This window comes from Anas acuta, chromosome 2 (genome assembly GCF_963932015.1).
Source record: "Anas acuta chromosome 2, bAnaAcu1.1, whole genome shotgun sequence".
Classification (NCBI taxonomy): domain Eukaryota; kingdom Metazoa; phylum Chordata; class Aves; order Anseriformes; family Anatidae; genus Anas; species Anas acuta.
In genome coordinates this window covers 2,649,084-2,721,172 of record NC_088980.1, presented here as the reverse complement: position 1 = coordinate 2,721,172, position 72,089 = coordinate 2,649,084, and the positions used below count along the sequence as shown (strand labels likewise).

Below are 72,089 nucleotides of genomic sequence, written 5' to 3'. Positions count from 1 at the left end.
TTCGGTTAAATTTAAAATAAAAATCTCAAACCCAAATCTAGACCGAAGCAAATCTTAACAACATGAAGAATTATTGCAAAGGTTTAGATTTCTTTTACCTCACTTCATCAATATATGCCATTACTTCAAGGAAACCTGACTGGTTAATCATGTGATACACACACACAATGTATATATTTTGTACATGCACATATATCCAATTGTGTATATGTGCGTATGTGCATGAATGTGTATATATCATTTTATTCCCTTTCTTCTTCATATCAGACTTCACCATATGGCACTAAACCCGCTATTTAATGTGGAATTACAAAGCTAATGGAATGTGGAGAATGAGCTCTTGCTTTCCTATTGGTCACCAGGCTCCTCTTTAACTGCTAGGGGTAGACCAAACTTATAAACAGAGGTCTGTGACCATAGAAACACCCAGATCAACTTTTAAATTTCATCATATTAATATAATTGGCTTATTTTTTTTCTATACATTGCATAGGAAAAATGCTTGGCATGTGAATGTATCACAATTCAAATTTATATATATTGAGGTTCAAAATAGTGGCAAGGCAGATAGTTCATCCCAGTAAGAGATTTTTTTTTTTTTTTCCTTTCTCCATACAGTCATTAATAGCTCATTGAAATACAAGTATAATTCAGAGTGAAAAGCAGTCTACATTGACATCAGTGGAAGTTTTAAAGTTATTCTTGCTAAAGGGCTCCATACACAGGGTCAGCACAGTTCTTGCTCACTCACTGTGTTTTTTCCATCTACTTCTCCAGCTCTCTACACACATATGTGTATCCAACCACCATGGGAATGCTTTCGGTAAACCCTTTACCCTAGTGGACGACTGGATTTACATGAGTTAGAAATCAACTAGAAATTGATCCTCCAGGGTTGAAAATTGTTTAGTTAAAGGCTTTGGAAGTCCCACTGGTTTCTTACAATGTAATATAATCATAAACATTTCTAGTCCAAAAGGTACCTCTGGACCTCCTCAGTCCAACCTCTTGTTCAAAAAAATCCAAATTTAGATTGTACTCTTATCCAATTGAGTTTTGGGCATATTTTTCCACACAGTGAAGACTTTTTAGTTATACGCAATCATAGTTTCCCTTCCTGCAACTTGTGACTCTTCTCCTTCTGTGGCACACCTCTGAAAAGCTCCATCTTCTGTACAAGCCCCATTTATGTAGAGGAAGTTTGCAATTCGTTCTCCTCTTTTCCCATGGCCAAGTTTCCTTGAAAGTTCTCACTGCCTGGGAGAGTAAGAGAAACTGTTGTGGATATTTTTTATAGGGTCCTATGCTTTTACAGACAGGGTGTTTACAGTTTGTTTTCCTTTTAATTTAACTATATTATGATTCCCAATGTGTGTCCAATGTCCTATCCTTAACTGTATTTGCACCTAAGTTTGGGTCTTACCCTCTACAGACTTTGTCTGTCCTTTTCCTCCAGCATTACCATATCTTCCACTTCTTCCTATGTCTGCCACTGTATCATTCCTTCCAAAATTGTCTTCCTTACTGTAATAAAACTGAAATCAATAAATCTAAGCTATTTGTTTTTACCAATACCTTACATTAAAAAAAAAAAAAATTTTCTTTTTTATATTTCTGTCATAACTACAATAGACTTTCTACATACCTTAATATTTTTGCCTCCAAATGACCCATTTTTTTTGATGCATCACAACACCTGCATCAAGGAAAAATGAGAATTCTCTCTACTCTCCTTTCATCATAGACATGAAATCTGATTTCCCATTACCATTCCTAGAGCTAGTCATTTCTACCAACAGTCATTATCTCTGCAGCTCAAGTTCACCTTCTCAGTACTCATCAAATCCTTCTTCTTTCCTAAATTTCCCATGTAAGTGCAAGCTTCCATGACTTGGTTAAAACAAGTCTTGCTCAATTACTCCCCTACTCACAGACAGAAAATAGGCTGCCTATGTTATGTAACATCATCTTCTAGCTTTGTAAAGCTCATCATAATTCTGCCTTTTTCTCTGATTTTCACAGCTATTGGTCACTCAGATATCCTCTTTCTTGCAAAGTTGAATATTAACTTTCTCCTATAAGGTCACTTGTTCTGAAACCAGCCTTACGTTTAATACCTGCAAAAAATGCCTTGGTGTTGGCTATGCAAGGTCAATTGGAAGCTGGTCTAAATACCACTAAAAGCACCATGATATTCTGATTCCTATGGACTCTGGGTTAAAGTTCTCATTTAGAACTGTTATGATAAAATATTAGCCAATATTTCTGTAATCTCACTATCATCACAGTCCTGATCAGTTATTTATTATTTATTATTATGATTAGTGTTTGCTATAGCAATGGTGCTACGTGACCACAGCTAAGATGAACTGAGTAGAGAACACAGGTGAAATAACACAGAGACCTTCCAAAGATCACAATATAAATTTTATTGACCAGGGACTTGTGTAACACCTTATATACCTCGTTTGTGCCCAGGAACATTAGAACATTTAACTGTTGTTGCAATGGACATGATCATTCACCCACCTTAAAATTTTGCATTTTAAAAAAAAAGAAGTCCTGAGAGATATAGTAGCAGTTGGAAAACTTGATACCAATAAAAATGACACATTCATTTCAAGCACATTTATGCCACTACCTTGTTGACATCAGCTAAGGAGCTAGTTCTTGGCTTTTTATAGCCAGTGGAAAATACACTTCGGCTCAGTATGACTAGGGAACATCTCAACTGGCTCATTTAGGTTTCTGTTTTTGAATGGGATGAATTACATACACCTAATACTTTACTAACATTTCTGAATAGAACTATTCTGATTACAAAGGAAGCTAGCTTCAATGAAGATTGACTAGCTTCAGTACAGATTTTCCGTTAAGTATAACACCACCTATTGAATCCTGTCCCTCTCTCCTTAACCAGAGTCTGCAGTTTTCAAGCTGTGGTTGCTTGCCATAAGAAATCCAGTCAGAGTTGCCTAAAAGAGTAGTGGCAGCATGGCCTTCTCAGAGAGGAGACTTTGGTCTGTAGACAAAATTTCCTCCCTGGTGGTCATGTTGCAAACAACTTCTGTCACAGAGTCAGGGTACAAAGAACAAAAAGGGATTTGAGCAGCTAGGTGGTGGGAGAAGGGATATTGAGGGAGTAGGGGGCTAGAATGGGAAAGCACAGAAACAGTTTAAAATATTTGGAATCTGTAATTGTATCAGAAACAGTGAAACAGTTTAAAATATTTGGAATCCGTAATTGTATTTTTCCCCTGGAGGTGTTTTTTTTTTTTTTTTTTTAGCCCTGATTAATTATTCCCCTTACAATGCTTTTTCATAAAGGGATCAAATCCATTGTTTATAGTGTTTGCTAATAACTGTCCTAGTTGTGTTGTTGCAGTGCAGTGATTCAATTACAAGACTGGACAATAAAAGCTCAATAAAGAAACTAAAATCCTTATTAAATTCTTTTTTCTTTTCTTTTCTTTTCTTTTCTTTTCTTTTCTTTTCTTTTCTTTTCTTTTCTTTTCTTTTCTTTTCTTTTCTTTTCTTTTCTTTTCTTTTCTTTTCTTTTCTTTTCTTTTCTTTTCTTTTCTTTTCTTTTCTTTTCTTTTCTTTTCTTTTCTTTTCTTTTCTTTTCTTTTCTTTTCCTTTCCTTTCCTTTCTTTTCTTTTCCTTTCTTTTCCTTTCTTTTCCTTTCTTATCGTTATTTAAAAAAAATGCCCAATCAAGCTACGATTGCCAGATTGGGAATTTACATTACAGAGAAGAATGATATGATCTCTCTGAGTAGCACGGTGCAAATTAAAAGAGGTTTAGCGTTAAGTGTTCATGGCACAAAAGCAATTTTAAGTACCTGCAATCAGCTTAGATTGGCTAAGCCTAAATATGTACAAATCGTGTAATGGGCAATATCCCTGGCAGTACCACGCAGAGCCCTGACAGATGTGTTCACTGAAGTTTGCAGCCACTCCTACAACAGCTCACAGTGTGTGTGTGTGTGTGTGCCTGTGGGTACACAAGTGTGTGTGTGTGTGTGTGTGTGTGTGTGGTTTGTGGGCCACCTAGTGTCCTGGTGCTGACTACACAAAAGGGTCTGCTTCTCATTTCTGGTAACACAGATTTTACGTCAAAAAAATTAGGTTACACTTAGCTATTTTGACACCTTGCCAATCACAAAACAGGATAACAGGTAGCCATAGAGTAATACATCCTTCTCCTAACTACTAACTCTTAACTCCATTTAAACCCTTTTTGCAGTGGGGAATTCACTATTTCCCTTGTTGTCATCTCAGTTTCTAGTCACCTTTGCGGCAAGAATTATTTATTTTTTTCCAGCCTGATATAAACAGATGTCAACTTTTTTTAAAGTTTGCTACATAAAAAGACTCTCCATTACGAGAAAATTTTGTCCTGTATGAGCACTTATATACAGTAACTCAGACACACTTTAATCTTCTCTATGTCTGCCTAAACAGTAGGATCTTAGTTTCTAAATGCAATGTAGGATTGCAAGGCTTTGGCTCATTCTTACAGTTCTCTGAATTCTTTCAGACATACCAATATTTACTTCCTTCCCATCCTCAGTCCTCTGATTTGTCACTAGAATGGTCATAAAGTCTTACTAATTAAATGATTACTTTATTTATTTATTTTTGCATTTGAGATAGATAAGAGATCTCTTGCTTTTAATTGGTCATCCAATAGTCAGTAAGGAATGACCCTATTAGGACCTCTGTTTTCCATTAGACTGCTTAATAATTTTAAAGTCTACAAACCTAATAGAATGTCCTATAATTCTCAAACAATCAATTAAAATTATTTGAAGTGCTTAACGGTCACATATAGGTCTACACAGAGACTGATATAGATAGGTGTCATGTTCTTGAGACATAAGGTAAGAAAACATGGCAGAGAAGAAGATTACAAAGAGAGCAGCATGGAAATAATATATAATTCATTTAACTTGAACTTGGCAGCATTAGTTTAGCTTGGGTGTCCTTGGTGAAGAGTGAGTAATACGCTTTCAGCCTACCTTTAATGTACCAACATCTTTCCATTGCTAGCCATAAAGGAAAAGGTCTTACATTTCCCTGAACTGGTCTTACAGTTCTCTTACAGTTCTCTGAAGGTCTGAGGCAATGGAAGTCTGATTCGCTTTTGACCTTCAGATGCCACCACAGTCATGATGTTTCATGTTTCATGCCAATATAAAAAATGTGAATTATCTTGACTAATTTTATTAGGCTAAAAAGGAGGCTATTTGCTTGTGCTAGTATTTTTATGTCTATCTATAACCAATACAGGGATAAGCAACTGCTCCAATAAATTCTTTATCTCAGACACTAAGGGATGGGATGAATCACCTTCTGGTGGTGTCTACCAGAGGGCAAATCATGTGTGCTATACACCTTTCCCATAATTCTTCCTCTTCAAGTGCTTTATTATCTTAATTGACTAGCTGGGGCCTGATCATCTTGCTTTGTCTAATGAATTCACTTTTACATGGCTCAGACTATGGGATTTGAAGACCACCTCATTGTAGATTCAGTGGGAGACCCCCAAAACAGCACAAGAGGTGTACATTTCCACTTGTGATCAGACCTGTAGCAATGTAGCCACTGGGAACTCAGGTGTGTGCAGCTGGTCACTGCTGGCTCCGCTGTCAGATGAGAAAGCTGTTGCAGTGCCAGGCTGAGCCCAGAGGAAAGCAGAACTGGAGAGCCTTCCTAAGAGGCTGACTGGTTGTCTGAGCACCTCTGCTCATGCAGTCATCCTAGCAACTGGATGGGTATAACTAATAATATTAACAAAGAGGAAGAAAATGACACTAGCTCTAGCCTTTATTACGACATTCATCACCTAAATCATCCCCTGTTGTCACAGACCCCTCTGTTGGATTCACCCATCCTTAGATAATCATCTAAAAAAGGCACCATGAGCTGCCCTTTCAAGTGACTTTTCACTGATAAAAGCAGGAAACCTGGCTTAAAGCAGGGACTTAAGTTTCAAATAGCTATGGTTAAGGGAGATTATTTCTACCCTCAGCACTTAATCTAAGTTAATCATCAAGGCTCAGCCTGTCATCCCTGGAAAGACATGTGGAGCATTCACCCTATCCTTTAGTGGTGGTTTATGGTAGCTAGGATAAACCACCCTCCAAAATGGCAATTTCTCTGCACTGACAATAGAAAGAATGGGATAAGAAAACTCTTCTGAAAGGTGCTTCAGTAATTTTCCTGAAATATCAGGCAGGATGAACACAGGTTTTTAAGCTTTTGCAGTAGAGGGACAGAGATTTTCAAGAGCTGGTGTCCGATCCTGCCCTTAACAAAGACTGATGGTTGAAAAATGTCTCTTTTTAGGCCTGCAATGGGGTGTTCTTTATGCTAACAGCCACTGGAGTTGTATTCCATCCTGGGTTTAACCAAATATTTTAATCTAAAAATTAAATATTCAATCCTCTCCTGGATTAAATGTCTAAAAAATGAGATAGAATAAGTCACCTCTGGAAGTACACATTTCTGCTCATGGTCTGTTTAGCTTAAATTAAGTATCCATTTTTTAAACTGTCACCAGGAAACACCCGAAGTTTTCCTTCAAAGATATGGATTTGCATAACTGATATCTGCCAGGTGAAGGTAGAGCTCACAGAGGTATTGTCGTATGCAATAAGCACACAGTGGAAAGTTTCCTTTAGTTTCAGTAATGAAGTCCAGTGCCTTGGAAGCAAGAATGATTTGACTCTGTTCTCTTTTCTCACCTGAAGTCAAGAAACACTCAAAAAGCACAGTGATGGTGGGGCAAGGTTGGCCCTTTTACCTACACTAAATAAATTTAATAGGGTAATCAAAAGCAGCCTACTCCTTTGATCACTTTATGGATTTTCTCATACAAACTTCTCAAAAGCTGAATGAATTTCAGGGCTGGTATGCATACATTTAATTAAGATAAAAGCATTTATCCTTAAAATGGATGAGAGTGCTAAATCTGACCAACATACCTTTGAAGATCCCAGCCCCTGCTTCATTCCATGAACTTACACTCCCTGAAATGTGGCATGGCTTTATATTTCACAGCATCCATAACGTGGATTTATCAAAGGTCACTATGGCAACATCCAGGCAGTCTGAGACAAATACACATATGAGCATAGAAACAGGACAAAACAAACTGAAATCGCCCTGTTCCCACCCAGTCTTCTACCCTGGCCCTTTAACTCCAAATTTAGACAACCGCTATTATTAATACTCCAGTCGATATTACCTCAGCAGAGATTGAGAAGCAGAAGAGAGTTCACAGCGTACATAGGGAGAGGAATATCATTGTTGTATAGGCACGCTGCATGCATAGGATCACTTGCACTATGGGCAGCTCTGCAGAATAATTGTATTGGCATGTGTGAATTCTGGGAATCAAAACCTCCTAGTATTTGTTTTAGCTGGGTTTCCATGGTTATAAGTGCACTTGCTATTAATTCTCTAGTTTATTACTAATCTTTATTCCTAGTATTTGGTGAAGGGGGTTGTTAACATACACATTGGAATTTCAGGCTTTATGTATTTAAACCTGAATTTATTGACATTACATATATATATATATAAATATAAACATAAATAAATGAGGCACTCAGAATCATGAATCCCTATACCAACAATGATATTATTTGCAGAAGTGATTGAAAACTTTGAGATATACTCATCCTCTTTTATTAATAGTATTTTAAATGGTTATTTTGGGGAATCTTAACCATAGATAAATTTATATTTGTTTGTTTGTTTGTTTGTTTGTTTTTTTCCTCCTCTATTTTGCTCATTTTGGAAAACTATATACTTTTAACGTTCCCTTGAAACAAGGAAAAGTGTCCAGAAGGTGAAAGAGTTCAGAATATTTTTTTCTTTCTCTCTTTATGTACCTATTTGTACTTTATTATATATTGTACACACACAAATCTATATGAAAGAGCATCAATGGAAGTACAGTTGCAAAGTGAACTTCTCAGTACTTAAGATAAACCAAAATAAAAGTTCCTTGTGAAACATTACCTTTCTCCCTTTTATTACTTGTTATCTTGCAACTTACTGATATGGAGGCCTACAATTTTTAAATGGGAACCTCCCACGGTAAGAACCATGCTCAGATAAGTAACTTGTAATGAAGTTGTAGCTTTATTGTGCAGTAGTTGCTTCCATGATGTATTTTCTACCTGTAGTTCAAAGGCTGCTCTAAAGACAGCGCTGTTTTTTTCCTCCTGGGCTTCTTTTTGGCATTCCTGAATGCTTTTCCAATGTTAATCATTTTCAAAATACTCCTCTGAGATGTGAATATTATCCTTATTTTACTAATGGGGACCTGATAAATATGTTAAGATTAAGATGAAAAGTATCTACTCATTTTGGTGTCCGGGCTGAGCTCTGAGTGCCTGCTTTGGCAAAGGTTGGACCATTATTAATCTCAGCCAACTTTATTTGTCTAAAAGTAATTTCTTTGACTTAGCTACTCACTTTCTTATTATCAGTGGGGAAAAACAAGCGCATTTTGGGGTGCTTCATCTAATATGTTTTGGATTACTATCTTGGGATAAGATGAATTATCTTCCAGAGGGATTCAGGTACATACATCCCCCTTATTTATTTGAAGAACAGCTTCCTTTTACTCCACTTGCAGCTAGGAGTGCTCAATACATCACTGAGATGATACAGACTAAGCATGGCAGGGACTTGAGGGAGGTCATTTTAACCATCTCTGTGCTCCTTCTGTCTATCTATCCCTGAAACTCAAATCAGAACAGGAGAATAAAACCCATGGGTGTGGCCTCTTGTGTGAAGTGTGCAATAAACCACTTTTCCTTAATCACTTCCCTTCCTGAAAGTTTATTTTATTTTATTTTATTTTATTTTATTTTATTTTATTTCATTTCATTTCATTTCATTTCATTTCATTTCATTACTTCATTTTATTTCATTTCATTACTTCATTTTATTTCATTTTGATTCATTTCGATTTAATTCATTTCATTCTTTGTGAGAGAACCATCACTAAATCATTAATAGCGTATTGAAAATTAAGCAAAATAATAAAGTGGTGGAAAAAGAATGCAGAAGTAAGATCTACCTCACTGGAAAAGAGAGTGAAACGGATATTAATATTTAAAGTGGTGGAGGTGACAGGTGAAATATGTACTCACTTCCCCTCTCCTTCATAATATCCGCAGGGAAATGCAACTCCTCATTCACAAACACACATAGATGCCTGTGTTAAGCTTGTATAGGAAAAGCTTTTACTCTTATGGGGAAACATCTATTCCCAGCAGATAATGAAATAAGTTTCTGGCACTACATGCTGTTGGGTGGCTTTGTTTGTGATTCCTGTGCTTGGGATGGTGGGTGACAGTACTTGGGCAAGATGCAGATCATGAGTATCAGCCAACCTTAAAACGTCAAGTGAAAAATGATTTATGGCAAATGATTTAGTATGATCAAAATTAATCTAAAAATGTACCAGTTAAGGAAACACTTGGTACTTTATATATGGCAGTCATGGTTTGGAGATCAAAAATGGGGCTAGATGACCCTTCAGCTCTGAGCTTCTTTTAGAGGGGTTAGAACCCTTGGGAGACCATTGACATATCTCCTTCACCTCTTCCATGGGATGATGACAGTGAGAATAAAACACCAGGATCAACGAGACACTGAGATATGTCAAGCTGATATCTCTGTTGAACAGAAGACCTCTTTAGGCAAGCATGTAAACACATGATTGCCCTTAAACATGTACTTAAATCCCAGTCACACAAACATAATTACAGAATTTATGCAGTTAATTAAATTCGTTATTAGTCATGCCTCACAAGATTCTGAGTGATAGGAACACTTGAGAATGGGATTATTTTTATGGACATTAAACCATTAGGCTTTGTTTTGAGGCATCTTAGACTGAAACTATTCTGAAGGAATCATAAATCTTGTGATTAAACACATGAAAATAAACAATGTGTTCATATAGATATAAATAAGCAGAATTCAACCAAACTTAGGTGTCATAGGACCTATTTAAATAAAAAATATAAAATCTTACTGTTCAACAGTTACCAAAGATTGACTTGGATGAAGGACTGGAGGACTATAAAGTTGTAGGAGATGATTTTCAAAGAGAGAGACTGAAGCGTTATGTTAAGCATTTGTGTATATAGTAGAATATGTATATGCACTGCACGTAGAAAAATAAAAAAGTTTATGTGATGACATTTCATTAATCCTGTTGCCAAAGAATCCAATTCCAAATCATTTTCAGAGATAATGGAATATTAAGGGTCTTTTTCTTCGTCATTATTGCATATCATGAGTTCAAGAAAAGATGTATTTTTTTTTGTCATTTTTCTTGTTCTTGTTTGTTTGTTTTCCTTCTCTAATTCCATTTGTCTGTATTGCTCTAAAGACTGATGGTCATAGACTTTACAGGGAAGGACTTGCTGATGTTCAGTCATGGATTTTAGAGAGTATGGGTTCAGACAACATCTGTGCTAGAGTTGTGCATATGACTTTAGTCATTTCACCTAATCTCATCCAATCTCAGTCAATTCACATCTAATTTCTGCCTCTTTTCTTCTATCTCAAATGAACACAGTATTATTTTCTCCTGTGTGTGATCTGGTTTACTCCTTATATAAGATTAGTGGGATGTGAGTATCTATCCTGTTTCTGTAAAGAGCACTTAGCCTAGTGAGTGGATATTGTATGGTAATATGCAGTTGGGTTTCCTTCTCAGAAGGAATAAATCCTGTCTCATCTCTTCTGCTTAGAAACTAACAGTCTTGATGGCTTTTGAATGTTCTCTAGTCTCAGGATATGGAATATGTAGATTTTTCCATTTTAAATTCTCCAGGGCATCATGGCCATAATATTCCTAGGCTAATAATGAAAAAGGGCTTACTATTTATCTGTTTTATACCTCTTACTGATAAATCTATGCTTTAATGTTGACTACTGTTTGCTTCCCAAAACAAAACAAAAAAAACAAACAAAAAAGAAACACCTGAGAACGGGAGGAATTTGGCTCCAGGGACTGACTGTAAAAGTTTTACTATGCTCTAAATTTGGAACTTATTGACAACTGACAGCATGGATTTCACCCTCTGATCGGAGTATTTGTTTCCTGTTATCTTGAAGCTGATTATATTATATTCATATTATTTTAAATAAGTGTTAGGGAGGCTATAGTGTTCAGATGTTTCAACAATGTCATAAACTTAGACAACTGCTAAGTATCTATGAAATATGAAGTATAACAGTCATATTGATTGGTAAAATAAGGGGGGGGGGGGGGGAGGGGTAGCCTTTCTTGCTACCCCCTTGCCGGCTCCTTCTCTATCTCTCCAGCCACTGCAATGATGCACTCAGCCCAGCAAACACTCCAGTTTTTCTAAGGAAGTTTGTGTGCTTTTCTCCAGGCAGGATAAAGATCATTAGTGGTCTTGCCTGACATGCAAGGTCAGAGCTCTATTATTTACTCAGAATTATGACAATATTTACAATATTTAGAATACTTGTGTTTGGTGTGGGCATCTGTGTAACAAGCCAGTCCCTGCTCTAGACCTAATGTTTCATTTTCTTCAGTGAGCTTTGATAAACAATGACAGGAGAAGCTGAGGTGTGAGGCATGTGTTTTTAGTCACATTTGTCATTTTCCACCAGCCCACAAGAAGCTGCATACTTTTTTATTTTCAAATTTCACTTTGTTGGTCTTACTTCCCTTCATACCCCCCTCAAAACCATCCTGTTTCCTGCCTTAATGAAATGATTTGAGGGTCTGCATGAACTCTGAATCAGAGAAGACACACTTTGAGAGAGAGACAACTACAATTGGAAAGGGATATGACTTTCAGGAGCCAGCTGCCACAGGCTGAATTGCACCAGAGATAACAAGCTGGTATTGTGAGCTATGAGTGGGGACGTGTGTGGTATCTCCTTTCTCAGAAGATCCTACAGACATGCTGATTCATGTGCTGCCTTCCTCTGTTGGCTGAGCAGAGTGCCAGCCTTTGGGGCTGTCATTTTACAGCATGAAAGACAGACATGAGATGCGCTGGCAAGAAGTTTCCAGGCAGTGGGGTAAACGAGCCAAAGAATTCAAAGCCACAGTCTCTCCCATTCCTACCCACCGGATTATAACTGCAGCCAGAAGAGAGATGCAGCTGAAATGGGAGAGCAAGAGAATGCAGTTACTGTGCTGAGAGGTATAGTCCAAAGAAACACGTTAATTTTGCTAGGGCTTGGGCCAGCAGAAGGGGCCCAGGGTGGTAGAGAGGGAAGTAGATGAAGGAAAAAGGGGGGATTATCAAACCTGTTGCCTAACACACATTGCCTGGTGCTGCTGGTTGCTTGCCTCAAGGCCACCCACACAGGGTAAGTGACACTCGTGAATGACTTAGTGAAACTCATGGGGCCTGTTGAGGCCCTGAACAGGAGCCTCTGTCTTCGTCAAAGAAGGAGTCATTTAAAAACAGAGCTGTGAAGGGGGAATGGGAGTGTGAAGGGATGCTAACAGAAACACAACAGCAATGAGAAAAGAGATGCCCAAAAAACAGGGCTGAGGTGGTTGGTGCTGCTGTGCTATCAGCACCAGGCACCAAGACTGATGGAGTTTTTTCTCCCCAGACCTGCTGGTGGATGCCAGCTCGGAGGAATGAGTCAGGCTCACCGTTTTAATTTTTTGGACGTAAAACTCAGCGTGAGGTACGAGGGAGAGCTGCAGTCACACTCGACAGAGGCCACCTAGAAAAGCCAATGTTGTTTTTAGTGGGGTGAGTTACCTCATCCTGAGCCAATAGGTGGGAAAAATACAAGCATCTCACCCTTCACCAGCGCTCTGCATCTCCAACTGGTTGCTACAGCTCCATAAGAGCTACAGAAAAGTGTTTGAAAGCTCTCCAAGCTGAAGGAGCCTCATGAGGCTTTCTGAAGCAATAAAACTACTTCTTCCTAATCCCTGTTTTTCTTCCCCCACACACCTTTTTTTTTTTTTTTTTTTTTTTTTTTTTTTTTTCCTTGCTGGTAATGGTGAAAAATGATAAGACAGAAGTCCAGATTCAGGCTGCTTCTAGATGTTTGTGTATGAAATTTTAAACTTCCAAAAGTAATGGAAAGTTCAGTGTGATTACTGATGCAGTGTTGATTTCATCAGAAGGGATTTTCCTTGTCTCATTCCATGGAGTCATTTCCTTTTCTAGCAAACCAGAATGTCAAGAGTTAATATTATATTTATTTTCGTCTTCACATAGAAAGAGACGACCTGGATACAGACAATATCACCAAATTTAAACCTGGCCTATTTTGGCAATGAAAAACTAGAGAATTTTCAAATGGAGCAAAACTGCAGTTGCATTTGGGTCAAGTTGTTCATTTCCTTATTTATCTGTACACTAACTACCTTCCAGTGACATGTCTTCACATATTCAGATTTCTCACTGTTCAGCAGTGAGAAATAAGATTTAGCACTTAAAGCTTGAAGAAGCTTGCAATCAAAGTAAGTCAGAAAGTATAATTGCCCCCCTCTCCCTTTTGTAAGACATAAACTTCAATGCATTTGTCCAAAAATCTTTGGCACATCTGCAAAATCCTTAACCTCTACATAACCCAACCAATAAGTTAGCAATGAAGGTTTCTTCCTCTAAAAACATCCATGTGACTTCAGAAATACAATTTAATGCCAGAAATCTCTTGAAGTTCATTAAAATACAACCTCTGAGAAACTGCAGTAGAGAAAACAGAAGAAAATAAACTTTTTTAATATCTTTATTTTTACTTTTTTATTTTTTCTTTAACTTCAGAGGCACAGCCTCTGAAATTTTGATCTGCCAGGTTTCACACAGATCTAGTTAATTTCTGTTCAAGAAACAAGTCTCCTGACTCAGTCATATCCTAAAATTCTTCCTTATGAAGGTTTCACTCTATTGAGAGTCAGAAATGCAGATCCATTTGCTGATGTGATTTGACTAATCCTACTATAATGAGGAAGTAGAACAGCTGAGATGAAAGCTTGAGCCCTCACTGTGCAAAGGTATGAACTAATAAGCAAAACTAAGCTAATATGGGGATCTGGGCATTCCCGCAGGAGATTTGAACCAAACAGACTTTGGAGTTTTTGATCAAAATGGATGCCAAACACATTACTGAGGGGTCTAAAAATGAAAGCAAAAAGTCAACCACACTACCACCTGTCTGTTCATTCATGATACTATTAGCTATTCAGTGTCAAACAAACAAACATGCAAAAATAACGCAGCTAAACTTAACCTACATTTCAATGCACGTCAGAACTTTCATTGTTATATTCACTTATTTCTAGTGAACAAGACAAACATCTGTGGACTGCATTCAGACCACCACAGAAATGCATACATCTGTGTACTTGATGAGGGTATTTCAAAACCGTATGGAGAAATGGGATCATGCAAGGGAGGAATATAATAAGATGAATATTTGTTGCAGCTAGTCTGGGATAAACCATCTAACAGTGAGAGTTATTAACGTGTAGAACTGAATTTCCAGAAAAATCAACCCAGTAAGTTGAAATATTTAAAAGTAGCACAAAACCACATGGTTGAGAACATGCTGTATATCCATAGTTAGCAGACATGTATCCTTCTGAGTGATGTTTTCCAGTATCTGAAACATAAGAACAGTGTGTTACCACTTAAGTTGCTGCAAGGCTACAGACTTTATAATGATGGTGCTGTGTTCAGAGACTAGAAGACATTCTTGACCTTAAAGAATTTCCTTTCTCAGTCATCAGTTTTTAAAATTTTTAAGCATGAGCTTTTTTTCTCTAATATGCCTAAATCTATTTCTATTAAACAAAGTATGCAGGCACCAGAACAACTTTTTTTAAGGATTTAGTGCTTGCTTAAGTGATTTGGTGAATCAGGGCTTAAAGTAGGGTTCCCCTTACATCTACAAGGTTGGGAGAATGGGAAACAGGCACAGAGATGTTAAAGCATTTGTGTCTGATATGTCAGTAATGACAAAATGGGGATGGGGAATTTACAACAAAACCAATAAAAAATAATTAGGAATAAAAAGACAGTTTGAAAGACATTTTACCAGTTATCACCAATTAGATGGAAAGCCTATCAAGCTATTTTATGATTTGGTGCTTTTCTTTGTAAAGAAATACAGATACATGGAAAATTACATTTCTATTACTGTGACAGCTAGTTTCTCCTGGAAACATAAATTAAATTACTAAGCTGCACTGTGCTGGATACGTGATAGAAATGTGACCCTGCATGCAGGAACAGAATACAGCTGGTACAGAAAAGGTATCACAAGGAAAAAAGGTTGTGCAGATATTAGCAAAACATAAATGTAAGCATTTCAGTAAAGGTGAATTTCTAACATGAATGCAAGAGAGGGTAGGAGTTCAGATGCATCCTGCAGGCAGATGTAGGGCTATATGAAGAGGAAGAAAACAAAGGTGTAGCTAAGAAAGACTATATTAGCTGAGGAAGAATATATGTGCAGACCAAGAGGTTAACAATTTTCTTGGACTCAAAGGTGGGGCATGTTAAAATTGTGAGTAGCCTCCTGAGTAAAGATGATCTAGACCGAGTCATGGAACATTTTCGAATTGATGAGTCTGAAAGATAATCTCAGTCCTAGTATTTTGAATGAATATTTCTACAGGCACTAACAATGGCAGAGTAGACAATGTGTAGGAACTGAGGAGAAGAATGTGGAGTTCATGTATGCTGGCAAAGCCAGTTGCAGATATAACTATTCTAGATGGTGTCCAAAAAAACACTGAATCAAAGATAACCTCATGATGATAGGCCCAAGCAATGGAATGAATAGTACATTGTCCGTTGTATTTTAAGAGAGAAGAAAAATTTGGTTTGGGCCAAGCTGAGTATAGTCATGGCTGAACACCTCCTGTGGGATATTCAGATACCACTTTTAGTCGAAGAAGGACTTTAAGCATCATATCTACACTAGTTTTACTGAGCTAAGTTGTTCTGTACACAAAGCTGAGAAAGGGAACCAAATTCAGTTGTCCATGACAGCTTTCTAGTTCCATTTGAGATGCTTTAAAGTATCTTCTCTGATTTCTCTACAAGAACAGAATGTAGGTGTCAAATCATCCTTGCATGTCTCAAAGGACTCCAGACACCAATCCATGGATAACTGAATCAAGTTCACGTCAGCCTCTTGAGTGACTTGTCTGGTGCACACCCTTAAATATACCTCAATGATGGAACATGATGATGAGATATCAATTATAGTGTAGGGTGAAGAAAATAGAGTGGTTAGAGAAGGGGTGAGAGGGAATCTAGCAAACAAGATACTGGAAATTGAGATAAGAACTGAAGGAAGATGGTCTACAAAGTGCAGGGAGGACAACTTTCCAGTGCTGTAGTGGGACATCAGCACTGCATAAGATTTTTTGGATATTTCAAGTTGATAAAGACAGATTGTGTTATAGCAGTTATCTTCTGCTCTTCCAGTACTTCAAAGAAAACTGCTTTGAGCTCATTCCAGCTAAAATAAGCCTTTGACATATCTTGAAGGGCCTTGATTCCACTGCTGTCTGACACTTGGAGCCACACCCCAAGAAGGAAAGCAACATCTTCAAGCTTAGCCAGTTGGGTGTTATCAGAGACAGCCAAAACCTTCATGCAATCTTCAGAGGAAGAATTGTACCCCTATCCTAGGCCACGAGGAATTTTTTTTCTCTGAATTCATGACCTCTTCTGAACTTCTAACCATCAACAAGATTCAGAGTCAGGTTTACACCAAAGAGAAATGGGAATACCTACATCGAATCCATGCTGGAAAAGAAACTTTGCTTGCAAACACAGTGATGGTTGTAACTCTCAGCTCCACAGGCCAGAATTCCTTCCTGAAGATAGTCTAGTACTGATTGCCCAAACATGCACTCTTTTGCATCACAGATTGATATAATTTCCTCCATCTGATTGGAGAAGGAAGATGTTTGTACATTTTTATTTTTTATTTTTTATTTTTTATCTAGCAATATTCCAGGGTTCCTTAAAACATTTGAAGAAGCCTTGTTTCCATAAAACATTGAACACTGGCCATTGTCCTTTGACTTTCATCTTAATATTGCTGCAATACAGTTTATGTTTCTTTGAATTTTTGAGACACGTCCTTTGTTTGCATTCACCCACCCACCCAGCCACATGTATTTTAACATTGTTGACCTATATTAGAAGATCCTTCTACCACAGATTGTACTAATGACTTCCTTGGACTAAGAATCTGCCACATGTGTTTATTGGTCTATAGTTAGACTAACATTTGGATATTTTGTGGGTTGCTCACCACCTCCCCCTGAGCTCCCTATTCTCCATCTTTGCCTGACTTACTTGGATGAGCTGTCTCTGAACATATGGTAAGAAAGAGAGAACTTGAGTATGAGCAAGTGGGTTGTAGGACATAAGGAGAAGAGGACAAAGCTTATAAAATCTTATTCCTCTGATATTTTACACGGGCAACAAGTGCCATCATCTGTAAGGAAGTGTATCATGCACATGATCAACACAGGTATGGAAAGGGGAGGGAGAGAAGTTAGAAGTGAGGAACGAAATATAAATCTGTGACTACATTCATATTCTGTTTATGAAGGAAGTCTAGTATGATGCAGGTCTGCAGCTTGCACTTATACTACAGATATCTAAAATTAAATCAGATAAATTCTTCCTAAGTAAGGAAAAATATTGCACTCCCTTCAACTCACTATAGACATATATGCGCATTAAATTGTGCAGCAATGGGATTCAGCAACTGCTGGTCTATTCCCAGGTGTCAATGTCTTCTTTCAGAAACCTCAGAAAATTCATTCCCTTCTTTGCTTCTCTCGTCTATAGAGACTGAGACATTGTCCCGTGTTTCTGAGATTAGACACATAGACAATTTGTTTTGCCTACTTTTACCATACCAAGTGACAACTATGTAAGGATCTGCCTATGTATTTTGTTCTATACTTATGCTGAGGTTGAGATTTGCTGTGCCCAGGAATGGCACAACAACATGCAGAGAGTAAAAAGTGAAGAAAATGAAGATGACCTGCTAAACACACATCCAGGCTGCTGTTACACAAGAAATCTAAATGTCAGGCATTACAGAAGTTAGGGAAATACAAGATGAGTCAAACCTTAAGGTGAAAGAATTCAGACAGATTAATCAATTATATCTACAAAGACTGGAACACTCAGATTATTCCTATAACATGAATTAGATGTGAAAAATGCAGTAACATTTATTGTGGTAAAATAAAAGGTTAAAAATGAGCCACAAGGAAATTATCACATTGTTTGCATTGCCAAACCTAGAAATTTTATTGCAATTTTATTTTATTTTTTTTAATGCTTATATCTTGGCAGTTATATGGAAATTGTGATATATTCTAGATAATTATGGAAAAAAGAAAAACCCCAAATTTTACAAAACAGATGACTGTAAAAGGAGTAATCATGTTGCTAAACAAAAATAAAAAATGTCCTTCCAGAAGAAAAGTCTAATATTTCAAAACATGCTTTCATGTTGAAATAAGTCACAATCAAAACCTAGGGCCTTCTTGCATAGTGAGAAGTTTCGGTGGCAAGAAAATACATTTCAGAATTTGAAAATGCTTTATTTTTAGTTAATTTTACATACAGCTAAGGCTTTACCTGGTTATGTAGCATCAACAATAGGGTTTTCTTGACAGTAGACCTCTCCTTTTTGTACCGGACTCCTTAATTCTCTTAATTTTCCTGTAAGACAGACCTCAGTGCCTTCTGACATATCCTGAAGATTAGTAACTAGGGAGTCAGGCCAGTTGTGTGAGCGCTACAACCTATAGTGACCCTATCCAAATGAGTAAAAGGAGAAGCAAGGCATCAAATTATAATTATGAGAGATACACTACTACCGTCCATGGTCTTCAATAAGTTGCCATTGAAATTAACCTGGTCTTGGGAACAGTTATGACAAATAGATTTAGAGCAGATGTGTCTGCAAGTCCAAAACCCAGACAGAAGATCTTAGGACCTGGACTAGGAAAGTGGTCTTTGTCTCCAGTCTGGGGCAAGAGAACATGGAAAATGAAGGAAATTTGAGACAATAACATATTATCGACCCACCCTTCACCCTTCCCTACCCTCCCCCCCAAGAAAAAAAATAAATCATGCACAATAACAACTCTTCCACACACAGTAGTCAACTAACCTTCACAATTATAATTTTCCAAGACACTGCTCTTGGAAATTTTTTTTTTTTTTTTTGGTTTTGGTTTGGTTTTGTTTGTTTGTTTGTTTTGGTGTTGTTTTCTTCTTTAAGATGTCCTGAATCATTGCAACACAATGGTAGTATAGAGATGTAACAATATTTTAAGAGTGTGATTTATTTGATTTATTGCAGAGGCTTATTTTATAACAAGATAGATTATGCTTTTGACTTCACTGATTCTGCTAACTGAAGAGAAACACTGGGACAGCTCCTTTAGATGAAGGTATCAACACTGTAGTACTTTATGCTCAGTAGAAGACTGAAGGATTAATTATCTTTAGTTTGTCAGTTTTCAAGTAATCCCCCCTTTTTTTTTTTTTTCCTCCCTGTCTTAAGCTTCTAAAATAGCATTCTTTTTTGGATATATCAGTACACATACGAATTTATTTTCATAAGATCTCTTCACCTAGATGTAGTTTTTTTTTAATGTTTTTTTTTTTTTTTTTTTTTTTTTCTCTCTACAATTTTCTCTTACTGTTCTGTTCTAAATTGATTTAATAAATTCCAAAATGGAGTCTCAGTCTTCCTAGCCATCTTTCTGTAGCCATGTTGCTCAGATAAGTAATTTGATTTTTAATTTACATTAATTTACATGAGTGAAACAGAATAAATTACTGTTCTGTCTACCACTAAAGAATTAAACCATTGATATAAGACAAGGTTAAATAATTTAAAAGTATGAAAAAAAGGCTAGGTTAGTAGTTCCATGCTAGACAAATAACTGGAAGGTTTTTTTTTGTTTTTTTTTTTTTTTTTTCTGGATCCATCAGTAGGTCTTGGCATGAAGTAAATTCATTTATTTTATTTTATTTTTTTTATTTTTTTTCTTATTAGTTTCCCTATATAATTTTAAATAAAGCTACTGAGTCTGCACCATAAAGAACTTTTAATATTCCAGGTCACCTGTAGTGTGTCTTCTCCAAACTTGCTTGATCATTGGAATAATCTTTCCCTAGAAGTTAGCTCTTTCACATCCTCACAAATAATTTAGTATCCCATACTCAAACTAAAGTACTGACAGTAAAGGGTTGTTGAGATTGAAAATTATGAGCAACTAAAATACTTTGTGTGTATTTACAGTTGGGTTTCACATGAGTTATTGCTGAACAAAAGCTCTGGTAAGCAGACCGCTTGCCTGTATGGAAAAAGCCCAGCAATATCACAGGCAGATGCATCAGTTTTATGGCTTTGTAGAGGACCTTTTCACAGAGCTTTACAGCAATTTAGACCATTTATTGTACAACATTCATTTAATCTTGTAAATCTTTTTGTAAATTAAGCCCACGAACATAAAACTGGCCACACACAGCAAAAGAGAAGAAGGAAAGAAATAGCTGAAATTTAGCATATCATTTTAAAGGTATAAAAAAAAATGGATCACCTTCAGGTTTCCAAGAAAAAAAAGTAGAGGAAGAGTCACCTGTTTTTCCCATGTTTTTGACTGTTATTCTTCATAAGTACAGAGGAACTGGGACAATAATAATCTGAGGAATAATCAAAAAAAAAAAACAAATCATCATTTTTCATGAAATGCATTTAAACATTGTTATATTATTCAAGTGAAAACACCAATTTAGAAACGATTTTTAAATACATTTTTTTTTTTTTAATGGTACAAATTGAAACTTCTTAATTTCAAGTTTGAAATTTGAAATTTTTGGTCTGTAGAGTTTGTGCAAAAAAAAAAAAAAATGTTGTTTATGTAGTTGGCTCTAATTCAGTGTTTTGGAAGGTATTAGAACAAAATCCATTTTATTACTGAAAGTTTCTTTTGGAGATCCCTGGGGATTAAGTAAATCATCACTTCACCATTTTTTTGGTATTATCCAGGGACAGAAATCTATGGACCCTGAACTACAGTGTAATTTTATCTATGTACATGAGTGATAAACTTGTCTTAATCTTTGTCTCTGATTTGTAATACCGCTGTTACCCTTTCACCAGTCATAAGCATCTTCAGTTGAAAATGAATCCACTTAGTTTTATTAAAATTAGGGCTCTAATTTAAAATAAAACTATTTATCTGGTCTTATAAAAAACATGTTATAAGTGAAAGTGTCTAAGATGGAGATAGGTAGGTCACCAAAGGTAGATGGCCCATGCATGGATCTGCTTTGACTATGTATTAACTGTAGAGGTAGCCTAGATGATCAGCTTATATTTTACATCCATCTGACCTTGAGATGACTAGAGTTGTTCAGATGACAATAAGCTTTATATTGAAATCCACATTGTTATGTAGCACCTTTCAATGAATAAGAATTAACTTGGCAGTCAGGTGCTTAAGTGTTTAATTGCATTTACCGTTTAATTCAATGTTCCTAAAGGGTAAGATATTATCTGATTACCATTCACCTTTAAAGTAGCTTGGAAATTTCAGAAGGAAAGGATTGGTATTATGTGATTTCCCATACCTTCCCACTTACGATTTCTGGCTAATTTTGTTATAAAATTCTTCAATTTCATATGAAACCGTAATGTGGACAAGGGGTAGAAAAGAAGGAGAAGAAAATTGAAGCACAAAACTAAAATATAAAATACAATACTTAAAAAAACACAGGATTAACATTTTAGTTAGAGATTTTGGTGTTTTGTTTGTTTCTTTTGTTGGTGGACATAGTTGGTTTAACAGTTTGCACTAAACCATGGGATTGTCAGTGTCTAGGGGTACCATGTGCCTAAGTCTTCCTAACAAGAAGACAAGAAATAAGAGAGTAAAGTCTATTTTCTGAACAATATTATTGACAGCTTATACAGGGTGCCTGCAGTGGCTTCTAAATACAGGAAAGCATGCAGATTTCCCATTTGTTTATCATTTCAATATATTACCAGTAATTTCACATTTAACATAGAAAAATTGATTAGTTAAGAAGGAATCATCTTCTACAAATTTGGGTGTAAGGCCTACATCTTTAGTTAGTCAACTCGGTCTCTTTTAATTAATTTATGGAGAAAAAATAGGTGTTAAGTTCATTGAAATACTTCTAAATATGTATTCCCTAAGGGAACAAAATAACTTCTTAAATGCAAAAGAGTTTCTTAAAAAGAGAGTTGCCCAGACAAAAAGAAAACTTGTAATGCTTTCCTCCCTACTTTCTAAGGCAAAGCTAAGAATGCAGACAAACACGTTGTTCATTGGCTTTGAAAGAAGCGGGCAAAGTACCACGTTGCTTTGACATGCTCTGACTTGTTTAATCTGAGGTGATCATAGTGTGCCTATCGCTGAAATAACTTCCCTTAAAAGAGGCGGCAGAGAGTAATAAAGCCAACCTGGAGTGGAGATAGTCCTTTGAAAAAAAATATATGACCCGTTGTAAAATGGCATATACTTTATGGTATCTTATAAACCACATTGCAACTGTTTGCATTTGCTCCCTTGCTACTTGTTTGTCTCCACTGGATGTAGGTGGTGGAGGACGAAGCAGGACAGGAGGCAAACTGAGATCTCCATTTTAGAAAAAAACACAAACCTGGTTTACTGCCAGGATTTTTTGATTTGGATACTGCTGTTTGAAACCTGTGTTTGTTTCCAAATGTTAAATCAGAGAAAATGCTGAGTGAGCTTCATTCTTCTTATCATCTATATTGCACCTTTTATCATAACAAATTTATTTATTGATACACACAAAGAGACAACTTTTACATTGCCGCACATTTAGGTCTGACAAGCAATTTGAGATTTTTTTTCCTATCATGCACTAAAGCTCAAGGCAGGATAAAGATTGTGAAGTGCCCAAGGCACACCAGAAATTGATATTCTCCTACTAAAAATGTGCTCATAAAGCAGGACGTGATTTTTTTCTCCTGATAAATGTCATTAACTTGTAGCCTACGTGCTTGTTAGCATTCTTCTTGGGTAGGCATCAGGACTTTTGCACTATTGCATTTTGCCCGTTCACCGCTGGAGCACATCTTCATGGCAGGTGTAGAGGGTATGACACCTCTTTGAAGTGAGTAATTGTAGATAGTAATTCACATACCTGTTTCATCAGGACATCTGCAGATTTAAATAGACTTCTGCTTTTATTATGGAATACCTAGGTAAAACCCTTGAGCTCCCTTTTTTCAGTCTTGAGCCTGGAGGAAAAAATTCAGGAAATGGATATAGTCTTATAGTCTCACAAACCAAGATGGCAGGCCTATGACATTATTTCACATGTTGTAAATTGTCTCATCAATCTTGGTTCTTCTTCTGTTGAATTCAGGGAATACCACGTTATGCTCAGAAGTGTTTGGGGAAATGATCATCATTAAAATAGATTTGCTGTAACTCTAGTCAAAATAAAACATTTATTTTCTTCAGTTATGAATGTGTCCTCCTTTATTCTGACAGCATTTTGCTTCTCACTCCTATTTCGTGAAATACTATTTGTTATATTTGTCACAGGTGCACCTGAAATGTGGTGGAGCTTTGGTTCCTTAGTCACTGCTTTATTGAGAAGTTGTTGCTCAGATATGATATCTTGGTTTTAAAAATATCATTTGGCCAGGGATTTTACATAAAAAAGAGTTTTCAAAGTCAGTGTTCATACTGCGCTTCTAGAAAGTAAAGAGTTATAGAGGTCAAATGATAACATTCAGTAGCTAAAATAGATCATCTACCTGATTTAGGTATCAGCACCACTTTTCTGGAATGACAACACAGGCCAAAGACCCTGTAAAATAGGTTTCTGAAAAAACACATCATAAAAGAAGAAATATATGAAATTCTAATGCCCATCAAAGAGAAAGCTGATCCTTACTTCACATCTTTACAAAAAGACTGCACCATTTAATTGGGAGTGGCACATGGCTGAAATTTACCTGCTTGAAGATAAGGCTGAGTTTAAATAGTCTGTTATGTGATGTACACCATGGATGCTCTTTGCCCAGGCTATGACACACCATACATTCAGTATTTCCAGGGAATAGGCCTGGGCAATGTGATGGGGGTAATTCACACTTAAATAGTTTGTGAAATACATTATTCTTGCAACTTTTGGACACAATTCAGTAGGTATCATGGGCCAGTGATCTCTCTCCATAGACAGCCTGGGTGCAATGACTGTCTCTGGGCAGTAAAAGAGATTCTCTTTGGATGGGAAATGCACTTTGCCAGCTGGTTTCAAAGCTAGAAGAAAGCCCTTGTTTCATTTCAGCTTGAAATAGAAGTTATTTAGGGTCCAGTTCCTACTAGTTAGGCTAGAGTGACTCCATATGAAGTGTTTGTGTGGTTGTGCTCTGACAACATATTTTTCTTGGAGCTTCAGAAAACTGAATACAGCTAGTCTTTAACACATCAATGGGACCTGGATGATACCAGACATTGCCTCCAGAAGCTTCTTTTGTTAGGCTGCCTGTCAGCAGCATTTTATGGAAACGATTGATTTGCTTTGTCAGTGTTACTCCCCTAAATATTATTGCTTTATGATACTTTGTTGGAAAGGGATCAGACGGAAAATGCTAGGTAGGAAAAAGATGGAATCAAGTGCTAACTCAGTTTGATGTTTGTGATCTTCTGAACTCTCTTATCTCAGATGTCTTTTGAGTCATTCTTATCTTTCCTTCCTTTAATTACCTTTTCTTAATAATCAAAACACGTTAAGAGTGAAAGGGCACTGGAATTAAGCTATTTTAAAATGAAACTTTGCTTTCAGACATGGGCCATGAAGATAATCAGAGGGCTGGAGCACCTCTACTATGGAGTTGGGGTTGTTCAGTCTCAAGAAGAGAAGACTCCAGGAAGATCTTAGAGTGGCCTTCCAGTACCTAAAGGGGGCCTACAGGGAAGACATGTAAGGACTTTTTGTCAGGGAATGTAGTGATAGGACAAAGAATAACAGCTATAAGCAATAAGAATAAGAAGTTTAGGTTAGACATAAGGAAGAAATTCTTTACTATGAGGGTAGGGAGACACTGGAGCAGGCTGCCTAACAGAGCTGTTAATGCCCCATCCCTGGCAGTGCCCAAGGCCAGGCTGGATGGGGCTTTGGGCAGCATGGGCTGGTGGGAGGTGTCCCTGCCCATGGCAGGGGGGTTGGAATTATATGATTTTTAAGGTCCCTTCCAACCCAATCCATCTTATGATTCTATGATTCTATGAAAATTGCCATGGACTGAGACTCTGTCTCAGTGCACTGATGATGTGTTGCCTCTATGTTGTATTGGTTGCAGCAGCACAGATAAGCTCTAAACTATCTGGCCTGGTTACTGATACAAGTTTTGTAATAAGAGTATGGATGTTAAAGTAAGTTAAAAACTGCTTTGAAAAACAGGGAGAAATAGTGTGGCAAAACCTAGATGATGTTGCAAACAAGCTGTTTGAAAGCCAGTTTGTTCACAGCTACTTTGTATAGCCAATTTTTTTTTACCTGCGTGGACTGTATAGTTTCAGAAGCATGTTTCCTTTACCTAAAATAAAGACAATGAAATTAAGATATTTCTCATCTAATAAACAAACATCCAAGCAAAGCCCAACTTCAATGAAAAAAGCACCTACCAGTTTGAAAAAAGTAAAATAAACATAGCCAACTTTAGTCTCAGGATTCCTGGAAGGTTAAGTTAATTCATACTTGATTTATTCATGTGAGGAACCTTAAGTCCTTTAGCAGGACAAGAATTTAAAAGCCCATGTGTTCCTTCAAATTATTTCACAGCCTCCGGAAAAAAAAACTCAGTTTTCCCGCTCAGCTGCAGCTGATATGAAACTCTTACATGCTTTGCTACCTTTAGTGAAAATAAAAAAGATTTTCCTTCTTCTATACTACAACATCTGGGCACAATTAATTTGGGATCTCACATTTTTTGAGTAAACGTCAGCAATAATTTGTATTCCTCCCTCCTCCTCCTTTTTATATGCAATATGTGGGACATGCTTCCACAGGGAGCTAAACCAGAATGTAAGATGGTCATTCCTGTCTGCGTCATTTCTTTCCAAAATGTATTGCTCTCAGGACAACCTGATGGCTCACGTACCGAAGTCCATTTTTTCCTCCTATGTCATTTCCAGCATTTGTCACCACCTCATAGTTTAAGCTTTAAGCACTATCCAGGGAGTTGCATAACTTCTGTGCAAAATTCAGATACAAATCAATGAATAACTTAGGCATTAAGAAGAAGCCAAATTATCCTCTGCTAGAACACAGGCCGCTAAATCATTCTTTATTTATTTTATTTTTTATTTTATTTTAATTTTTTTTTGCTATTTGCATAAAGTCTGCAAAGGCAACTCTAATTTTTCATTTTTATGGTCTTTTAACATGAACTCCTTGTAAGCACATAACCTGCTGTATGATTGAATATACAGAAAAAACAAAACCCCCAAACAGGCTTAATATGAAAAACAGTGCTAAATTTCAGACTTGCAAAGGAGAAAAAAAAAATCTACTACCAGAAGACTTTTTATTTTAGTCCCTGTCACAGTCATGTATTTGAACAGTAGGCAGGCAGCCCATAGCTGTGCTATGTGCATCAGCTAACCCCCGTGTAAAATGGAAGCATCAGTGTTACAGTGGCAAAGGACGTTGTTGGATGAGTGGTGTAACTGTCCAAAAAGCCTATGAAATGCGATGCGATGCACCCTGCATGTTGGGTGTGGTGGTGCTGCAATGAATCACTGGCAGCAGACTAAGCACAGACTGAAGTGTCCATGCTGCTCCAGTTTGGAAGGGAAAGGGTAATAAAATGGGGATGAGGAAAACTGCTCAGTCTTTTTAGGATGGGCTCATTCCACCTCATTTTTCCTGCTTAAAAATCATTCATTACCCTAAACTAGGGGTCCAGCTTTAGGTAGCTAAGTCCCATTTGAGTCCTTAGCAGCCTCATCTGGTCTCCTTCTGCCATTTCAGAAGGCTTTATATCTCCCATAGGTCCTAAGAAATACCTGCCAGCCATGTGTATGTTCTCAGACACGCTCAGGCATCTTATATGGCATGAGATATCTATCCCTAGGCAATTAGATTGTGTCCTCATTATCTAGGTTGCTATTAATATAAAGGAAGAGAAGCTGGTACCTCCAGAGGCTGATATGTTCAATTTGAAGTGTTTTAGACAAGAATGATAGATTGCGTTTCTCTACTATGCAAAAAAAAACAAGACACTTTAATTAGAAACTAAAAACTGAATGCAATTGCCATATCTCAGGTAATACAGTGCCATTTGAGAAACCTCTGGGCATCTGTAACATCTGCCCAAGGCTGGCAGATAAGACACAGGATGAATGAGCGCTGCTCTCAGGGAGCAACTAAAGGCCAGGTGGGATGTGCTAGAGCATCTTACAGACTTTTCAGTTTAGGAGTTTAAGACGTATTCTTCTCAAATGAATGGGTTTTGTTGCCTAAATATAAGTACTTAGTACCATTTGCATCACTGCAGGGCATCCCAACTGGCCTCCAGCTGCCTCTCCCAAAGGACACAGTTCTCCTACAAGTCCTGGTTAAATAGCTGCTTGCATCGTGTGTGCCAAATTTGCTACAAAAGTCTCAAAAAATTGTCTGTCATCCTAATACTAGCATGTTATAGCCTTGAATTACTTCCTGAGTCCCAAGAGACTCTTTAGCATTAGCTTTCTCTAACATTTAGCTCTTAAACTCACACACTTGAGTAATTTCTCTGTTGGTTCTTCATCACTGTGCCACTTCAAATGCTTTACAGCATCCCATGGGAGCGGCAAACTTTATGTGATGAGACACAACAACTTTTGCCTCTGAGGCCACTGAGACCTTTGTCCCCTAAACCAATTATAGAATTTTACTCTACACAAAGCAGAAGACTATGGGACAGATGATAACATTTAGCATAACCATTGATATGTGTGATGTAGTTCAACATATATGAACAATTCAGAGGATGCATTTGGGAGGAGGAACTATCTTTGACATGGGCTGTTAGCTCATGTCAGGATTATATGGTGTGATCTGGGATAGAGAAGAGGTCCAAGTGCTTCAGTACAAATCTGCAAGTGACTGCATTAAAATCAACTTCAACATTCTGGTAATGATAGTATTATAGTTTCTGATTTTTTAAAAGCTTTGTATTTGTGATCTTTGCTGATACCCATATTTCCTGTTTTGAGACCCAAGTGAAGTCTGACCCTATAGGACATTCATTGGATAAGATCTCACAGAGATCAGACACCTAACATGAGCTGTGACCACAAGAACAAAATGTCTAATGGACCAATCTCAGGTGCATTTTTGGAGTTAAATGAAATCACTTCCTAGCCTCTGCTGACTGTACTTACTAACGTCTGTTGGATGTAGTAGAAGTCTAAACAGCATGTTATGAATGGGGGAACCTCTGCAGAGAGACATGGCTGGGGTGGTGTCCAGTTACTTAAACACAGACATTGAAAAATGTCTGAGATGCCCTTGAGTACCTTGCCTGCAGTTGCTGTTGTGAAAGGGCACAAATTTCCTTTAGGTTCTTCATCATATTTTCTGGCCTGCTACAGATGTCACCGATACACTAAGCATTTCAAATAGCACTGGATGACTGTTGGCAATTGAACCAAGCCTTAGATCTCCACACAGGGATGTGAAAGCCCATCTGTCACCTAAACAACCAAATGTAGGTGTCTCAACCTGCAAACTTAATCCTCCAACATGGTGGAGATAAACAACTAGTGCAACCATGTGGTGCAAAAGTGTATCCAACCTCACAGATGAGATTAAACCCACAATGACTGAGGCTCACAAGCAGCTACTGTGCCATGGGATTGTTCCTCAGCTGTGCCAGAGAAAACTGAATTAAATTCGTCTCTGGTGGAAGTCATTCTTCTCGTAGTTTCTCAGGTGTCAGCACTGCAGAATAAGTGCTTTGCAGAGCAATAAATCAAGTACATTTGTATGAGAAAAGAGAGAGAAGATGGATGGAGAATAGTCCCTTCCTTCCTTCCCCAGATATGCTCCTTCTTCCTCACTTGCCAAACAGTGGTTTCTCACTCTGTTTAGTGAAGTTCATGTTTCCCATAGTTTATTTTTCATTATTTTGCTTTTTAATTTTCATTTTTTTCAACAGCATTTTGCAACCCTTGGGAACTGACAAACACTAACCCTGTGCTGAAGGGGATGTAGAGCATATTAGGTATACAACATTTTTATCAACATACAAGTTAGGCGGTAGGTTAGCCATACCTCCCAGACCAGCAATGACTTCACATGGAAGAAATCCTCTTCTGTGACAGACTCATTCCTTCAGTGGTGACAGACTCATTCCTTCCATTCATGATGGGCAAAAATAGGGGGAAAATTGTTTCCCCAGAGGGAGTGTAATTTCAAGGACATGGACACTGGAAATGTACAAGAGAAGGATGTCTGGGTATATTAGAAATATTCATACAAGTTAATAGATCCATCAGACTCAATAGAGATAAAATGAAAATCTACTTGAGCTGGTCTGCCTAATCCTGGGCAGCAAAGAACATTTCAGCCCCATGTATTGCCTTATTTCATGTCCTGTTAAAAACATCCAATTCATTAAAAAAATAAAATTAAAAAAAAAAAAAAGGAAGAAAAAAAAAGGCTAAAAATGCAAGTATGGACAGAGCACTGCATAACTACTATGTCAAATAGGAGGATATAGGATACTGTATGATGCCACACATGGACACCCACATGCAACTAGGGTGGATTCCCAAACACCCATAGATCAATACAGATATGAGCTGAGTAGATCTTTTGTTATTTGCAGTCCTGAAGCAAGAGAGAGCTGTGGAACTGAGCAGAGACAATGAGAGAATGCAAGGGGGTGTTTCCTTGCTCTGCCCAGAGGACTTTGTAGATGATATATCTTTCCAGTATGACTCTACAGATCAAATGTGACAGGACATGGTCTTGTCCCACAGACCGAAGGAGGAAAAGATGAGATGTCTGAGGACAAGACACCTTTTCTTTTCTTTTCTTTTCTTTTCTTTTCTTTTCTTTTCTTTTCTTTTCTTTTCTTTTCTTTTCTTTTCTTTTCTTTTCTTTTCTTTTCTTTTCTTTTCTTTTCTTTTCTTTTCTTTTCTTTTCTTTTCTTTTCTTTTCTTTTCTTTTTTCTTTTCTTTTTTCTTTTCTTTTCTTTTCTTTTCTTTTCTTTTCTTTTCTTTTCTTTTCTTTTCTTTTCTTTTCTTTTCTTTTCTTTTCTTTTCTTTTCTTTTCTTTTCTTTTCTTTTCTTTTCTTTTCTTTTCTTTTCTTTTTTCTCTTCTCTTCTCTTCTCTTCTCTTTCTTTTCTTTTCTTTTTCTTTTCTTTTTCTTTTTCTTTTTCTTTTTCTTTTTCTTTTTCTTTTTCTTTTTCTTTTTCTTTTTCTTTTTCTTTTTCTTTTTCTTTTTCTTTTTCTTTTTCTTTTTCTTTTTCTTTTTCTTTCTTTTTCTTTTTCTTTTTCTTTTTCTTTTTCTTTTTCTTTTTCTTTTTCTTTTTCTTTTTCTTTTTCTTTTTCTTTTTCTTTTTCTTTTTCTTTTTCTTTTTCTTTTTCTTTTTCTCTCTCCTGCAGACTTCTGTATTCTGTGTTTGCATACAACAACCACAAATTACTCACAGACATACAAACACTCAGGCAGAGGATCTACAATTTCCTCTGTCGTAAGAGAGAACATGGTGAGCACAATTGACACCATGGACTACTGTGTTTCTTCTCTCATCCAGACCTGTCTTCTGTGAAACAGACCAGCTCACAATTTGAGAGTGTGAATAATTAAAAAATAGTAATTAAAAAGTACAAAGAGTGTCAGTGACTCATGCTTATCCTCTCTAATTTATTAATAATTTGGAGAAAGGAAAGTGACACAAAAAACGGACTACTCTCCTTCAAGAGAAACAATACATTTTGTTTGAGCACAAATAAGGTGTTTGAATAAAGGATTGAAAACTTTGAAAAGTATCCTTATTTATTTATTTTTAAAGCTATGACAAAAATTATCTGGAAATCATCACCACTTTGTTTTATTTAAAAAAAAAAATGTCTAAAAAATGTCTAAAAAATACTCTTTGATGAGTATTTGCTGATAACAATATGAATTCATAAACTACTTTGGTGCTGCCAAGTATTCTTTTTTGTCAATGAAATGTCATCCTGTTATACTGATGATCGTCAGTGACAAAGAGCAATGGGTGCTCATTCTTCTGATTTATGCAGTCCTTTTGGTTTAAATGAGTGTGAAATATCTGTGGTAAAAATGCCTATCAGTTGTGAAAGCTTTATAGAAGTCTGCAGAACTGCCCCTCCTAAAAACTTTTATTTTTTCTTGGTGTCTTCTGAATTGGTAGTGAGCCTGCTTAAAACTGGAAGTGTTTGTTCAAGAAGAACGTGAATAATCTGTTCTCTGTTTCCATCACAGTGAAAATAAAAAGTTACAAAATTAAACTAAGATATGGGAATATACAGGTTGAATTCTGTCTTTTAGAGAGTTAAGTATATTTTTCCATGTAGACACTTTATAAAATTGTTTCCTCAACAGATTTGTTTGGTTTGTAAATTTTCATTTTCTAGATCAAATCAATATGGGGAGAAGAAGATGTCTAGATACTTATTTTTAAAGTCACTATGCAATCTTGTATGAAAGTTGAAAGTCACACCAAAAAAAAAAAAAAAAGGCAGAAAGATTTATGTTAAAATTTCAGTGAAATCAACATTGTGGAAAAATATTATTCTGTCATTCTGAGACTTGAAGTAATTTTTATTTGATGTAACTGGGGTTTCCTTATTTTTAAGTACTATTTTCCAAATAATCACTAGGAAACAGTACTTAACAGAGTTCCTTTTTTATATCCCAAGAAAAGACCTCCAACCCCTTCCCCAGATCTTACTCAGCTACTGGCAATAATCAAAAAGTAATGACAGGAACAAGAATACATAAACTCATTTCAGTCTTCAAGTGCTTTTAGAACATGTTATAGGACTTAATGGATCCAGTGATCTGTAAAAAGATTTGTATAGTTAGAAATGGTAAATTACAGACATTGAGATCAATGAAATTTGAAGATGAATGGCACGTGCAGGTTGGTCCTTAGAAGAAACGTAGGTTAGCTAGCTATAAAAGCTTTACAGCTGTAGTTTCCTGAGCAGCTGAAATAATCTAATGATTTATTGCAACCCTAGCAAGAGGTCCTTCTCTGACCCATGTCCTCCCCTGGGCTGGCCCTGGTGCTCACTGTGGGGCTTCAATGGAGCAATTTGGTACACTAATCCAGCAGAAAAATGTCTGATCCCCATTAAAATTGGACTCCTTATGTTTCTAACACTGTGCAAGGACAGCAGCAGACAAGGGAAGGCTGGTCCTTGTCTTGTAGTACTGGGCTAGTTTCTGGCACCAGTTTCTGGCAGAGCTGTTAGTAAATCCACAGTTCTATACATAAATTAGCCTACAAGGACACTTGTACAGGCCAGTGTCAGGAAAGCATGCAGAAGTTGTCTACTCTCTCTTTCATCACCCTACAGAAGGATAAATGTTGCTCTCCATGTTGTGTTTCACATGAAATCAGACCCTTTAATGATCACTGAAGCCCAGGAGTTGTTCTTTTCTATACAATTTGATGGCAGCTGAAATAAACCTTCTGGAAAAAGCAACACAAAAATCTCACACCTTGGTCTGAGGAACATAATGTTTGTATGGCATGAATGGTCCTAGGAGAAGAATGTGCCCAAGCTACAGGAAAAAAAAAAGATGCTGGATTTTCAATCCCTGAATGCAAAGAGCTGTTTCTTGTGCTGTGACTGGCTAAGACATTCCAAAGTCCGTCTTGTTATTGTTCTTGGCGGGCAGGTCAGATTTCCACAAGACAGTGGAAACGGCCTGTCAGAGCAAAAGGGCAGCTGGGTGCGTGTGTGTGTCTGCAGTTCTCGTCTCCTGAAAGCACATCCCTGACCCACCTGGGAGGCAGTGGAGTGAAGGAGAAATCAGAAATTTGCTCTGGCCATGGATGACTTGGGTCTGATCCATGGGAGACTTTCTCCCTCTCCAAGGGAGAAAGCACCTGTGGTTGTCTTGGAAGAGACACCAGTCTCTGTGCAGGGAACAGAGGCAATGATGTCACCACTAGATCCAGGCCTCCAGAAAGGAGAAGACATTGAATCTGTTATTTCTCGAGTCAAGTCAAGTCACATTTTACCTTTTTTTCCATCATTTAAGTTTTCTTCTCCCCCACTTCCCTCACCCTATGGCCTATGAGCAATTTCTCCCTCTTCTGCTTTTCATTTGTTTTGAAATAAATTTCAGTCTGGGACCAACTTACATGTGAACAGACAAGTTTTGAGGGAGATGTCATAAAATCTTCACTCTTCTCCTCCCACAGTAGGAAAGGGACAGACTCCCAACAGCTTGGTCCTGATGTCTGCTGAGGTCTGTTTGCATTAAAGACTGCAGAACAGCACTGGGAAAAAAGACTGTCACCCAGGTGTCCTCCGTCAGGCCTCAGAATATCAGATTCCTTTACACTGATTCTCCTTCTGGTCCTTCAAGTCCCAGGCCCCTATCTATACATTGTCCCAGCACAGATCATTTTGTGATCCTTCTGCAAGAGAGGCAGAGCACGGTTCTATCCCTGTCCATTGCTTCATGGTTAAGATGTTCTAGGAAACGATGTATGGAACTGCCTAAATTAAGAGAACAGTGAAGCCTTATTTTGCTGTCCCCTTCTCACTACTACCAACTTTTAGATTATTCCCCTTCTGCTGACACAGAACCTCATTAGATCCTTCCTCATGGCAATTAGTTCAGCAGAAAATTAATGGAACAGGAAGGGGAGGAGGAAGATAGAAAGGTGGGGAGAGAGAGACCTGCTTTTGGGCTATGAGCAGTTGTCTTCTCCGTGTCTCCAGAGGATAAGCAAGAGTCTTAAGTGAGCATCTCACTCCTTTGAGTGGGCAATCCTACTTCTGCATCTTGATAGAAAAAGAGGTAGGTACCTGTGGAACTCCACCATGCAAAGTGTCAGCATCTCTGCACATGGAGGTGGAGTCCCACAAATCTTTTCAAATTCCAGCTCTAGAAAGCTGTCCTGGCCTAAGGCAATTCTGAGTGCCCACAAATTTGGATTTTTATTTATTTATTTATTTATTTATTTATTTATATTTATTTTTACTTGGATGTCGGTGGACAACTTGTGGTCTAAAGACCTTAACATACTCTGTCACCGGTGGAGACAAACTCCACTGGAAATCCCAAAGAAGATTTCACTCAATTTTGCCATCTTATTTTAATGGACAAATCAGTTCCCAGTGGTGTTTTTTATTCTCCATCAAATATAATGGAAACTGGAGTTTATCAATCCACATATGATTCTGTGGACCCCCAGAGCAACCTGCCTGCAATATTTTTTTTATTTTTATTTTTTCAAAATGATGTTATTAATCAGCTGTCCTGGCCTAAGGCAAGCGGACATATAACTCTCAGGTATCTCATTTTGGTCAGAGTCTGGTGATAGTAGCCATCTGCACAAACTCTAATGAAAAGATCACAGGCAAGAAGTTCTTTCACCACACTGTGTAGGAGAAAGTCAGTTCTGTACTGGATCTGCACCCAGTCTGTATTTGTAATCTTAAAGGTTTATATCTAGTTGTTAGATTTTAAACAGCATAGACTTCCCTGCTGCCAGCAGGGGAACCTCAAAGCTGTTTCCTATCTTACACACCTTGCTGCAAGTTGGTCTGCTGAATGAAAAGACATGGCTTCTGGAAACCAGGCCAATAACTGGTGTCCTCAGGAAAAGTTTGTGAAGGTCCCAGTGAGCTCTGCTCTTTGCATATATGCTGGATTATTCCAGGGCCTGTTCCAAAGACATGTCTCGCTCTGGAAACAATTATCAGCCACTCTTTCTCCAGAAAAATGAAGAAGAAAAAGAAAAAGAAAAAGAAAAAGAAAAAGAAAAAGAAAAAGAAAAAGAAAAAGAAAAAGAAAAAGAAAAAGAAAAAGAAAAAGAAAAAGAAAAAGAAAAAGAAAAAGAAAAAGAAAAAGAAAAAGAAAAAGAAAAAGAAAAAGAAAAAAGAAAGGGATTCGTTGTACTTACCATGAAACTGGGAGAGAGAAAATATTTCCTGTCTTCAAAACAGCTGGTTATACTACTCCAGAGCAAGACCACCAACCACAATTCACAATTTACTTTCCTCAACAAATGATCACTAGAGGTTTAAGGTAGGCTTAAACTCCATTCCCCTTCATATAGAAACCAGTGTCATCCATGGGTATTACTTTTGTTGTAACTCATTATTTGAGCTGTATGGATGTAAACTTTTAAGAATCTTTTATGAAACCAATGAGAGAGCTAGGGGAACAGACAAGCATAGTGGCTGGCAAGCCCCTATTCAGGTCTGAAACAAAATGAGCAAACTTCAATCTAAGTACATATTGGAAACATTTGCTCCAAGTGTAATTTAATTATGTTAACCAGTTGCTGAATGGATATATGAGGAGCAGGAGGATGTGTTAGTGAGGAAGAGGTGATAAGGTCATTAGTCCCTTAGGGACAGGGAAGGAATGATATGGATAATTATCCCTTGTGAAACAGTGAAAGGTTAATACAGGGTCAAGAGGGAGGAAAATTGTACTGTGCTATAAAATCAACATCTAGAATCTATGGTTTTTAGCATGAAGTGGTATAATGGATGATACTTCCCTGGCTCTTGAAATAACCTAGTAGATATTTTTTAAGGGTGGGACAGAGCTAGAAGAAATGTTTTGTGGAAAAATTTCTCCCCAATATATAAAGTGTTTCTGACCTTCCCTACTTTCTTCAAGAGTGGAGCGCTTTCCATTGCCTCATGGGTCATAGTTAGAGAGTCCCTGGTTTGCACAGGTTGGTGTCTCACTTCTGCCTCTGTGAAAGCTACTTTCTCCACTTGGCACTGTCCTAGGAACGTGTCTAAGTCACTTCAGTCATCTGTGCTTGACTCACCCCCAGTGGAAAAATGAGATACAAAATGATTAATCTTCTTCCTAGGAGCATCAGGATGATGTATGGAAAGGGAAAAGCATGTGTGGTTAAGGTAGAAGCGTGGCATGAAGGATGTCAGAATTCTGTTCTCACTTCTACACCTAATACAGCTTATGAGCCTGGGACATGTCCCTCCACCTTATGCCTGGATGTTTTGTAAGATCCTATGGGTTGCATCTGCCTTGGAAACCGTGACTGCTGTTGAGTCACCTAAGCAGCACAATAATGTTAAGCCTTTTTTATAAAATAATTCAATATCTCACAGTGGGAAAGGGTTTCCACTGTAAGTAATCAAGCAATGAAAGTTAATAAAGTTTAGTAGTGCAGTCACATTTCTTAAGGGGTTGCATTCAGGACATAAGAAACCTCAGTGTGAGAGTTTGATAATGCAACTCTTGGCTTTTGAGAACATATTACACTGATAAAGCTGAGTGTGTAGTGGGAGAGTTTCTTTTGAGCAGGGAACAGATTCTAACAGGGGTTAATCTGCGTATTCATGCTGATCTACACTATCCAGTTTTATTTTTCACTGGCATTGGCCTCACTTCATGTGAGCCAGTTTCTCTACCTGTAATAAAAAAAAAAAAAAAAAGCAGCCTATGACAATTAGTTCAGTCACATAAGCTTTGCTTAGTTAACATTGGGCTAGAGGAATCTTGTAGTTATTTAGGCTGATGAAGAAATCTCTCTCAGTTCTTTTTTTTTTTTTCCTACATGTATGTGCTATGTCATGCTTTCTCCCTTAAATTATACAACTACTCGTTGTATATCTTTATTTCTTTTTGGTGTTGTCAAGTGTCTACCCCGTATAGACATTCAAAATGATCCTCACATTGTGCTATTAGGACGTGGAAGGGCATCATGTTATCTTGAGTCCTCATGGAGCATCCAGTATCATAGGTCACACAAGGAACAGCACATATTTTAGACATCTAGAGGACAGCCATGTGTGGTTGGTTTAGACATCATAGGTATGCTTTATAAAACTAGACATTATTAAAGATTTATAGGAAGATAAAAGACATCCTGCCCTCGAGTCCATAGATAATGCCATTGATACAGCCTACATGTTTTTCAGGGTTGTCCCCAAACTGCTCAGCCTAGCTATTGTATTACAAGGGCAAACCGATGATTTCTGAAGTGACTTCACTAAGCTGTCTTTCTTGAAGAGAAAATGTGTAGACATATGAAAAATCAAGGCAAAACCTGTATGGAATGTGTCAGGATATACAGCAGTTAATTTCTATCATTTGCTCAGATTAAATTCATTGTAGGGTCAGCTGAAATGAGAGGAGAGGAGAGGAGAGGAGAGGAGAGGAGAGGAGAGGAGAGGAGAGGAGAGGAGAGGAGAGGAGAGGAGAGGAGAGGAGAGGAGAGGAGAGGAGAGGAGAGGAGAGGAGAGGAGAGGAGAGGAGAGGAGAGGAGAGGAGAGGAGAGGAGAGGAGAGGAGAGGAGAGGAGAGGAGAGGAGAGGAGAGGAGAGGAGAGGAGAGGAGAGGAGAGGAGAGGAGAGGAGAGGAGAGGAGAGGAAGAATGAACAAAAGAAAGAAAGAAAGAGAGAGAGATAGAGAGAGAGAGAGAGAGAAAGAAAGAGAAAGAAAAAAAGAAAGAAGAAGAAAGAAAGAAAGAAAGAAAGAAAGAAAGAAAGAAAGAAAGAAAGAAAGAAAGAAAGAAAGAAAGAAAGAAAGAAAGAAAGAAAGAAAGAAAGAAAGAAAGAAAGAAAGAAAGAAAGAAAGAAAGAAAGAAAGAAAGAAAGAAAGAAAGAAAGAAAGAAAGAAAGAAAGAAAAAGAAAGAGAAAATGATTCTACACTAGAAAAACATGTTTTTTGACCTAAACATAAAAATATTGTTCCTCAGGGCAACTTACAAGGTCTGGGTCTTATGACCTAAGAGTCCCAAGGGGTATGTTTTCCAAAGCTGTATGCACAAGTTTAGTGCTGCTGTACTGTGCATCCAGCAAAAAGAACTCATGATTCTCAAAATGAAGTTCCAGGAGCACTAATTGTTTTTCTCCTACTATGTTGTGGGTAATTCAGATGATTAAAACTGAAAGAAGAATATGTTTTCCACTTTCAGACATATTCATTATGACCTGTTTCTCCACTGTATTTTGGCCCCTTTCATCAGCATCTGTGAAATCACTCCTGATTCTGGCAACCATACTCATGCACTGCAAATATTTGCTGTATCATGCATTTACTCAAATCAAGAGCTACGTGAATCCAAACCTTCCTACAGAGGATCTCAAAGACACTACGTCATCAGTGTATGGCACCAATAGCTAAATGACCTTACCTCACTGCTTGACTGGAATTAAATTCTGTTGTATGCATGCAGACGAAGAAAAGATGCAAGAAAAGCTAAATTGGCTACCTTAAATTACTGCACCAACCTGTTTAACTGTCTGCTTCTGAGAAATGTATTGTGGGCCAGCAGAGGTCATGGGGAAGTGTCCTTACTTTTTCATCTGAAAAATGGAACTTCATAAATTATAAAGAGAAATGATCAGTAGGGACCTTGCTAACATTAATCCTCATGTAAAAATTTAAAATTTTAATTATATTAAAAACAAACAAACAAAAACAACTTCAACATGAAAAGTTACAGATATGTCTGTGGGAGAGCCAGGAAAAGCCTGGATAAAGCTCCATCTAGTTCTCATATAACTGCAGACAATTTGGAAAGAGAAGAGGGAACTTGCTGTGTTATTAGGTCCAGGTAGACAATCAAGCTCCAGTACCTGGGCCCATGCCCTATCCCTGTTTATTAATGTGGATGTAACCAAAGCCTCCCATCACAGAACTGGGGTCCAATGCACACAGCTCCTCATATCTTTGAAGTGGATAACTTTTCGAATAAATTTGTCTGGAGGTTGAGTATGAGACTGGAAAATGAATTATGTATTGTATATATGAATATTATTCAAATATTTTGAAGCAGGCATAAGGGAAAAGGAAGTTCTGTTGTGTTAAATCTTGGAATATTTTCTCTACTGGAGTATTTTCTACTTTATTTAAATACCTGGAATATTCTGAAATACATGATAATTTTATGACAGAAGAGGATTACCCAAGGAGTCAAGACAAACCTCACTCACTCAACTGTCATGCTTCCTCACAGGGTCTTAATTCACACATCTGTAGTAGCTCTTGTGGGTCAGAGCCAGATCTGAGCTTTTGTTTTGACCTAGAAGTTAAAAAAAACACTCTATTTTTGTGGACAAGCAAATGAGCTTCTCAAGCACCACTGACATCAATTTCACAAGAGCCTAAGGTGGGAGCACAAGCTGTTCTCAGTCACGTACTGGAATCTATCAACAAAAATCCATGGCAGCCCTTTGACTTGAAGGAGCTATGCCAGTTTAGTCCAGAGACAGACCTATCACAGGGACAAACACAGTCCTCCTAACTGCTCTCACAAAACAACTTTCCTCACCCAGTAAAGTCATGTCTGATTCAGCCCATGGGTATGTTAATGTGCTTTGCTGTGACTAGTGCTATAGTTTTGGGATGTAGTAGTGTAACAATCGGGGACACAAAGGATGCAATGAACCTAGGTATTGACAAAAAGGAGTTGCTTTGCTTTTGTGTTCTACCTTAAGTAGTCATCTACATGTCCGTAAAGGACTGATGAAAAATCACCTTTTATGACGAGAGAGGCTTTTGCACTATCTTAATATTCCTGGTTAACCTTAAGGTAAAGCAATCTACTGGCAGGCGTTAGGATTTTATACAGGCAAGCTGACCTTTTTCAGGAGGAACATTTTACCAAGTGGAAAGCATTGCCAGTTAATAGTCTTAAATTTGAGTGCAGACAATCATTTTCCTTATTTTCTTGACTTTTTTTTTTTTTTAATTTTACCCTTAAACCTGCCTCTGAACTGAAACGATATCTTTTTGAAATCAGAGATCTGACCTCTCTCTTTTCTTTCCATAGCCTAGAGGAATGAAAAAAAGAATAATAAAAATCTCATCAAATCATCTGTTTAGTCTCATCTCCTTGGTTTTGTTGCTGGTCAGTCTGGTGAAGTACTGAGCTGGGAATGTGAGTCTGTAGTGTCAGTGTTCATTAACGTAAATACAAGGAAATGGAAAAACATTCCAAGAGCTGGATTCACACTTACACTAAGGTCCCTTTTTACTGCTTTGGCAGTGGAAAGAGACCAAGAAGTGGGTGGGCATGTCAGTTAGTAGTATGTTCCCATGTTTACAGCACAAGTACTTTCTCACCTTTCAACAGCTCTAGTTAAATTTGCTAAGATGGACCACTGGAGCTTTTTCTGCAGAACTTCATTCATCAAATGGCTCCTACTTTGGTGAATAGCCATATATAAATATCTACCAGTAGCAAAGGAGCAACTGAACTCATGCAAATAGGGAAATCTTGGGTCATGCACTACTTAATGGTCTCCAGATGAAGACCAAGGCTGGGGTTCCTTTCACCTAACTTTAATTGTTGTAGCATCTTTTTCAAAGTTGGCTTCTCCTTTCATAATCAGGAGAGGTAAAATGAACCCAATCACTACAGATCACCATCTCCTAAAATATGTGGTAAAATAGGCCAGCCTGTTCCTGAGAAGTTTATTTCTCTTATTTGAGAACATGGGGACCTAATGGTAACTGGGTCCCTCTCAGCCAGTAGAGATGACTCACTGTCATCCAATGGATTTCCCTAATGTTTGACTCGTAGCACCATGTTAGCCAGCCTTGGCTTGGCCTTGTGATGTTTCCTGACACACTGTTGTGCCCCAGTTGGGTCTGTCCAGCAGACATGCTGCAGATAGGTGGCTTGCTAAAAAGCAACAAACACATATTCACCTAAACCAGGGCTGTCGGAGATTTTCTTTCCCATGACAGGTTTAAAACTCACAGGACTTTTCACTGGAGAGGAGCAAAGGAGTATGAACACAAGCAATCACTTCATCAGGGAGGTTGCAAGTAATAGTAAAGATGAAGGGCCAATTCCCTGGTCCCCTAATCAGGGAAGGGAAGGCCAGACTTTAGAGAAGAGCCTCTGAGAGACAGAATCACTGCCCTTGCTCTTGCAGGGGGCATGGAGGGGTGTGCTTCAAGGACGGTCAGACTTCAGCCCAGTCTGGCTGCCATATCACACTGTGGCAGGAGCACAGACATGCTGATTTTCCAGTGAGTTGTCACAGGCAGTGGGGTTATGTCTCTTTTGGTGTCCCCTGCAGTCTGCTGCCTGAGTGAGTGGCCTACTTTGTACCTTGAGCCAGAGCTGCTGGCTCTGAGAGCTAAGCTTCCTCAGGCTCAGCATAACAAACAAATTGTGTGGTAGACCACAGGCAAGTTGGAAAAGTTGAAGTTCCACTTTAGCTGTGCTGTCATCATTGGCCCCTGGGGAATATGACTCTCCTGCAGATCTGATTCTTGGATCAAGTCTGTGATTCCAAATCTTATTTGGGCAACAGAAAACTGAAGTCCTTCCGTGTTTCTCCAAAGTCACCAGGGATTCTCGTTATCAAGTCTGGGACAGAAAATGCCAGACATGTCTTCCAAGGAACAGCTGGAAGGACCACCAACACTGTACAGCCAGGAAACCAATGCCACTCTTCCATTACAGCATCACATGTCCTGTTTCATATGCAGCATCCGGATGTTTCTAGCTATGTTTTAACCATATGCAGCTCTTTCCCTTACCTGTCATCATCTCCAAGTGCATGGCATCTTTGACACATACAGCTGAGCTCAGGACAGAAGCAACTGAAAGGAAATCATGTGATTGGTTTACATTGGAGATGATTCTAAATAATCCAAAAAGCCCTTTTGGCCTTAAAATGCAGAAACCCTCTTCTTTTTCTTTCCCTTGTGTCTTGCAAGAGTTCAAAAACTACACAAAGCATCTGTTAAAAGACTTTGGATTGACTCTAGACTCCAGAGCAACTCTAAATAGACCTTAATTCCAAAAATAGATAATGAGCAACTTTTCCCTTTTGGGTGTTCTGGACTGAAATCAAAACTATAGCATAGGACAAGTAGGACTCCTCCAGGTCCTCAAGTCCATCTCAAACCTCCAAAAGGTAGAAAATCCATGCTGTGTCCATTACATATGACAAGCCACAAAATGCTTCCTGGTGGCATGTAACAATCTTAGCTACAGAGATCAAAAGGCTCAAAGATTTAAAGAGAGAAGCAGGGAGAGATAACAGACAGTACTGAGGTTAGGATACTGCAATTGTAAGGAATTTGTTATGAGAAATTATTCCCATCCTATGTTCACACAGTTGAAGTGTATATTTTTATTATTATCAATAATAATAATAAAGTATATATCCAGGAAAACAGAATGATATTGTCATAGAGGAAACAGTGAGGAAGAAGTGCATTCTTATCTCCAAGGAGCAGTTCACTGTAAGGAGCAAAGTCCTGAATTTAACATTCTTTTAATTTTCTCTTTGCTTACATTTGCTGCAGTCTCATCTCCTCCTAAACAGTAATTCCCTGGAGCCCTCGTGGGACAACTCAGTGAATCCAAGTGGTCTGCTACTCCATCACAAATTTTCCATGGATATTTGAAGATTTATTCAGATCTTCATGTGTTAAAGTACTGTGTATTAAAAGATGATGAAAGGAAAAGCCAGTCTACAAGCCATCTTGCAGATACCAGCTGTAGTGGCAGTACTGTGAAGTTTTTTTGTTGTTGTTTGTTTGTTTGTTTGTTTTGTTTATTTTTTTTTTGTCTTTAAAGCTCCAGTTGCTGGAATCCTGTGAGTTTCTAAGCTTTAGATTATGAGCTAAAACCTCACTTTAGACTATGAGCTAAAACCTCAGTCTTTGTATCTTTTTTTTTTTTTTCAGTTATGTACAAAAAGATCAAGTTGTAAACATGAAAACATGACATAGGACCATCAAAAACAATCTAACTTTCACTATTTTTAGAGAGAAAATTTTGATTTATAGGCCAGTCCTTTCATTTGCAGCAACCTTTGACACATGACTTTTGAGTGCTGGAGATGCCTGAGTACACAGCAGTGCTCAAGGTTCCCACAGTTCTCTCTGCATGGAGTAAGTCATCTGCAAGATTTTGGATCAGAGTCCTGGTTGCAGGCTGCAGGCAAGCAATATCATTTTATTTTAAAATCCTGTTATACTTTCCCAAATTTCAAGGAGAAAATTAAAAAGATGTGTTTGAGAAACTTCTCTTCACTGACCTAAAGCACTGCAGTCAGTTACTTTTTTACCACTCACCTGTGGTGTAGAAACCTGCGGCAATGTAAAACGATTCATCTCAGAACCTCATTTGACCTATTGAGTTTTTGTGCCAACACAGCCCAAAGAACACTGCATTTAATTAGACATATTTTCTAATGATCTTATCTGTAAATTCCCCTTGTTTCTGAAAGATATTTGGCTGAACCTGAAGGCCCACACCTTATCCCTTTTCGAGGTAAACAAAAAGTATTATGGATTTTTTTTTTTCAATCTTTGTTGTTGTTGTTGTTGTTTGTGTCATCAAGAAGAAAGTGGAAGAAACAACAACAACAACAAAGGTAAAAAAGGGAAAGAATGAAATCTTTTTATTCTCAGTGTTTTCCTGGAAAATGTTGTCTATTCATGTTATTTATGCATAACACTTCCATAGATGGAATCACAGAGAAATGTTTTACAGATATGGAGGAAAAAAGAAACATATTAGGGGAAGAAAGGAAAAATAAAAAGAAAAAATGAAACAGAATCTCTTAAGCAATCCATGATTATCAGTCAGGTAAATGGAATTAGCTGCAAATTACGAATATTCACAGGTGAAAGAAGAGAAAATGTGCTGATACTACAAAGTGATTTGAAAACCTAAAATGGTGTCTTGACATATTGCAGTGTTAATTATCTTGCAGTGATTATCAGCTGTGAGGATAGTTTGTTTCAAATGGTTGGAATTCTTTTGTTTCATTTACTGTCAGAATGAAAAAGTTTTTACAACTCAACACCAAAAAAAAATATTTTTCTTTAACTTTGAGGGTCTTTTGTTCCCCTTGTCTGTTGAAGGCAAAGCACACAGGTTGTGGTGGGGGTTCAGGATGGTTTTTACATGTGGTACTGTGTAGTTGAGTTGAAGATGAAATTACCACTGAGTTTGATTTTCCCATTTGTGGTGATCTTATTGATAAACAACTAAGCAGTGTCAACTGGAAAGGAAAAATGAAAGTCAAACGAAGCTGGAGGGGAGAGCACAGAGCAAAACTCCAGCCTAAACTACAAATAGACCCAGATTTGATGCATTATGATCAGGTAGAGGCAACTGCTGGGAAGATTTTCCTTAAGGGGTTCAGATAATATAATCCAGAACAGAATTCTGTTCTCGTGCCAAAAAAATCTTTGCTCTGGTCTTATTAGGAAAAGAATGAAAAAAAAAAATCAACTCTTTCCCTGAAATACCATAAGAGTAGAACTTTATGCAGAGTTTCAGAGTGAGGACCATGAGGTTTTTATTTGGAAATGCCACAAGAAGAAATGTTTCTATGTGATACTTCCAAATGAAGAACACATGGTTGTAGGAAGTGTCTGGAATGGTATTATCCTCTATAAACACTCCCATTAAAGACAGTTAATAGCATATTTGGGGGAAGATGGCTGAGGAAAGAAGATGGAGGAAAAGGAACAAGAGCAGAAAACTGTCATCTGGTTTACATCATATGACCTGCAAGAAGTGATTGTAGGTGGCTAGATACTTCCCAGGGACTTGGATGTGTGCTTACGTTTTTCATACCTTTTACAAAATTCATAGGGTAGAAATAAAAACCTAAAGAAAATCAGTGATCTGCAGTTTTGAACATGGGTGTGACTTTTTATTGGACGATTTTATTAAATAGGGGAAAAGCTGGTGAGGGCATGTCCTCTTCCTGTTTGTTTGTTTGTTTTTTTTTCTATCACCTTTTCCACGCCTCTATCTGTCCTCGCCATTCTCTCTGATCTGCTAACTTACTCGGCATGTCATACCTCAGAGGAAGCTTGCATGAGATGCATTCTCTGCTCTTCCCCAGCTGTGACCCTCTTAGCTGGAATGAACAGATAAAATAAAACAGGGCAGATTTTGCTGTTATTTCTCTGATGTTGCTAGAAAATGAATTGCATCAGTTGAGTTGTGCAAGTGTATGCGCAACAGGCAGTGACCTCTCTGTTGACAGTGTAAAGGAAGACTTTGATTACATCCGATGCAGTAAATTGAACAAGCATCCCATCCTCACGGCCAGCCTGTCTGAAGTAGTCCATGCTTATACCGCTGCACTAAGTGCAGGATAGGGCTTGCTGGCTGGAAGCATCCATTATACTTACCCTCACACTGAATCATGTGGGAGAATTCTAGTGTTTCTGAACCAAAACCATCCCAGGAACTTTGCCAGCAGCACCATGCTAAAGTGGTCACATTCCAGTGACTGAGACCATTCCCTGGTGCTGTTTAAATTAGCAGAGCAGGCATAGCCTTGAGGTCTGGTACTGCTGCTACTCCCTTGAACACAAAGAGACAGAAGCTCTCCAGCAGAACAGCTCTGCTCCAGGAAGATGCACCAGTCTTCAAGGGAGTACTTGGTGCCGTAATTCATGCTGGGAGACTGTAACTGGAGCAGGCCAGATTTGGGATTAAGGGTTGTGAAAAGCTGTGCTTGGGCTCCCCATTCCTCTGCTTCACCCCAGGTGGCTGTGAAGAATGAATCTGGTTGTAGTAAAGAGAATAGACTAAAACTCCTGTGGCTTGGGAAAATATCATCATCAGGGTAGGGGGGCCAACAGGAATAGCAAAGACCAGTGAGGACGAGAGATTAACACAGAAGTGAAGACAAGTTGGACATACAAAGGGGGAACCACATGAGAACTGAGTTGGAGAAGGAAGCTTATACAAGTCCTCTGGGTCTGAAAATAATCTAAAACAAACCTCCCCACTGGCAGGTAAAAGCATTTAGGCTGACAACGATACTGGAGAGAGCATGGAGAGCATGCAGAGCTGTGATATCGCAGGGCACTGTGGAAGCTGGACCATCATTGCAAGGTTGGGCTAGAGCCCCAGCGGAGTGATGTCAGGCAGCAGGAAGGTGAGCTCCGTTCACTTGATGGGCCTGGGGAGACTGCACCTGGGATGCTGCACTCACTTCTGGGCACCTCATTACCAGAAAGATACAGATGAGCCGGAGAAGGTATGTTGGGGGGGACCCAACTTCATGATTAAATGGCTGAAGAAAACAGCATATGAGTCATGTGTAAAGATGAATGGCTTGGCTCTGAAACCACTGCATGGGGAGCCTAGTAACAGCCTACAAACACTACCAGAAAGCAAAGAAAAAACTTCTTTAGCATGGAGCAGGGGGCTGATTTTTGGACAGGAAAATTATGAAAACCAAATTGCTGGAGCAACAGCCACTCAGTGCCAGAGAAGACTGTTGGTGGAGGTGGTGGAAACAGTGGGATCTTTAGCTGTTGCATCATTGTTGCTTGGTAAAGCTTTGAATCATGAGAAACGATTACTTTTTGTTCTGGGAAGTGAGGGAAAACTGTTGTTTATTGGGGTCATAAAGCTTATGTACATGAATGAGATGATGCAGTAGGGCTCTGGGAAGAATAAACAGGGAAGCAATATGTTGACTTCCTAGATAAGGAGGTCTGGGTATGCAGGGAAAGTCATCAGCTCTCAACAGTCTCTCCCTCTTTGTGTCTTGTGAAACTCTTGCTTTGCCAGAGTGAGGTGTTGCAAGATCAAACTGCCATCAAAAAGACAATGAGTGCCTTAATTTGCCACACTTGCTGCACTTTAGAGGGTCTCAGAGGTGTCACTGACAGACTTCTGCAGAAATACTTCCATCTCAACACAGGTGATGTTTAGATGCATGGTTAATAAATATATGCATTGGATCTTTCTTATAAATGCTGTTTAATTTCTTTAAATGTTTCCTCCTGGATGCCTTTGCTCCAAGAAACTGTTCTTTCACGTCTGTTTTGGGGAAGTCACTAGTTTTTAAATGTTAGTTATAATTTAGTCCATCATAAAGATTGTCAATGCCAAAGACATAGACAGTGGGATCTAGTGCACCCTCAACAAGTTTGCAGATGACACCAAGCTGAGTGGTACAGTTGACACAACAGAAGGAAGGGATGCCATCCAGAGGGACCTGGACAAATTAGATAAGTGGGATAATGTGAAATTAATGAGGCTCAATAGGTCTAAGTGCAAGGTGCTGCACCTGGGTTGAGGAAATCCCAGGCATGAGTACCGACTGGGAGGAGAAGAAATAACTGAGAGCAATCCTGCAAAGAAGGACTTGACATGAGACAGCAGTGTATGCTTGCAGCCCAGAAGACCAACTGCATCCTGGGCTGCATCACAAGAAGTGTGACCAGCAGGGGAGGAAGGTGATCTAGTGGGAGGTGTCTCTGCCCATGGCAGGGGGGGTGGAATTAGATGATCTTTAAGGTGTCTTCCAACCCAGGCCTTTCAATGATTCTATGATTCTATAAAAGAAAGGTTGGGCCTGAGACAAGATGAGATAATTTTGCTTATTTTCAGGCAGGTGAAATATTCTGATGGAAGAAAAAAATGTAATCCTGCCATGGGAAGTAGAAAAAGGTTGGAGGCCTCAGACTGTGGTTATATGTGGTGGAATCACTTGGTCATTTTTGTAAATCCTGAAATAATTGTAGGTTAACATCATTAGTGTGGAAGCCCCAGTATGGAACCCATATAAAACCAGCAACAGAGGATGGCCTGTAAGGAGTAAGATTGACAAAATATATAGTTAATGTGCTGTAATTGTTGGGTATCTTCATTCCCATTAGCAACATATTTAGCAAATTGAGTACTGAGGGCTTTGAGCTACTGGCCCGAATATTAACAGTATTTGAATTCCCATTGACTGTCATTGATCAGCTCCCACTGATGTCAGCACTGTAAGTGTCTATTGATGAGATATAAACCTATGTACAGCCTAGATTTTATCCATAGAGAGAGAAGTCTTTTTTTTTTTTTTTTTTTTTTTTTTGGAGGGGGGGGGAGTGACGGGGAGAGTATTCAGTTGGAGTAGCATTAACGTGCAGTCTTGGGCCAGGGCTAGAACGCCAGCAAAAAGAAAAAGAAGAAAAGAAAAAGATCCATATTCCCTCAAGTGATTTTGTTGTTTGTGGAATTTGTCAAAATAAAGAAGTGCTTCCTAATTTTCACAAGTAAGAAAAAAAAATGTTACCCTCAAAATTTTGTTAAGAGAGTTCCTATGAAAAACAGATGAGAATGTCATGAAAAAATATACATAAGAAAGTTTTTTTGTTTTGTTTGGTTTTTTTTTTTTGTTTGTTTGTTTGTTTTAACTCTTTTTCAGTGTTAAAGACCAGAGGATAATTTCTTCAAAATTCAGTCTGTGGAAAAATTTTAAAATATATATGTAGCAGTTTCCATCTATTTTTAGCTGGAAATTTTAAAGCATTTTGTGAGTGGTTCTTTCTCTTGTCTTGAGTATTTTTTTTGAGATACAGATGAAGCAAGACCAAACAACAAACTGAAAATCTGACTTCCAATAAATGTTAGAGCTTTTGGTGTTACAGAATTTTTGCATGAAGAACATGTAATCAATAAACATATAGACATTCATTAAAATGTCTAAAGTTTGATTAAATACTTGCTCTTAAGTATGGATTACACATGGTAGAAGACAGTATCCAGTCTCAGAGTTGATTGAGAAATTGCAATTAAATGATATTAAGTGAAATTATGGTATTACATTGTAACTGAGAGATTCTGATTCTTTCTATAATTTATCACTGGAGGGGACATGGAAAGAAGTAGGTAAATGCTTAATGCAAGTCACTTGATAACCAACAACCTCAGTGCAAATCCATAGTTTGCCTACAGTTTTCTCACATTTAAAATGAACTCCATCAACCGGTATGCTACAGATTATCCTGAGCAACCCCACTCTATTTTAATTGAAAGTTTTTTGCTAGGTTTTGTTTAATTCTGCATCAGAATAAACATGCATTTGGAAACCTCAAATGCTTTTCTGAGGTGAAAAGGTCTGCTTTGCTCAGCAGTTCCCAGGGTTGAGCTCCAAAACACTGTTATGTTCAAAGATTGCATATTGAGATCCTTCCTCTGACTACAACAAAACCGATGCCAAAGCCCTTTGCTCATAGTCTATGTCCATGCTGGTAAATCAGATTGTGCCAGGACCCACATTCTGGTAACATGGAAAATTGTCAGAGATTTTAAATTCTTGTATATTCCAGAAGTGGCTGGCGGGATCTTTACTGGCTATTGAATGCTCCTTGGTTAATACTATTAATCCTGAACAATCCAGGAGTGCTTTATGATCCTATTAGAAGCTCACTGAAGATAAGAGCCATATTATTCTAGATACTTAAATGTTTTTATTTTATGTTATTTTATTTTAAAACAGCAAATGTTGCCATCATTCAGTTAATTGGTTATGACAGTCTAAGGATATAAGCAGGGAAAGGTTTGTAAATGAGAGATCAAAGTGAGATCTGTTACTATTCTTTTTGGTTGAATTATGAACTTTCAGAAACACAACTCTCCTTGAAATTAAGGTATTTCAGAAGATGCTTATTGTATTTGCTTTCAGCAAATCTTAAGTTGAAAAAAAAATCACGAAATAAATCTTTTCAAACCTTAAATCAGATATAATTGCATTATTATTAATTTTACACTTAATGTAATATACATGTAATAGTGTGCTATAATGTGTCAAACAAGGAAAGTAGAAATAAAACATTTTTCTTGATTGAAACAAGATGTTTTTCTTCTAATAAATGTTTTGTGCTGGCAATGTCAAAATGTAACAATTCCACATTAAAGAAATGAAATATTTCTCTGGTCCTAAACAGTATTTTTCCCTAATAATTTATTCCCTAAATTAATATTGCTTTCAAGACATCTTGGAATTCTTATGTTCATTCCTGGTTTAATATAACAGCTCTTGGGATTTGGGGTGAGACTCATTTCACCTGATGAGGACATAGGCTATGTAGATACTTCCGTCCAGATCTATAACCAATCGAGACCTGGTCTGTGCTGTCAGTAGAGTCTAAATTCTCCTGATGAAATCAGATAATATTAAAGATCTTCTAATATGTTAAATAAATCTAGATATATTTATTAAATAAATAGATTCTGAAAGTATCTATTTCTGTCCATTGGTAGTTTCTATTATTGATAGGTAGGTGGATAGGTAGGTAGATAATGATATCAGATCAATCCAGTATGAATTACTTTAAATACACATTCATTTTTATCTTGTTTTCTATACAACGCTACATCTTTAATGATTTATTTTACTTGCAATCTCTGTAGTATGGAATACTACATAATTGAAACTCTATTTACTCACTGAATATAAGCTTTTCTCTAACCATGTGGCACCAACACAGTTTTGAGCAACTTACTATCAAACATGTTACTAGACTTGATATTTCTGTCTGGGATAGAGATAATCTTGTTCTCCCTTCACAGAGGTTTAAGCTGACTCATTTTGCAATGTGATTGGATCGGACTAAAATAATGTAGGGAGACAATTAAAGAGCAACTGTTGAAGGGTTATACACACATAATTTGCCAGAATTTAACTGTGTTTGATTCTGTGCCCATAACACAAGTTTTCTACGTAAATGAGCCCACACTAAGTAAAATGTGAAGAATCATTGTCTTCCTTGACTTCCCCACTACTAACAGCATAACATAGTCATGCTGATTCATATGCACTGAATTCTTTCTATGGATTTCAACAGGCTTTTGACCCACACTGAAATGGCTCCCATATGTGATGGGAGCAGGACTTAAATACATCTCTTCTCAGTCACAGCACAGTACCTTACCCAAGACCTCCCTTCCTCTCTTAGTGTCTGAAGAAACATGTCAGACTATCATTTGAAGACTCTCCTCAGACCACTGGAAATAATAAATAATAATAAAAAAACCTCTTGTGAAACAGGTCTCCCAGCTGAACTGAGGGAGATGGCCCAAAATGCAGGAGTTTCCTATGTGATACAGGAGATTTGGCAGCAGGAGTGGAATTATATCTCATTCCAGACAGTGAAAATAACCAAAACCATGAGGTTTTTCACGGAACAAATGGAAACCATGTGACCCGTCACAATGGAAAATGTGTAGCTGCTTTCAGCTCCCTAAGCCCTGACACTTCTTTTTGATTTAACCACAATAATCTAAGTGGAAAATGAATAAATGTCAAGTTTTTTTTCAATAAATCTGTGCACGAGTGAGAATAGGAACCAGAATAAAAGCTTTTCACGACATAAAGTTCATATGTTTGGACCTCTGACAACATTTTCTTTCTCTTATTTTTTATTATTATTATTAGGCTTGGTTGCACCATTTATTAAAAAAAAAAAATACACAAGAATATTATAAGACAGGGAACCAGCTAACGTTTCCTAACCCTCTAATGATGCCCAACTTGTAACAAGATGACTTGAATCAAGATGCAGCTATTGACTTTTTGAGATTTTAAAGATTATTTTATATAAGTAAATATTAGATTTAACAGGTGTTCACTTGGGCAAGATTTCTGTGTGTTGAAATGAGCTTGGTTGAGCATGAAATCTCACACACTAGTACAAGAAATGAATATGCCAAAGGTTGTACATCATACTTATCTTTTGGGGGAAAACTGATGTCAGATTGTCCATCCAGAGACAGGAATAACCGACTTACAGAATTATCAGTCTGTGTTCAAGCAGTACAAGCAGTAGCTCAATTATTCAACTTTAGCAGATTGTCTTCACTGTGCTTTAAGTTTCCACTTAAAACAAGTAAAAAATGGAAACTTCCACAGCTGAGATAACCTCAGTCTGAAGTAATGAGGTAATTTGTGACTAGGTGAACAGATTCCCCAAGGGACCAAATTAGATTGATTTGTCTAACATCACACAACAGTATGAAAACATAAAGACATTTTATTCTTCATCTGATACCATCATGAATTTAATGTGGTTACTCTGAAAACAAGTTTTTCATGTGCTTTTGTATCTGCCTAAATCAAAGCCTCAAGAAAGAATTAGATCATTTCATCTCACTGTAAGTCTGAATGAATTTTGTCTTCATACAATCTCTCCTTAGACAAGAAAGAGTCATTTTTGAATCACAGACATCACAATTTGTGACTTTGTAATTACGTGGGAAAGAGGTCTTTTTCCTAGGCTCCCATTCTAGAAAGGAGTTACTGCCTGATATATAAATTATTTCTATGGAGGGATAACACTCAGCTAGTGTAATGAAACATATTATTTACCACTACAAATCTTACCTTGCCTGAGCCTAGCCTATCAAAGCTACAAAAAGACTACTGCTTTATAATATCTATTTTACCTCCCAAGGGTGACTTAGTTCCTAAATGTGATTGGCCTGTGAATAGGCCTCTGAACACTTACATTAGTTTTCTTCTGATGGCACAAGTAAAACAACTCCACTTACATAGGCAGAAAGCTACATAAAATAAAATGTTGTTAAAGTCTCTTTGAGGTGGAAGAGAAAGCTCTGAAGCTCAACATACTACAGCCTCTGCTCTGTGCCAAACATTAAGCTGCCTTTACTGGAAATGACCCCCTCTAGGTTCCCACTAGCAGGGTTGCTGCAGCAGATGGTCTTTGTTGCATGGGTAATATCCAATATTTTCTCTGTCAGAGTCTCTCTACACAGATGGTTAAGTGTCACCTCTCCAAAGCTTGCTAAAGTCTTGTTCAGGTGGAGAAAAGAACCCTTTGCTGGTATGGGAAATGTGAAGCTCAGGGGGTTAAAATAGAACTAATGTACGGAAACAACAGTGACCAGAAATAAGAAGATAGTTTATCACATAAAGCATGATGTATTCAGAATCTAGTGTTCTCCTGGACATTTTTATAGTCACCATCTCACTTGACCAGTTACCATCTCATACCACTATCCCCTTTGTATTGCTGGTTTACCTAGGTTTTCTTTAATTTATTATTATTTTTAAAAATTATTATTATTATTTAAACTTTTATTCCTCAATCAAATTTTTTCCTTCTTACTTCATCTTCTAATATATTGTAAGGTCACAAGGCCTGACACCATAAGGCATTACCTGCTGACTAGTGGATTAAGGTTGTCTTGGAAAGTCTGGTCAAGCATTTTTCAGAAAGAATGCTGAAAACCAAGCCTGTTTTCCTACCCTCCTAAGAACAATTCAAATGGTTTTGCTGTATGCTGTAACTCGAAAAGAAACTACCACTCTCAGGAAACTGATTTCACTGAAAATGGCGGAGCAGTATAGTACCCTGATAATAATCTCTTGACCAATATACGATGAAAAACTAGAACCAAAATATGTTATCATATTATGACACTAGCCTTGCAGGAACTGTAATGACATAAATAACTTCAGCAAATAAATTTTGTTTTCTTTGGTTATCAACCAGACTGTTATAGGAGTTTTATGTGCTAGCAATAGGGATCAAGAAAAGAGGTGAGGGCTGAACTTAAGGAAAAAACTCTAGGTTTAGTCTAAACCTGGAGTTAAAGAGAGGTGCTGGTGGGTGTATTCACTTACTGGGAGAAACTGGGAAGACAAAGAATTCTCCACAAGAGAAAGGAATTTTAGACAAAATATTTTCCCCATCACCTGGAGGACAATAAAACATCTGGAAAGTGTTACCAGCCAATTTGTGCTGGAACCCAACACAGGAATGAGTTTTGGAGACCAGTCAAGGGCTCTGGGAAGTGATGGAGGAGTGATGAATAGGTAAATCAAGGTGAGATAAGTGACAAGGAGAAGCATATCCAACACAAAGTTCATTGCCTCTTTCTCCTCCCTGTATGTCAGTTGTAGGTTGGAATGTTTCTTTCCCTCACCTTACTTGGCCAGGTCCTGAGAATATATGTTTACAGCTAAAGGCCAACATAATTCTCTTCAGGGAATGGTGCTGTAGCATATAAAAGAGATTTACAGTGTTTATCAATTTGCAGACATTCTAACAGTCTTCTACAGAGATGCATATCCATGTCTAGCACATTTACACTAAATGACAGCATTGGTCTCTTCTTCTGACCATCTGTCACACGTGCCTCAGCAGCACTCCATGGACTTCCCCTAACCTTATTTGATTCTGCTGATCGGAGGCAGGAAAAAACGAATGCACATATTCATTGGAGATAGTAGAGCTAGGAAACACCTCTTATACATTATGCATGTTCTGAGACCTTATCCAGGAGAAATAAAATTGATTTAAAACTGGAGAACATCCTGCACTTCATGGGCTGGGGCAGAGTGGGGGTTTCAGTCTATGACAGCTGTGATCCAGGTTCTTATATTTCAGTGAAATAATTCTCCTTTAAACAGCAGATTTCTCTTAGATGATCTCCATAGAATAAGCTCATTTACAACAATTGAAAACAAGACTAATTAGAGAGTATTTTACCACTGCATATCAATGTGGTCTATTCTACAAGAGCCATTATCAGTCTAATTATTGGTGAGTTTGCTCTTCAAATGCTCTACTACTGAAACTGATGGTTCTTGGAAGGAGGAAGACTTTTCCTAACAATGAGATATCAAGAGTTTATTAAAGAAACTAAGGTTTGCCATAGCTCCTCACAGTTAGTAATGAAGTAAAGAAGCTTTGGCTCTTAGCCCTTGTTTCTCTCCTGAGCTATGCTGCTTGTCCAGAACGATGTTCTTGTGGAAACAAGGGCATTTCCTGTGGTCACATCCACTGCTGATTTTGGATCTTTTATTGTGCAGGCCAGCTGTGAATTTAGCAGAATTTAAGACCAAGGAGCCTACAATGTGCTGCAGTTTGGGCTATACCACTTAATGGAGCCCCAGACGAATCAAAGAAGCTCATAAATACTTACATTAGAGAGTGATATTTTGTTGGTAAAGACTGGTGAAACCAGGATATGTTCTGTTCCTCAAACAGCAGTTTCACAAAATGTGTCCAACAGATACAGGGAAAGCTCCAGCCACCTGGTCAAGACAGAACTGCATATCCTAACTTTGCTCATTATAAAACTCCAAGAGAAAACTTGGAAAGAAAAGCAAGTAGCAAGCTGTCTTCCCTGTTCTGGGAAGGAGGAAAACCAGGAGCCAACTAGCCTTAAGGTGTTGCAAATACATATGTTGTCTTCACTGTTTTGATTCTTGCTTATGACAGCACCAGATTTTGCCATGTTTTCACAGAATTCATCAGAAAGAAAAGTCCCATTGTCTGGAATGGTACGATAAAAAATCACATTTCTTAAAGCTTAGTTATCACCATTGTGCCAAATGAAGCTTTATTCCTGTTATACTACTCTCGGCATGATGAACACCTCATTCACATAAAGATAAAAAATAATAATAATTAAAAAAAAAAAAAAAAAAAACATTAAAATTAATATAAGCCCATTGCTTGTGCTGGGTCTCAGAGATTTAAATAGAATTCCTTGACCTACAGTGCTTCATAAGTGCCCAAATAATTGCTGGACTGCTTGAGACTCACAGTCCATTAGGCCCAATGCTTGTCTTCAACAGTAAGTAATACTGGATTCAGAGGAAAGTACAGTCCTAATTTTTTTGGTGAGTGTATATGGAAGCTCTATCTCTATGACTAGTCTATGAAAAATACTTGTTTGTCATACCACCTGCTAGAAATTGTCCTGATTTTATCTCAGGTTGTAGCAATTTATACTTTCAATTTTAGGGAAGATCTTATCTGAATATATGTGGGACTGCCCAAGATGGCAGTCATCAGATGGACATCTGATGTGATCATCAGATGGACAGGCAAATGTGATCTAAGCCTCTGCCCATGAAAATCTTATCCTAATGGCTGGTTCCAATTTGTCTTCTCAAGTATCTCCAGCAAGCTTGGAACAGAAGCTTTCTCCTGGAGAGCATTTTGCAACCCAGTCCCACATGTGAGGACTCAAGAAAAATTTGCATCCTTCCCCACAATAATTCTGTTTGTGGATACAGTCACACTGCAGGCACTGAGGCTCACGTGGCTCCAATGCAGAACTAACGCATTCCCTGCGGCTGTCCACATGCCACTGACTTGTGGAGAAGTGACACAAAGTGTAAACAGCAGCCTTCATCAAGGCGAAATGAAAAACGAATGTGCTTCCCAGCACACCCTTCACATCAAAGAGCCAAGACTTGAAGGCTACCAGACTCCAGGACAGCGTGCGTTCAACTCAGCATAAAAACATAATTAACAAGTTAAACTATTACATAAACATGTTTGCATTGTTATTTACTAAGTATCACAGGAATGCTTTGTAACAGTTAATCAACTCAAGGGGTTGAGTAGAGAGAGGAAATGGCTTTGCGAGGAATAATAAAAGACAAAGATTCTGGATCAGACTTCTTAGAATGGAAAAAAAAAAAAAAAAAAAAAAAGGAAAACCAGAAACAATGATAACAACAAAACACTGAAAAAACAATAACCCCTCACAACTGTCCAGAACTGAAACCTGGAAAATGTCTAATTCCCATATGATTCTTCTTTTGAATTACATTTGCATTTTGATTGTTATATTTTAATTATTATTTGAATGAATAAAGTACCAACATCATGTCCTCATGTCATAAATGTGAATCACCAAGGGGCCTAGAGTTCCAGACAGAAAAAACATCATAGGGGTCTGAAAAAACTTTATTTGTGAAGATGTTTTATTCTAAGGTTGTAAAAATCCTGCCTGTAAACACAGTGTACAATCATGAGCTATACCAAGGTGACAAAGCATTTGGACACAATTCCAAAAGTAGGGAAATAAAGAAAGTGTTTTCTTTTGTTTTGTTTTGTTTTGTTTTGTAGGAAGAGTTTTACCTATTTAAATATGAATGGATGACAGACAAGACCCCTGAATAAAACGTCATTCAAACCCTATCTGCGCTGTTTCCATTTAGAGGAGAAGAAAGACTGGAACAAAGTGCTTTTCAATCTCATTTAATGCAATCTATTTTCAACACCTGTTTTGGAGTAAGGTGAAGTTCAAAGATTTCTGTCTTCATAATACTCTTCTGCTAAGAATAAAAGTGAGATGAGATTAATCTCAACTACATTTTCTCCATGAACCTCCATTCCTTTTAAGTTCATGCCACAATTTCTTTCTTCAGTGGCTGTTCCTGGAACTTCAGAGGGACACTCCATATTTTGTAGGAAATACCTTAAGAAAATATAATTTATCTGTTTCATTTGTTGAAGACACTCTGGTAGCCATATGCCTCCATTTCCAGACAGAAGTAGTTTTATTCCACAGCTGTGCAGCACACTATTCAGAGGATCAGAGAACCGAGGAGATTTGAGCAAAGGAAGGTCATTCTGGTAGCTAAAATGATGATGTATCCTTGTACCTGACATTGCTTGGCAACCTACTTTGAACCTCTCAATTAACCTCCCTGCTCTCTTTCAGCACATTGTAGAGTAAATTTGCCTTATAATGCATTGTATTGTTAGGACAGCTGATCTTGCAGTACAAGAAATATTCAAATTCAAACTTGAGATTAATGGGGTTCTTATGGTTTCTGACACTAAAAAGATGTAGAGATTCACCTAGTGATTCTGCACCAGCCTAGAAAGGAGGCAGAGAGAAGATACATTTCTACCTCTGGACTGATGAGAAGAACTGGGCCTGTGTCAGATGGTCTGACCCAGAATATATCCCTGCAGGTAGGATATAGACAGAAATCCTCATGCAAGACCATGGTGGGTCTCTTTTGTAGCAGTTTCCTATATGTTTCAAGGGTACTGCTACTCAGTGTAGTCTACACTGCATCATGAAAACCACAGTAAACCTGTCCTTAAAACTATGCTTTTGCCTGAGGAAAGAGTGAGCTTGGCCACAGCAAGGACAGAGACCACCCTTCGGAGCTTATGAGAACCACGTGCCCAAACAGATAAGGTACATTAATACGTCCTGACAATGATTAATATCTTCAACCTGAGAGTCAGTGAGAAGTAGGAGGATTCCCAAGCACTGCTCCTATTATACTTAATGGACCAAGACATTTTGTTTCTTGCACTTGTTTTTGGAATTCAGCCCCTTCCTTCCTTTCATGGTGGTTAGGAGTTTTAGCCACTATATTTCTTCCCCATTAATCAGACAAAGCAAGTGGTTGTGTTTAGAGCCATAAAGTAAAAGGACCTCCCTCCACCAGCAGTCTTCTTTTGTGTGAGAGTTGGTAAGGGTGAAAACCATGGTTGTTAAATCAAACAATCCGTTGAACAGCACCTCACTGCAAGCAAAAGCTTTTAAACTTTTTAATCATTTGCTTGACTTTCTGTTTTCTTACCCAAAGCAGCAAGTGTTCAGATTTCATCAAAACTTAGACCACTTCAGGTTGGTCTAAATGTTCTCTGAAGTAACTCTTATGAGGTGCACAGACAAACTAACTTCTCTCGAGGACACATGCAGTGCTTGGATTCATAGTCAAGACATGTATTGTTAATCAAGTTTATCAACTAGATAACAAGTTGAAAACAAGCTTATCAACTTGATAAACAAAATATCGAGTTTATCAACAAGTTTATCAAGTTATTAAGGTGCAGTTAATCTATTCAGCTCACACTGAAGCAGACCCATGGAGCTGCTCGTGTTACCCATCCTTGATACCTGGATGTTAGCAGGTATATATTCAGAAAACTGAACCTTAACCAAGTTGCCAGTTCAGCTATTGTACCTGTCCTTCTCTGTGTCTTTGTGCTGACAAGCTTGAGGTAATTCAGACTGGTTTATTCAGCATTAAAAGTGGGTCAGGCTATGGCATATTCCTTGGCATTTGCAGGCGGATAGAGCACACCCATGGACAATAATCCCGTTTTGGCTGATGAAATGATCTGTCAAATCATGGTGAACTCATTGTGAGTCAAAGTCTTTTGAAAAAATGTCAGGCACAATGTCCCTAAAAACAAAATCCTACTCCCCTCTCTCCACACTTCTGTGATTCAAACTGAGGCTAAACTCTGGGGTAGGGTAACAAGAGCAGCTATGAGCATGAATATCTGCAATGTAATGTTCACTAAGCTGCACAAACATCAAATTTATTGGTTCCAAAAGAGTCCCATTTTGTTTCTTACTTTGCTCTCAGCCCAGAGCAGAGCAGGCTGAGGGGAAGCCTCATGGCGGCCTGCAGCTCCCCCACAGGGGGAGCGAGGAGGCTAGGAGGAAATTCCTCACTCAGAGGGTGATGAGGCACTGGCACAGGTTGCCCAGAAAAGCTGTGGATGCCTCATCCCTGGAGGTAATCAAAACCAGCCTGGATGAGGCACTGAGCTCCGCTCTCTGGGGACAGCGCCAGGACCTGAGGGAATGGCATGGAAGTGGGACAGGGGAGGGTCAGGCTGGTGTTAGGGAAAGGTTTTGCAACCAGAGGTGGTCGGGCACTAGGACAGGCTGCCCAGTGATCACTGGAGGATTTACATTTATCTATCACAACATGACTAATGTGTATTTCACAGATTTTTCAGCTCAGGTTTGCCTTGGGCAGAGTTGAGCTTTTAAGCCCAGAGACCAGTCACTCTGTTTTCCTGCAGAGGAATTCTCCTGCTCTGTTTTTTTTTCCTCACCTCCAGATGAAAGGCAATGAGCATGAAGACCTATCCTCCTTCCACACGTTTGCTGCTGGTCACCCAAGAGACCATTTGCCCTTCTGTCCACACATCTGATAGTGATCTAAGCTCAGAGTGGTTACAATAACACGACATCCTCTAAACATACACGTATGCACACACATGAATGTACAGAGGGCTTTGAAGTCTTCTAGGCTTGACACAGAGCATGAGGCTGATTTCTGCTGTGTTTTAGTTTAGTTTTACTGTTACTATTTTGTTTAAACATACCTTTTGTAGGGACTATGCTCTTTGCTGTTCCCGTGAGGAGGCAGAGTTATTTTTTTTACCCCTTCCCCGGCTTTTTTTTTTTTTTTTCTCAGACTTTTGCCTGATATGGAATTTGCACATGTTCAAAACAGAAATAAACGTTTAGCATTTTTTTTCTTCCTGTTTTGACCCCTTTCTTGGAGCTGTATGAAGGCAAGGCTGTAAGAATATGGCATGCTTTTCTACAGCAATCATGTGAAAGCCATTAGAGAGCTGCCCTTAACTTGTACCATATCCCCAGTCAGCCCCAATAAAAAAGACACAAGAAATATGTACATGCCACTATATTCTTATATGGAATCAATCTCTCTTTTGTTGTTAAAACAGTAAAGGAAATTTGGTGTTGAAAGAATGTGCTTTTTGAAAAAAAGGCCACTAGATAGCTTACGGGACTCACACCAACAAAGAGACATACTTACCTCTAGTTAAAAGTCTAGCTTTTTGGAAGTGCTACTCCTATTTTATAGAGTACTTGGCCATTTAGTAGCATGTGAAGATCTCAGTTAGCTCCAAGCTTGACTTTGTTAGGTGTTTTAAATAAATATTATTTAAAAGCAGTCTCAGACCTGAAAACCTTGAAGCCTGGATGGAAAAGTTGCCTAAAGGAAGGCATAAGCTGAGTTTCAAGGTCAGGTACTAAGGTTCTCTGAAATGAAGGGTGTGACTATTTTCAGCTCACTTTGCCTACCTCAACATGATGTGCCTAATTTGTCTGCATAGTTTCCCCCTAAAATCACTGCAGAGGAATAAACACATAGAAGAAGGGATTCATTTTCTCCCTCTTATTTGCCGCTCTCAGGACAGGAGATAACCTCTCTCTCTCATTGATTCCAAAGTCAAGCTGGGTGAGTGAAGTTTAAATAACTAAAATCTGGTGAAGTAATTGCATACTTACAGATGTCTCTGATGTTACATAACACATCCAAGAAAGCCAAAGTCTATTTCTATGCTTTTTGAAATTCTTTTTAATACCATAATCATGATACCATTAATAAAAGCTGAGATGGTCTGTAAATGCTTAGTATCGCTGGAAATCTTCAAGGTAACAAAAAACCTCTCTCTCTCTCTCTCTCTCTCTCAATTCCTAAAAACAATCTATAGAACTGAATTAAGAACTTCATACTTCTTGATTTAGAATTTAATCTATTTTTATAATTTGTATCTTTTCAGAATAAATTTTCTTGAAAACTTCCAGTGCTTCCACAGAACCACAGTGGTGTGCCAGAAGATTTACTTTTTCTTGAAAGTTTTTTCCTTTAAGGAATGTCTTTCTGATAGTTCAGTGGTGGTATAGAAACTGACCTTCTTGAATGTTGGGGTATTTTTTGACTCACCGGTGGCTGTTCACATCACCTGAAAGAATACTACAAAAATTACAGATGGCAACAAATGACTAAGCAAATGAGGCACTTCTGTGAAAGGACCAATGTAACTCCCATCAACACTAAGCAGGGAAGGAGGACTCACAAGATACCTAAGAACTTCAAGTTGCTGTATGGCTATATAATAAGCATTTTAGGAAAAATATCACTGACATACATCACCTGATACATTAGATCATGCAGAAAGGTAAGTTGGACACTGGCCATGACATTTAGGTTTGAAGAAGGGAGGATGCTGACTGTGAACAGAGTACTCTTAGTAAACATTTCAATTCCCTTCTCCTACCCCATCCAAGAACAGGAGGTTATCCAAAATAGGTAAAGCAAAGGAAAGTTGCAATAATGTATGGGACCATAACATATAAATAAATATATATATATGTATACGCCATTTTTTTATTTTATTTTTTTCTCCCTTTCTAACCAGACTGGCTAAAAGGTTTCTTAAGAGTTGTTAATCGCATCTCTCTGGTTAACTTCATCTCTGATGTAATGAGATAGAAATTCCCATCTGGATCTAAGAAAATTTTTAGCAGGAAATTTAGTTTTAAAGGGACCTATTCTTTTGTTTTCATGGTTGTACATAAACTGTCATTTTCCGGGAACATTACTAATGTAACTGTCATGTTGATTGAAGTTTGCTGAAAACACTGAATAGAATGGTCTATGGTAGTCATTAAATAGCTCAATTCTTGTATAATTTACATTTGGTTTTACATTTAAATATATCTGTAAATTCCTGTTGGTCAGAATGAGAAAAGTACACAAAATCCCTTCCTGAAGAAACCTACTTTGGTCTGGAACTCCCTTTTTCAGGGTAAACAACTATGTTTGCCAGTCTGGCTCTCCTAATTAGTCTGTTTCAGCTGTAAACAATTTCAGCAATATGATGTAGAGGAAACTAAATTTGCAAAGCATAAAGTGATTTGTGGGCTACAACTGAGAGACATCACCTTCAGATTAAGGGTCTTGGAGAATGATGCTCCTAGTTTATGATGGAATGAAATATTTTCATTTTCGTGCTTAGACATTGTAGTAATGAAGAACAAAGAAAAGTAAACAGCTTAATTTGTATGAAAACACATTTTTATATGAGAACGTATTTTTTTATAAGTAAAATGGGCTTCATATCTAGAAGGTATCAGAAATAAGAAGAGCTTTTTAAGTCCACATTAGTAGTAAAGAATAACCAAGAAAACAAAACAAAACAAAACAAAAAAACCTGCCTCTTTCTATTTGGGCTGGGTGATTTAGTGACAGAAGAAAAAGATTAGGCTGAGATACTCCACACCTTTGCCTAATTATTCTAACAGGTCTCCCAGGTGTCTGTGTCTATTTGTGGAATTCAATGAAGAAAACTATCATCAGTGGATCAAAGTCAAGACAGGGACTACTTGAAGGAAGTTGACCTATACAAGTCCATGGGCTGCATTAAAGGGTGCTGAAAGAACTAATGTCCTTTCAAGTATCTCTGAAAGTTCGCCTTGAGGATGAGGTCCTTGACACCTGGGGAAAGGGGAATTGTTTCCCCTTTATTCAGCCTATAATGTTTTCCCCTTTTTCAACCTACACCAAAATGAAGACCCGGGAAACTCCAGGCCATTCAGTCTCACTTTGGTCCCAGGAAAAATCATATAGGAAGTCCTCTTGGAAGATTTCAGGTCATGTAGAGGAGGTGGAGGTTAGGAACAGTCAACCTGAATTTGCCAGAGATAAATCATGACTACTTCATTGCCTTCTAAGATAAATGACATGATTTCTGGATAAGGTGAGAAAAAGGGATGGCATTTATTTCAGCTTTAGCAAATATTTCAATATGGTATTCCATAAGAAAGAAGCTGGATCCAGGCTCTTCACAATGATGCATTACAGGAGGCTGAGAGGCAACAGGATAAGTTGTGTGAAGAGCTATTTGGACTGGAGCAACTATTACAGATAAGGAGAAACTTATTCCCAATTACAACAATCAGTCATTGGATTAGGTTGCCCAGATAGGTCATTCAGTGTCTGACTTTGGAAGTTTCCAAGACCTGACTGTAAAAAGCCCTGAACAACTTGGTCTGACTGCTTTGCAGTTGAGAAGGAGGTTGGAGTAGAGATGTCATGAGGTCCCTTCCAAAGTGCACTATTCTGTTATATTACATGGGTTCATGATTTGGAATTACTCTGGGGTCAAGTTTAGATGGAAAATGGTAGTCTAATAAATCAAGCAAAGAAATCATGAAGCAAGAAAATAATAAGAAAAAAGAAATCTGGAGTGAACAACAACAAAAAAGTGAACTTTTTTTTTTTTTCTACCTGTAGCTAATTCTAGTTGCAGACAAAATAACAAGCTTGCAATCATTAGTAGTTTGTAGTTTCATTATAAACTTAGTAATTCCCTCTGAAATGCAAGTCCTGTTGTTCTTGGTCCTGTATAATTGTAAATTTTGTGTTCAGTAGATCTCGGTTTATAATTCTGCAACAAAAAAGGATGAGACAGAGGAAACAAATAATTTTCCCGAGGCTATGCTGTCAAGAAATATTAAAGATAGTATCCTGAATGGGTTTGTACCACACAGTTCTCAGAAAATAAAAACTAAAAAAACAACAGCAACAATAAGAACAACACTGTGATTGAATGGGTTTACAGCATTAACTAGGTGACTCCTTATACATACCTGAAGAGGTGGCCCCTTTAGCTTCAAAGTTACTGGAAATCTATTAAAAGATTAGGTTTGCCTTAGGAAATCAGAAAGATGTATTTAAATAACCTTTTGCAGATAACATACAGGAGTTTAGTCTCCTAATTCCTTTTGCTACACAGAGCTGTTTTTGATTGTTCTGTGAACACTGTGGAAGCAGATGTTTCTTGCTCTAGTAATGGCCACTGCTCTTTGATCCTGGAACAAACCAGAAACCACAGACGGGATGAAAAACACTAAGTGTTCTGATTAAGATTTGGGACCACAAAAGGTAGGCTTTCTATACATACCTATTCTCTTAGCACGTGAGTTATGGGGCGTTATGGGGCGTAGGCCTAGGACCCTCAGTCTGAATATCCAGCATGCTGGGCAGCTCCTTTAGGAAGAAATCGAGTCCTTTTACTTATACGTGTGATATAGATTCACACAGGGGCATACAATACTAATAAAAGTCATATTCAGCCCCATAGAATCTTAGTGTTTGTATGTAATATTGCAAATGTAAGCATAAGGAAGATTATTTTGGTTTATGACTCTAAGTAAAAGAAAATATCTTTGCACTACATATATAAGGAACATACCTCAACAAAACAATGAGAATTTTTGTTCACTTGCTAACTATTGTCTATTCATACCCTCAGAACTGGCTCTTGTTTTCTCTGGCAACATCAATGTGCATCATTCTGTTCAGTTCCTAATCCATTGCAATCCAAACAATCTCAAATAGTTACATGATATGGATCCTTGTGAATGATGGGGGTCTGAAAGGACTCATACCTTCAGTTTAGCTTGCTAAAGCTAAGGTCAGGAGGTGGTGGTTGCCTTTCAAAGAGGTAGCTGATACTTCTGGTAATGTCTGCTCCCAGGGCAGATGGATCAGGATGACAACGTGTGAACAAGTCCCAACCTTTTGGTCTGACTGAGGTGTCTAGGACCACCAGCAGTTAACTGGGAGAGCAAAATTTACTGATGTGTAGCAGGGTGAAAGAAGTTACTTGCAGACCGAAATAGGACTTCAGCTAGATTGCAAATCATAATCTAGGTTGGTGCTACAGTTTTGCTGAGTTTCACCCTGCATGATCTCACTGTATAAACTGTGATTTATCTTCCCAAATTCATACCTCCTTTGCTGTCACATCATACTGCAAACATATCTAATTAGTTCACTGCTGTTATTCAATTTCAAGATTTCTTTTTGGCATCACAGAAGTATATTTTGGATGGGAGCTGAGTGACATTTTTGATGAGCAATAAATATGTTAAAATTCAGCATCTGAGATGTGTGGGAGGGAACAAAATATGTTTGAAAAATCATTTCAAATTTGGCAAAATGTTTCAGCCAAGAAAAAAAAAAAAGGAGACATTTCAAAGCTGTTCACTTTCAGATTTTCAAAAGAAAACTTTTAGATTTTCCATAGTGCCTGACATCCAGTCTATATAAAGTGTTTAATCTTAAATGGGTAAAAATGCTTAAGCCAAAATTATCTATGCAAACCCCAAACAAATCCAAGTGTTCAGTTTTTATCTTCCCATTTGAAAAACTGTAATAATTGTACCTTGATTCCACCAAAATTAATTATTTCTCCTTCTAACTTTTTGGGTAACATATTTAGTTTCACTTCATATATTTGCTTGTCTTCAAGGACAAGTGGTCTAAAAAAATTATTTATTTTTTCTTCTTTTCATTTTTTTCAACTTTATCTCTGTGGTATATTAGTCTCATGCTTTTTTTCTTCCCTGGTTCTTTGCAACAAAGCTGTGTTATCATGGGAATCCCTGGGGAGCACAGAGCTCTCCTGAAGGGAATATGGTGTCACTTCCAGAGGTGGCTCATTGCACCCTCACTACTCACTACAGCCTTGTCAGGCATTCTGGGGTTCATTTGTTTTCTATACTGCTTTTAAAAGCCAACCATGTTTAGAGTTAGGATGCTGTTAAACGAAATATCTGGGAAAATCTAACAGCCCACAACCAACTCTCTCTCCTATTCCTCCCACTACACATCCCGTTTTTTTGTTTGTTTGTTTGTTTGTTTTTTCTCAGTCATACATTCTTTTTTCCTCTTTTTCATTGGCTCTGGCATTTATCTGATCCCTCTGCAAGCTAATATATTTCATGTACACATTTGAAAACAGTCCTTCCTTTTTTCCCATTGCTGAGTCAGATTTTGGTCAGTTCAGTGAGTTTAATCTACTTTCTAAAGGGTTAAATCAGTACTAAAGATATCATAAAGGAGATATGAATCCAAATGATCAGAGTGACAAAAGAGTAAAAGAAATCAGAGAGAAAGGAATAACAGAAACAGCTTGATAATAGGGAGCTGTTAGGCGATCTCTGTAGGAGTCTAACATTCTGTGACATTATTAGGGTTCAGAGTTAACATTTCATTAGTAACTCTATATTTATCATCTCAGAAATGAACAACTACCCTAAAGGTGTTGTGTTTCCAGCCTTAGATTATGCAACTGTATCTCCATCCGACTCTACTATGGATTTTCTCTTGGAGCAGAAAATGTATGAGGCTAGTGTTCTACTTGATGATTTGAGGAACATACTAAGGAAGAGATAAAATATAGACTTGTACATATTTCTAAAATATTTCTTAAAGTAGCATTATTCTATGTGAAAATGTGCAGTGCCCCACTTAGTGTCGCTACAAGAAGGCAGAAAGTGTTCATTGGCATGTTTTCGTGCATGACTAATTCTACCAGACAGAATTCATCCAGATAATGATAAAACCATCTGTATCACCCTGTCTTGTTGCTCTTGCATCATGCACTGCTTAGAATAATGAGTCATAGGACTTAGGATCCAAGGGCCAGATCTTGTCTGTTCTGTGGCATGATCTTTGTTGCTATTAATATCTGATGTGCCACTGTACGTGCTAAGTTCCAGGCTGATCAAGTAACATATAGTCCCTTTATCTCCTTATAACATTATATATCAGTTTAGACACTATGAAATAATTTTGCATTTCTTGTAGATCACAGGCTGCTGAAGGAAATAGTTAAGTTTAAAAAGAAGAGTGAGGGAATTCATTATCTGAGGTCCTGAGTTTGCAGTTTAGAAGGGCACTGATTTCCAGGGCTGATTTCCAGGAAATATATCCAGCAAGTTCCCACAGCCTTGTGCCTTGCCAACTCTCCTCTCTCTCTGTTGCATCTGTACCATCACCATTTACAAATAATGTCATAACTTAGTGAAACTTTTCAGTTCTATGCTCTGTGTGTTGTACAAAGCTGGTTGTCCTATTTTGATTTTGTTGCTGTGAGGGCAGAAGGTCTGTACTACGTCATAGATTCTCATGCCAAAAGGAAAGCCAATGTCTCTAATTTTGCTTTGCGTTTGGCCTCTGTCTGCCTGTTAATTGATGTATCTGAGCTGTGACATCCTGACACCATGATATCTCACATACTGGGAAACAAAGAAGTTGAGCTGTTCACTCCAGCCTGCAGAGAGCCTCTCAGAACAGAACATGGTTCCACATAACCCTTAGTGCTGGAGATGGGATAATGTTCAGAAAATCCCTGTGCAATGGGAGGGAGATATAAATGTAGCCAACGAGAATAGTCACAGGAGGAGTGCCATGTGAGTAGAAAGAGCAGGCATATGGATTACTGTGGGTCTGCAGCACCCTAGTGACTGTGGTAGGTGCCAGCACGCAGCTTTTGCTCACCCCGCAGTTCTCCTGAGGTAAGCAACACAGTGGGTTTACTTAGGAGAAAGACTGCACAAGGGAGCTTAGTCCAGAGCATCTGATCTGGTGTAAATCCACTTTTAGGATTACATCATGGTGCCTCCTCAAGAGAGCCGTGGTCATAGTCATTATGGGCAAAGCAACAAGCAATGAGGAAGGATTGAACCATCTTGTTGAGGGCTGTAGACAAAACTTATCATCCCAGTATTTGTGAAAGTTATACAACAGAGCTAAAGAGCTCAGACCTTGCCTGTTAAAATAATAATCACACTAATCTCAATGGGATGGTACAGTCCAGTTAATGTATTGGAGTGGTGGCTTCTGGTAGATTGCAATCCCTGCTAGGGTGGTGCCTTTGAGATAAACTAGAAGACCTGGCACATACAACTGAAAAGGAAAGCTACAATATAAGGGTTGGATATGTTACAAAAAGGTAAGTGAGGATCTTCCATCTCATTTCCTCCTTCCCCTGTACGCACACAAATCTTCTGCTTACTCTATTTCCAGTTTGTTTTAATGTAGAAAAGATTAGTGCTGCTTGAGCCAACCAGTGAATGAGATAATGAACTCTCCAGATATTGTCCAGAATATCCAATGTCTCATGCTGCCATTATTTGACATGGTACAATAAAGAAGATGTGTGTCTATGGAACAGGAAGGCAGGAGAAAGCTGCTGTGACACAAGGAGGCTGTTGTAAGGGGCAGGATAAAGGGTAAAAAAAGAAAACACTAGGAAAATACTTGTCATTGAGACACACTGCACACTTGAGCCACTCATGTAGTTCTGGGACGTAATTAGTTGAGTTACAATACTGTTCTTACCTACACACACAGACAGACGCAGTCCAGAGAACACTTCAGGAGAAAAACCATTAAGGAATGATTTGGAATGAGAAAGGGAAGAAAAGGAAAAGGAAAGCTATAATTTTACAATTGGTAAGTGCCAATTCAGTACTCCCGTGATCAGATTAGCCTTTTTATGAACAAAGTAGCAGAGGAGACACTTAATAGCTCAGATATCACTGAAATCTTCAACCCCCCTACAAGATGTGTTCTGTAAGGCCACATAGACCTGTTCATCACTAAAAGGCTGGGTTGAAGATTAGAATGGAATGGCTGAGGCTGGAAGGGACCTCTGGAGGTCACCTTCCATCCACCATGCTCAATTAGGGACACTTATGACTGGTTGCCCAGGACCATGTCCAAATGACTTATGATTATCCCTGAGAAAGGAGACCCCACAACCTCTCTGGGCAACCCGTGCCAGTTCTCATTCACTTGCACAGTGCAGAAGTGTTTCCAAAGTTCAGATGGAACCTCTTCTATTTCTGTTTTTGGATATCACCTCTTGTCTTGTCTCTGGGCAACACTAAAGGGAGCCTGGCTCCATCCTCTTTGTGCTCTTTCTTCAGGTGTTTATAGACACGGATGAGATCCCTCTGAGCCTCCTCTTCTCCAGGCTGAACAGTCCCAGCTCTCTCAGCTACTTCTCATATGTCAGATGCTTCAGGCCCTTCATCATCTTGTGGTCCTCCTTAGAGGAATGCAAGTACTCCTCTGTTACAAGGACCTAAACCTCCTTATCTGCTTCTGAACTCTGTTCTTAGGTCATGCTATTGTTTTTTTTTTGTTTGTTTTGTTTTGTTTTGTTTTTGTTTTTTTGTTTTTTTGTTTGTTTGTTTGTTTTGTTTTGTTTTTTTTCCTTTACCATTCCCTAACAAAAAAACTCCCCCAAAAGATAGACGGTAACTCCCCAAAGAAATGCTGGACTATAGACCTAGGGAGATGTGTAGAACTACATAGAGACGAGTGGTAAATCACAAACTTTTTCAGTACCTGTAGTTCCTTTTCCACATGGGCAAGACACATGGGGACAGTGTGGCTATTTGGTGCTCTCTAGTGACCGCTTCATAAAGGTATTTACCACTCCTGCACTGCTGCTAATTGGTTGCATTTCGGCTGAAAACAAAGTGAAAAGTTCAATGCTTCTGAGCAGCACAAGTGAAGCTCGTTAAGCAGGTTCTGATATTAGTACAATTATCTTTATTTTAATTAATTTTCATTATCTCTCCTCAAATCTCAATTTTGGGCTGGTTTTGCAAAGCAAATAGATTGTCTTCAGACAGTCATCCTAGAGAGATTTTTCCTATTTTCTTATAAGAAAGCATGACAATACAACATGTTTTTGTTTACCAGTAAGTGTCACTCTCTTGCAGTTCAAAAGCAGCCAGGAGGATTTGTGTGAAATGTTCTAGCGTGAGAAGATCACGATCAAGCAAAGAATATTTAACCCAAGTGTCCGCTCATTAGAAATGTGATAAAAACTGCTCCAAAATCTGAAGGTGTTCTGCTGTGAGTGTTGGTAGTGAGTCAGCCACCAAGAAGAGAGTGTTTTGGGAAGTTTAAATATTATGTGTCTATTGTGGTTGATGGGAATGCCAAGTTTGGAACATGATTAACAACCACTGGAGCCAAAACAAGGATGGAAGATGGTTTTATTGAAAGAAGAGAACGGGAGACTAGAAGAAAACTGCAATCAGAAGAAAAGTGCAATCAGGATTTTCAAGGGCCAAAGAATGGATGAGCTCACCTTGTCTGTCTTCATTTATTCTCATCTATCTCTCCCAGCTTTTTAGTTCTGCGGTAATTTCATCCAAATTTGACAAATGGGTAGAGGTCAGAAAGACATGTTTCATAAGCACAGGCCAAGAATGCAGTCCTATGAGACATGAGAGAGGCCAAACAGGAGCACCACCATTATAAGTCTTAACCTTCAGGGAGGAATCTGTGCACAGAAGATCCAGGCAGCTGACACAAACATGCCAGAAAGGACTCGCTGTTTCTGCCATTCATGGAACAATACCCATAAAGGTCATTGTCTTCTCCTATCCAAAACCACAGCGAGTAAATTATCAATCTGCACAACCACCTTGACTGACTTTTCTGTGTTGCTCTTTCTCTTCTTGGTTTATTTGAACACTGAGTAAGCCGTCAATCTTATCATTGGAAGAGTTATCCAGGAATGAGTGAAGTTCAAATGATATTCTCCTAGTGGAGCTGACCTTAACTCCAGGAAACAAATTCATCTTTGCTCATGCCTTAGAAAGTGTTTCCACCTGCCCACGGCTGTAAGCCCCATAGTGGAGAAAGCCTGACTGTCTACATATGTATTCATGTCCCAAGGCTGAGGTGAATTTTTGCAGCTCTGCTCTGAAACAAACAAACAAACAAACAACAACAGCAACAAAACATTTTTCTGTACCCCTAAAGAGTTACAACATTTTATTTTAATAGGGAACTACAGTCCAAACAGCTATTTTCATCCTACCTTCAGAACCTTAATTTTCCAGATACACTAATCTCTGTCAAAACTGGTTCAAGTTGTCTTATGAATTCAAAAAGAGGCCTAAACATAGGCACACTACATGATTGCATAAGCTTAATTTCCCTAGGAAAACAGACAAGAAACCTCTTCTCTGACATGCTTTTTGTGAAAACTGGAAGGGAGCAAAAAAGGAGAGACCCATTTCCCAGTTCGGCCAGATGTTGATCCTTGTTCAAACTGGCACCTGCATTTAAGCCGAATCCAGTCTTTTTATTTACACTCCCCCCACCCTCCACGATTGTGGCCAGATGTTAATTGCTTTAATGTAAGGGAAGAAAAAAAAATCAGCGCTGAAGATCTGGCCTGAGCCCTCTGCTTGGAAGATTTATTGGAGATGCAGGCTTCAAATGTCTGAGCCTGGAAATATTCCTTCCTTTTTGGCCCCTTCCTTCTTTCCCATCACCCCCTCACCCTCAGGCTGCTTATGCTTGTGTGTGCATAAAAGAGCTTCTCACACATCTGTCTTTATTATTGATAGACATGCTGGCATCTGATAGCATTTAGATTTATTGCTGTGTGAGACATGGTCTTTTTAAAGTGCTAATATTTTACCATCTTTCATGCTGAAAGAATGCCAACTTCTAAGAGGCCCAGTAGCCTTCAGGATAAACCTCTGGCTACTCACCTCTGCAGCCTGAGACGGCAGCTCCTTGGAGACCATCCTTCTTGCCTGAGCTGCCAAGAAATGAAATCTGGGGTCTCTCAATCTTTAAGCATCAGCAGTCTTCAGAGTGCACAGGAACTTTGCTGAGCATGTATGCTTTTTTTTTTTTTTTTTTTTTTTTTTTTTCCTCCTCCTCTCTCTTTTCCCTTGTGATCCAGCTGTTTACTTTAAATTTACAAGTTTGAAATGGGCTAGGATCCCCCTCCACCCAGCTATTCCACCCTCCTTTTTTCCATGTTCACAGTGGCAAGTTACTGTTGCTGGCTTAGAGCTGT

General features: G+C 38.1%; 2 long non-coding RNA genes across 2 annotated transcripts; both read left to right on the top strand.

Moving 5' to 3' along the window:
* The first annotated feature begins 42,498 nt into the window (after positions 1 to 42,498).
* Positions 42,499 to 47,608, top strand: LOC137852014 (uncharacterized). The gene is made up of 2 exons (XR_011093622.1): positions 42,499 to 46,303; positions 46,843 to 47,608. It is a non-coding gene; the product is annotated as an uncharacterized lncRNA (long non-coding RNA).
* Positions 47,609 to 61,175: 13,567 nt separating this feature from the next.
* Positions 61,176 to 71,154, top strand: LOC137852013 (uncharacterized). Its single transcript, XR_011093621.1, has 2 exons — positions 61,176 to 61,571; positions 69,982 to 71,154. It is a non-coding gene; the product is annotated as an uncharacterized lncRNA (long non-coding RNA).
* Positions 71,155 to 72,089: the final 935 nt, after the last annotated feature.